Below are 72,089 nucleotides of genomic sequence, written 5' to 3'. Positions count from 1 at the left end.
AATAACCTTGTTCGAGGATATCTGTCCTTGGTTAATTCGATTACTGAACTCAAAGATCTTCCATTTTGAAGGTCCACAAATTTAGATACAACCTCTGGATTGTTTTTAAGAATTGTGGCAACAGACTCTAAACTAGAATCTCGCTGGCTTAGAGAACCATCAAGAAGGCTAATAAGTTTTTCTAAAGCACCATCAGAGCATAATATTTTTTGTTCATCGCTTGTCTCACAAGAATGAATAACAATGCTTGTACCTAGTCCAGTAAGATTTTCATTCCCACTTTCCAATAGTGAAAGAAGAAAATGTTTGTCTTGCTCTTTAAAAAAATCATACTTTGGAGCTAGTTTTGATTGATAAATCATTCGTAAAGAACGTGCAGCAGCATCCACAACCTGAAATCAAGGCGGAAAAAGTTAATTAGATGGCATCGAAAAAGAAATAAATAAAGAACAGGCATATCGTATATCACAATAATAATTAATGTACAAGGGTTAAGGACAGGTATGTTTTGTTCTACCTACTTCATGCCAACATAGAATAAAAGGCATAAAGAAGTACTGAAAAGTATTCCACATTCAAAGGGTAAAAAACACTGAAATAATAAATGTGCTTCCTGTAACCTCTGTCCATTCGCCCTAGCACTAAAATATGAAAGCAAATAGCTTAAAACAGAATAGATATACAAAGTAGTTATACTTGGCAAATCATGTCCACACCCCTCTGACTGCATTGAACTAGGATGAATGCCTACACACCATCACAACCAATTCATAAAGATTGTAGACGCATTAGATTATAATACACATATTTTCCCCACACAACTTCTGTTTATCATAACTAAATTGACTTTTTGATATTTCATGAAGAGGTTTTGCCAACAAAATGGGGATTCGTCAACACCTCTGGTAATTAGAAGCTGCCACTTCTTCAAATCAAGGATGATTTTACACCATATGTGAAAACTAAAGGAAGAAGTGAAAATCAATGTATATTTGCTTGTATTTGTAAGCAAGTAAAGAGCCAAGCATGCAAGAAGACTGGGTTGCCATTATCCTCAATGAATTTTTCCCTTAAAGAGAAATTCAAAGTGAGACTGCTTTGTCAACAGCTCCAAATGCCCACCACTCGCAGTCAAACAAAAATATAATTTATCTAATCATATGTTGCACTCAAAAATGCTTCATGCAAGGATAGTAAAACATAGGTTACCAGGAGATTAACAACTAGACTCTTCTTTCATTCCAATTCTACCATGCAGAGGAGACAAAGCCAAGTTTCGGCCCTTCCAATTTCTCTACCTATAGGTGAATTATGCAATCACTCTACCGCTCTATTTTTCTATCCCTTTCCATCCCCAATCCATCCTACCATGAATCTCCTAAATTGCATAATCGTGTTCATCACTAAGCAAGAACACACGTAGTTTTTCTTGTCACACTAGTAACAAGTAGTAACAATAAAAAACCTAGCAAGAAAAAGAAAGAATGCATCAACAACTAGCAACTTAACAAAAACACAGAAAGACGAAATTACAACAATCCAAGATGCGTCTACTCTTGAAACTGTAGTTGATTAGTAGATAAGCACATAAACTATTTTCAAGCGAGTTATTCAGTTCCTGAGTAATTTCCAATAGTGCTTCTCGATTTCTTGCAATTGCAATTTCATCTTAAGCAAAACTGTTACGAATGAAAAAGATAATCAATCGAATTGACCTTGTTGTCAGCGGCGGAGAGGAGCCTGATTAAATGAGAATAAGCTCCGGCGTCGAGGACGGCGCGGACGCCGGCGTCGACGCCGCAGGCAAAGCTGCCGAGCGCGGCGGCGGACTGGACGATGAGGCTGGAGCCGGAAGCGGAAGCGGCGTCAGCTTCGGCGAGAGCAGAGGCGAGGGCGGGGACGGCGCCGAGCTTGATGTAGGAGAGCTTTTTGGTGCGGTTTCCGATGATCTGGTTCTTGACCTCTCGAATGGCTTTGAGCTTGATTTCAGTATCGGAGGAGGCGAGGCGGCGGAGGATCAGATCGGCGGAGGGAGGAGTGGCTGGCATGGTGGCGGCGGAGGAGAAGGCGCGGAAACCTTCTCATTCCACGATTGCGATGCCAGAAGAGAGAGATGTTTGTGTTCTTTTATTTCGAATTTTTTTTATTGCTTCTTGTGATAGGATTTAAATAAAGAAAAGGGCGAGTATGTGTCAAGTTTTGGTGAACGGATAATATAATAGATAGATTGGACTGCTGTTGTTCAACCTCGACGGCTGGACCCCATTTCAGAATTTGGAAAATGGCGCCCTTTCTTTCATTTTCCGCTTCTTACAGGTTAAACTTTTATTTTTCATATTTTAAATAAATGAGTCTTGTGTAATTAAAATTCGTATTATTAACTATAAACTATGCGTTTAATTTTAATCACAAATGATATGAGACATAATTTGTATCTCAAATTTTAGTTTACTAATCTCTGAACAACTAAAATAATTAGATTTTTCAAAGATGCATGTTATATTTAGCTGTTGATATACACGTGGAAATAGAGCAATAAATCTATGTTGCAAATTGAAACATGTAAAGATATCCTTCGTAGAGTATATTTGCAGTCTTTAAAAAAATTGCATAAAAATATAACTTGATAATCTTTATCAAATAAAATGACATTATTTTAACAGTAAATCCAGTGAATAAAAAAAATGATCACAGTAAATATAAATATAGATTTAACATTTAAAATGAAGCAGTAATATATAAAACAAATAATACATATTAATAATGTAAAGAAATTTTATATTACTATTTAATTATAAAACATGAATTAATCACCGATAAAATTGATTGATATTTAATACTTATAATATAATTATAAAAGTTACAAAATGTTATTCATGAGTGAGTGTGTGAACTTTAGCAATAATTATTTTAAAAGACATTTATTATGATTTATTTTCTTTTTATTGGTTGATGATATAATTTTTTTAAAAATAATAATGTAAAAAAATAAACTCTAAAAAAATCAATCGTTAAGATTTTATAATTTCATACTTCTCAAAATGCTTAATATTTAAAATATAAATAACAACATAATTCTAATACATTTTTTATGAAAAATAATATAATAACACAAACAAAAGATATTTATTTATAAATCAAGTCCATGAATGGGTGTCGACTATCGTGTAGAAGAAATTTTTTTTTTCTTCTGATAACCATTGGAACGCCAAATGTGCATTGGAATTTGCTTTTTTTTTTATTTCCCCCTTTGTAAACTCGGTTCTACCTTCGTAAATATTATGTATTGCAAGGTGGGACCGTGGAAGGTAAAACTTTCAATTCAGTAATGTATTGCTCAGGATAAACCACATTTAAAAATTAAATAAATAAATAAAAACATTATTGCATAAATGTTATGAAGAAATGACGTGAGAGAAACTATACTAAATTATTTTACAATTAGAAAGAAGCAAGAGTTTTTCTTGCAACAGCTAGGAATTCTGCTAAACGTAAAAGCAATATATATCAAAACTAAACAACAAATAAACTATTGTGACGCTTGACACAGCATCACCGAGAAGAAAATTTAGAAACCAAAATTGCAGGCCTGAATGAACTCTAATTCATAGTCAACATACTTTGCCCAAAGTGGCTTGAATTGAGTCATTGCAATGTCAAGCCAAGGTTTCATGTTACCGTTGAAATGCACCACTGCTGCATTCTTAATCTCATCCATGCCGATGCTTGGGTTATAGCCAAGTCCCAAAACATGCCATGACTTATCCATTGGCTTTGTTGTCGAGTAATATGTGATTAGACCTGGTGGCAATGTTCCTAATTTCCATAGTGTCCGGTTCTCGTTCTGCAGCAACATGAGCACACCGTGTTAAAAATGAAATGATACAAGCTCAACATAAAAAATAAAAATGATTGGAAATGAAATAAGTTGATGAGAATTAGACCATAACATACAGGGTTGTTATTTCTATTAGTTTCTTAGTATGCAGCCTCTAGCAACTCTGCTAGTGATGCAATGATTAACATAACAATATCAACAGGCATCAATTAATGTCAAATGGGGTTAATGATAATTTAATACCTGGGGTTGCATGTTACAATATGTTGTTTGAGAATGCAAAATACTTGAGAACTGAAGAGTTGTGGTAAAATAATAAAAGTCTTACCAGATTCTGCCAGTAATGATATTCTTCTGTGCATTTTTCCCTTCTCCAGGCATCCAAATCAAAGAAATTCATTCCATAAGCCCATGCACAAGCCTTTGGACTAAATTTTGCTTTAATCAAGGGGTGGGAGAAATTCATGTACTGTGCATATCTATGAAATGACCCAAAACATGTTTCTACAGCTCCATTCACCTTGCCATCCATATCAATCTTCCATAGCCCAGTAAGGTCCTTCTGAACCACTATGTCATCATCCAAAAACAAAATTTTATGCAACTTTGGATACATTTCTGGCAAGTAGAACCTCAAATGGTTCAATATTGACAAATATTTGGGATTCCTAAACTTCATATTAGTTGTGTCCTTTGTAGCATTCTCAAGTTTGTTCTCAAAGTAAAATCTCTGCAGGTTAGCAGACTCCAATTGTCGAAGGACAGGCACATAAGAAGAATTCAGAAACTTGTAATCCTCCACTGCCTTAACCTCAATGTGTGCACCATTATAATCCTTCAACTTAAACATTACTTGCATTGCTCCAAGGTTCATCTTATCAGTCACAACATGAAACACGTGCTTCCACGGCTCCTTCGCATTCTTCATTGCCGAATTGACCACAACAGATGCTGCAAGGACATTATCTGAGAACAAGGCATAGTGGTACAGGTTAGGATCTTCAACTTCTGGAGGTGTAGGCTTCCCCTCGTCAGAATACTTCTCAGGATGGGCAATCCTTTCTTCCATCAACCTCATGGAGAGACAATGCAAGCTCTTTGGAATTGACTTAGCAGCAATGAGGCTTGAGAAAGCTCCCTGCTTCTTTGCCTTGGATAACTGCTCATTCACTGAAAAAATTGTATCCTTCAACTTCTGAATCTTGAGCTGGTTATCGAAGGACTCCTTTGCTTCGCCGATCACCTGGCGTGTGGTTTTAATGCGCTCCTTCACTTCCTTCTCCAGTTGGCGAACCACAGATTCATCAACAGGGGATGCATCGTTGCTGAAAAGAGTCCTGTATTGAGGTTTGCTCATTAGATTCAAGAAGTTGTGCGATAGTTCTGCAAAAATCCTAACAAGCTTTGAGCTCTCAAGCTTGAGCTTGCGTGCATAGGAAGCATACACCAGAGCCAAAGAGCGATGATCATCAGCTTGCTTACGTATCTGGTCCAAGTGAGGCTTAAGGGGATCCGTTTTCAAAGCAAGAATTGATCTCTTTGTTGACTCAAATCCATGGGCAACACCACCATCAGAACCCTAGTTCACCAACACAATAGCATATTAGTAACCCCAGCTTCATCAAATCTTTTCCGTTTCTCAGGAAAAAAAAAAAAGTTCAAAGAAAATAACAAACTTTTTCCCTTCCCAGTAGTGACATTTCCATTGAAAATTTCCCATACTACAAGAACAAATCAAAACAAAACCTTTTTGTTTCCCAAGAAAATTAACAAGGCTAGTTTAAGAGCACAACAACTATATTTTTCCTTTCTCATGCAAAAAAATTATAAAAAAAAACTAGCAATTTTTTTCCCTTTCTAGTAGTGACATTTCAATTGGAAATGTCCCGGACTAAAAGAACAAATCAAAACAAAACAAACCACGTTTGTCTCACGAGAAAATTAGCACGCATCAAGCCTAGTTCAAAAGTACAACAACAAATTAGTCTAGCTCCATCAAATTTCTGTACTTTTCAAGATTAGAAAAAACCCAAAAAAAAAAAATCATTTCTAGTAACATTGCCATCTCTATTCCTTGAAGAAGAAAAAAAATAGCACGCAACTGGATTCGAACAGGATCAAATCCCGACCCATTTGAATCCCGACAATAAGATCCAAAACTAACCCCACCCCAACATTTTTTCTTCAGATTAAACTAACCCAAGATACAAAAAAAAAACAGAAATCGATAGATTGAAGAAAATATGTATGTTCCGCGGGAAAAATCGCAAAGGGAAAAAAAATAATAATAATAATGATGATGGGGTTGAAAATTCACTAAGCAAAAATGAAAGGTTACCGTGTGCTTGGAAGAATAAGAATGCGTAGCGGAGAGGAAAGGCAGAGCGAAGAGAATGCAGAAGGTGATGGAGATAGCAGAAGCGGGGAGTGTGGAAGTTGGTTTCCTGGAACGTGGAAATACATTATTCATCATTTTGGTGAGTGAATCACAGAGAGTGATGATCTATTGTTTGATTCGGAAAAAACAACACATTACTCCCACAACTCAACTCAGATTTTCTCTTTCACCCCATTCTTCGCACATATCTCACAAATTTTAGTTGAGTTTAACTCGAATTCCGGTTATTTATTTGAAAGAACAAAAGTTATTTTTTTTGGTGAAAAAAAAAACAAATAATAATAGACATGTATTTATTTAATTTTGAGAAACCCTAGCTTATTTGACTGAGCATGAGTTGTAAAACTCCTGATAATGAGTTCGCTTATGGATAGAAAAAAATTTCAGAAGCTTTTTGAGGATTTGGGAAGAAGTTAAGCAATTATTAGTTGGCATGGCAGTTATAAATTTTAAATAAAAGAACAACGATTAAATAAAGAGCTTAATTTTTATAAATTATTGAATATTAATGAAAACAATCCATTGTTAATTAATAAAACTAATAAATTTAATATAACATTGTATTTGAGTTTTATCTCATGCACAGGGTAAAAATACATGAAAGAGTCTTTTAGACTTAAAAAATCAATTATTTAAATAAAATTATATATATATATAAGATTATTATATTATATTTATTATAATGTATTAAAAAATTACAAAAATATTTTTTTAAAATAACTTATTATACATATGTTAGATAAGACTTTAAAAATTCATGATTTATATCGTATATGTAAGTCAAATTCAATATTTGTAAAATTTAATATATTTATCTTCATTTTTATCTTGATATTAAATTGTTATAAAATATTTTTTAAATAATTTTTTTTTAATTAGATCCTTAAACAAGTTAGTATTACATGTTACGGAAGTTTGTCGATTTTTTTTTTTTTATGTTAGTGACTACTCTAGTATCACAATATATGTTTTTTTTCTTAATTTCTAACTATCTATAAGTAATATATATATATATATATATATGAATATATATTTTTAGCAAATTTTCTTTTAATGTGCGATAATCTATGGTGATTTTTATACTTAATAATTTAAATATTATTGAATAATTATATATACAATATTTAGATATATGCATAATATTATATATATATATATATATATATATATATATGTGTGTGTGTGTGCGTATGTACAATTTCAACAATAATTGAAAGAAAACATAACATTATATAAGTATAAAAATATGTATAATAATTTAGTATTGAAAAAAAAAAGTTGTCAATCAAGCAACACAACTAACAATCAATTACATTAGGGTAGCTCAAAAGTCACCACAGTAATCATCGAACATGGCTTCAAAAGCATCGCTTCCAACCTAATCTTATATTGCTCTCATATAAATATGATTGTCATAGTCCAACTACAAAGAAATATGCAAAGTTGATATTGAGAGAATAAGCATATATCAAGTATCGAAGTAAATACAAATATATTACCAAATACTCATATGTGAACCACACAACATAACACCTCAACATGACATTCAACAACTTTGAAAGGTAGACAATAATCTTAACTTACACCAATAATCATGCCATTCAACAACAAATCCACGTAGCATATGAACTATACCAAAATTTGACATATTATACGCATAACACCTCAATTACATACACCGTCATATATTTAATTACAAAAATCTTCTATAATAAAGGTGAATAGTTTAAGTTATTTAATTCTACTGAACCAACACAATATTTTTGCTCCTGTTAGATCAATGGTCAACTTGGATATCAATCCATGATAACATGATTTCTCATATTTCGTCACTTAAATTAGGAAGTCTATTATTTTTTTTAGGGTAAAACAGTTTCAGTGTGAGTCTACTACGACAACAACTTGTATAACTAAGTCATCTATGAAATTAGCCCATTGACTACCCTAAAAATACTATACCTTCCAATACTTATTAAGGGATTTTGGTCTTCAATCTTATACCTTACTTGATTTAGTCACTTGTAATTAGTATAACTCAACTTAAACCTTATATTGTGCTCATTTATAGTTGATATACTTCGGCCTTGCTCCATACCGCATCAACTAAAGTTCTATAGGAGACTTAACTATTCGCTTCAAGAATCAACTACTCAACGAGAGTTTTCAACATTTAGGCTCATAGAACACCAACACAACATCCTCACAATGAGATATCAAACTTTCTAAATATATGCACTCACCTAATCTCGAGTCAATCAACAGAACATGTGTTAATGCCTCAAGCATTCTCAACACCATCGTTTTACCAATACAATAATAGAACCATTTATGTACATTATCTCAAATCACCGTATAAAAGAAAAAAAAAACATATATCAACACATAACATATAATAAATTTAACTAACATATACATCTTCACCATTTTTATAAAGAAAACAATACATTTATATAAGGTAAACCCACACTTGACGTCATTTTCCCTACTATCGACATCATTGAGACAAAAAGCTCTCAGACTCATCCATGCCCAACTCTATTAAACTCCCGTCTGACGTGATTGAAGCAAATAACCTCCCATGACCTCTATTGCAATCATGCCTAATCTGACTAAGCCCACACCTAACCCCATTATAAGTAGAGAACTTATGTCTGACTCGCACTCAACATCATTAAACCAACGTTCAACATCATATAGGTTGGCTGTTTTTGTCTTAATCATGTTAACACCACTCAATTTGGGCACGACATCACCAAATCAAAGGGTTTTCTCTCTCACCCATATCTGATGTCATTCAACCCATGTTTGGCGTGACAAAGTCAAAGAACTTCCTTCTACTCACGCCCAACACCATTAGTCCTACACCCAACATCAATGAGGCAAAAAGTCTTTAACTTGTTTTATGGTCGTTACCTTGAAGTTGTGCCTGGGGATGATGGTTAAATATGCACTTAACAGAATCACGAAATTAATTAATCCACCTGAAACTCAAAAGATTCCAAGCATGCATTGCAACAATTCATACATATTCATCATCAACAACTCACTTTCGCACCCAATAAACAACATGCAACAACAAATATGATAGAATCACCACATTTCACATCCACAAGCTCAAAATGCCAAAACACAACAAGCAACAAATCCCACCTTAAATTCACCCATGTAACCATGAATTTGACGAAATCTAGACACAACGACTCAACAAATCAACATGAATTATAGTTTTAGCTCCCCTTACTTTAGAATCAAAGAGAAACGATAAAAGAAAAGAAAAAAAACGGTGAATCAAAGCTAACACCAAAGCTTTGCATCAACTCAAATTCTCAACTTATGAAACTTACAATCATCAATCAACAACAATAACTTTTAGAAAAAGAATATTGTAAGCACTCGAAGGTTAGTACAGGAAAGAATTTCTCATTGATTTCAAAGCACATCTCTTTAATTCATTTCTTTAGATTTTTTTAAAAATAAACTTGTGAAACTCAAATATTATAGAAAATCTTACATATTTTTTTCTTATAATCAAATTGAATATTTATCTAGAAAAACTATTAAATACCTTAAACTCATAAGAATTTTTTGAAATCTAAAAATTTATCATAACAAATTATTGCAACACAATTATCGATAAAAATCAACGATAATTAAAAAATTGCACGGTATTACATAATGCCTTAGAAAAACACAAAATTAGGAGACGCTTTCTACGATTTTTTGGTTTGTCGAAAGAACTTTAATCTCTCTCTCTCTCTCGAATCTCTCTCTCTCTCGAATCACAGGGGTCCATACTTCATACCAAGGTTACGGCTATAATTAATAATCAATTAAATTCTTCCCAATTCCTTTTCCCCATAATAAATTACAAGGTGACAAAATTAAATTAAATTCTTATTTCTTGATTACACGGTGCATCTGTTTCGTTATACGTTTACGCTCCATTCAACGGTTAAAACTAAAAATTAAAATATGATTTTCGACAAAAAGTGATATGGATTTTTCTTAGGATTTGTCTAGAAGTTGTTATAATGATCATATATTTAGTTTTCTTAATTATCCATAAATTTTGCTCTGAGTGTTTAAAATATCTAAAATTAATTTTTAATATACATTTCATATATTTTCAATTAAAAATAATTTTTCAGACAATAAAGTTCTCCCACTAAATAAATTTAAACTTGGTATAACTGATTAAACTAGAATAATTTTGCACCATTTGGTACACTATTTGGATAGTAAATGAAATAAATGATTAATATATATTTAGAAATCTAACTAAATAGTTAGATTTTCTCTGAATAAATTAAAACGTCAATATAATTAATATGACAATTTATTAACTTGAAGTAAATAATGTTATATATAAAAATAGACGACGTACATTATACGCATCCAACATCTACTAAAATAGTAACAATTTTAATATGTTTATATATTTGTGAATACGCGAGATATATAATTTAATAAATTAATGATGCTATCATCCTATGTACTTGAAGAGTGAACGCGAAAAGAAAAACAACAGCAAAATATAATGAAAAAGTTAAAGGATACGGCCAACGACAGCTTCGATGTTCCTTCTTGTTGATTCCTAATGGAGAATTTTGGGATCTACAAGTGTTTTCTGAATGTTCTCGAAGAGCTAAATATGTGAATATATACAATTTTTTAAGAAGATCTTGTTAATATATTATTTTAGATATGAAATAAATTATATTAAAAATATAAACACTTTGATTACTTTCAAGTTGTTGTTCAATTTTAACAAAATTTGACATATATGATCTAAGAGATATAAACTTTCCATCTAATGGTTGAATTTATAAAATTCACATTTAATATAAAGTTATTGAGCGGTATAACACTTAGTAAAAGTTTCACCGGTGTCGTTTGAACCTTCCTCTTTTTTTTATATGTATTTATGATCTTTAATAAAAATTAATCATTACTTTTAATATAAAATATTTATAATTAAAAATAATAATAATATTTTTTTTGACAACGAGAGCTAGAAGAAGAAAAAAAAGACAAACTAACAAAGAATAGAGAAATAAACAAAAGTTAAACTCTAGGAAATGCAATCCTATAAAAAAAGAGAAGGATTCAAACGACACCGGTGTAACTTTTACTAAGTGTTACACTGCTCAATAACTTTATATTAAATGTGAATTTTAAAAATCCAACCGTCATATCTCTTAGATCCTATATACCAAATTTTGTTAAAATTGAATAACAACTTGAAGGTAATTAAAGTGTTCATATTTTAGTATATTTTCAAATGTATATATTACGTCAATTTTATTTTATGAGAATGAAGTATCAAATCATCTTAGATTAATGTAAAATTTGGTATATATGATCTAAGAGATATGAACTTTCAATCTAATAGTTAGATTTTTAAAATTCATATTTAATATAAAGTTATTGAGCGGTGTAACACTTAGTAAAAGTTACACCGGTGTCGTTTGAATCCTTCTCATAAAAAATAGTAATATAGCAAAAAATTTCAATTATTTTAAGAATATTGAAAAAAAATTGACATTTATTTTGATCTATTTGTTGGATTGTTTTCAAAAACACTGAATATGTGAACACCGTTTGCGTAAAACAATTTTGAAAAACAAAATCCAATGTCTCAAATATAATAATTAAATAATAATAAATTATATTTCATTATTTTAGTTTTTAATGATAAACATTTTATTAAATGTAATCAAATACGTAACTTAAATTAATCTAACTAAAAATAGGGAGTGAGTTTATAGACTTAGAACAGATTAAGAAACTTTAAAGTATAATCACATACAACACTATTTTCATCATTTTTTCTTTTGAACATTATTTATAAAACGTGTTGATCCCATTCAATGGAGAAATTAAGAAATTCAAGATCCAAAGTTGAACTCCATGTGGCAATGAAACAACATTTAGTCAAATTCATGATACTACTAGTTCCCACTAATTTTCCTGCACCTACTTCGAAGCATTATTTTAGCAATGTGAATTTCATTCTCATGCCTCAAAATGATTAAAATGATAGTGCTCAATTTCAACGCTTTCATTCACTTGCTAGCTGCACACATGTCATCCACTTGAATCTAGATCTATTTGTGATCATACAGTGTGTCAAATTTATTAATAACTCTATCTCATTTTATTTATAACTTTTGCAAAAGAATATTGGTTATTATTTTATAAGAATAGTCTCAGAAATATAAACAGACTAGTTTAAATATAACTGCAATTTATACAATGTATTTACTTATTTATGAAATAAGATATTTTAATTATATAAAAATATTCTATTATAAAAATTATTACAATCAATTATCTTCTTAGCATTATCTTAAACAAATAAATAATAACATTGCATTCACCTCTTGAGTCTTTTCAAATGATATATATATCATCTAATTTTTAAGTGATCTTTATGTATTTATTTAAGTAACACATACAATTACTTATAAAAAGATAATATTATTTGTGCATTATTAAGAAACATCAAATTATTAATATAAATGTAAATAATTAAATGATATTTGATCTATCACTTAATTTTAATTCACAAATTATATCTTAAATATCATGTGAATTGTGATTTAAAAAGTATATCAATTTTAAAGAATAATCATAAAAAATTGATTGAGAAATTATAATTTATAAAATTAAAGAATAATAAAAATTTTCATAAAAAATATAATATTACACATAATTTAAAAATAAAAGATAAAATATAATTAGTAGAATATAAATTATTTTTCCCCCCTTCAATTTAACTAATGTCTTTATTTTAGAGGAGGTGAATTATTTTAAAAAATTAGAAAAAAAATGTGACTAATTGTAAAAGAAAATTTAGATTTTTTATTGGGTTGTTGCATGCAATTCCAAAGTCGGAACCTTGAAACAGAAGGGTGGTTGACGCGTTGCTCCACATCCATGCCTTTACCGTGCCGCTACCTTTTTATTTGCTTCCCGTGTGAACATCGCAAATATACATCTGCGAGTGCGTGGTAAGAAACTGAATTTCCCTTTTTGGCTGTATGCTCTTTCTAATTCAAAATGCATATCTATGGAATCGCTTGCATTGCAAAAACTTCTTTAATTTGTATGTGTTGTTCGTTCTTTTTTAATGACCGGGAATTCTGTGGGTGTGATTTGTGAAGGGATATGAGAGCTTGAAAAAGTGGTACTCTTTTTGTTTGAACTTGGGTGTGTGTGATGGAGTTTTCTACAACTATGCGAGTCTGGACCCTTTTCCTGTTACTATTGCTACTACTGAAGAGTGATATTGTGCATTCGGCTTCTGATTACTTGATTGGGCTTGGAAGCTATGACATTACCGGTCCTGCAGCTGATGTCAACATGATGGGGTATGCTAACGCCGACCAAATTGCTTCTGGGCTTCACTTCAGGCTGCGGGCTCGAGCTTTCATTGTTGCTCAGTCAAAGGGTAACCGGGTAGTTTTTGTGAACCTAGATGCTTGCATGGCTTCACAGCTTGTGACGATCAAAGTGATTGAGAGGCTCAAAGCAAGGTATCAATGATGACTACTTCTGTGCTCTCAAGAAATTATTATGATTATAACTTGTACAAATTATGGAATATTGGTTATGTGGGACATTTTTTTTTTTATAATGTTTTTCAAGCTGCTCTGGCATGGCTGACGGACTAACCGCCTATGCGTTGGTTGCATTTTAGGCTTGGTGCTTGAGGGGTTCTGTACTGTTTGACCAAGTAAGTTGGTCACGTTTTAGGTTTGGCACTTGAGGGGTTGTGAGCTGTTTGACCTAGTATGTTGGTCACATTTTAGGTTTGGTGCTTGAGGGGTTGTGGACTGTTTGACCAAGTACGTTGGTCACATTTTAGGTTTGGTGCTTGAGGGGTTGTGGACCGTACGACCAAGTAAGGTCGTGGATGGCTGACCTATACTTGTAAGACACATCATTTTTATGACCAAATCACTCTAGCATGTTAACAGGGAAGAGGCCCTAAGGCTCCGGAGTCAATGGACCTCTCGAAACTTCAGGCCAAGTACAATAAAGGTGGGAACCTTTAGTGCTGGAGGACACGTTTATTAAGTAGGCATGACTAGTCACACTTGGTTGAATCTTACTAGGTTTCTTGAGTTCATATTGAGCATTAGGACTCTCAGGCAAATTTTGTTCTTTAGAGTGAACTGCGGCTGATGTTTCCATATAATTTGTTTGATCCCTAAATACGAGGCTGATTTTGTACTTTATTTTGTTTGACAGATATGGTGACCTATATACCGAAAAGAATGTGGCTATTAGTGGAATTCACACACATGCAGGTCCTGGAGGTTATCTCCAATATGTTGTGTATATTGTGACATCTCTTGGATTTGTTCGCCAGTCATTTGATGTCATTGTTGATGGCATTGAGAAAACCATTGTTCAAGCCCACGAAAATCTCCGCCCGGGATCAATATTTGTCAATAAGGGTAAGGAAAAAACTTCTCATTCCTTCTCTGTCTTTTCTCAGTTGGGTACTTATATACGGATGCAATGCACATGGACAATTTAAATGTTAATTATAATGATGGTAGTTTTGCATACTGCTGAAGATAAATTATAATTTAATTGTTAATTATGATCGTGCAATAAGGGCCTTTTCTCCCTCTCTAGTCTTTTGACAATGTCACATAGAGATAAATTATCTTCAACTTGCAGGAGATCTCTTGGATGCTGGTGTAAATCGCAGTCCTAGTGCTTATCTCAACAATCCTGCTGCAGAGAGAAGCAAATATAAGTATAATGTTGATAAAGAAATGACTTTGTTAAAGTTTGTTGATGATGAATGGGGTCCTTTGGGAAGTTTCAATTGGTTTGCTACTCATGGTACTTCAATGAGCCGTACAAACTCATTAATTAGCGGGGATAATAAGGGCGCAGCTGCAAGATTTATGGAAGACTGGTTTGAGCGAAAAGGGTCAGTAAGAATGGATTCTGTTGGATTTGATGATGGAATACCAAGAAGAATTTCAAATATAATTCCCAGCCTTCATGATAATCGTAAGTTTTTTTGCTTTAGGCTACAATGCATCCATTGACAAAATAAGCAGCTTCTTTGCCTTTATAGCATGTTCATTATGTAACGACAGAATTTGTAGGTTTATATGCCATGTGGGTCCATTTTTGTAGCATGTTTTTTTCCATGCAGAGTAAAAGCCTCAAATGGTGGTCTGACCAAAGGATTTTTTCTCCCTTGTGTTAGAATATATAAAAATATCTTATCATAATTTATAATATAATAGATTATCCTCTAAGGCTACTTTCCCTGTTTTTTCATTATCTCATGGGATTTGTTACCATATTTCCGTATTTTATCATGATTTGTTTCGTCGGTTAGTTAAAGTTACTGTTGGTATAAATTTAAGGTTTAGTGCTCTAGGTTTTATGAACTCATTGAATACATCAATACATTACCATTTATCATACATCTTAGTTAATATATTCAGTATTTCAATATCTTTTATCTTTCTTTATCTCTCTATACCTAAAAGTCCATAATTTCAAAATGCTATCAGGATCACACCATCCTCCTGACCTATTCCTGCCACTACATCGCAGCCAAGCTCCCCAAAATTAGGAGTTCTACTTTATTTTCCTGATTTCCCCCTTCAAACTAATCATCTCTTGCCCTATCAAGTTTCCGATTTTGCTTCCTTCCGTTGTGTTTTTCCTTCTTGCAAGTTTAGCTCTCTTCCAATTATGCTACCATCATTGTTGATCCCCAATTATTGTATCACCATTCCAGTAGATCTACTCCTGCTGTTTCACAACCTTTTTGGCTGCCGTTTGCAGCTGTCTGAATCTTTTCTTGCCAGTCACAATCTGATTTGACTCACCACATCCTTTGTTGCATCACCCATCTCTGCAAGTTTCAGTCATCAAAGTCTTCATGAGCCAACATGCGCTGCACAATTTTGGCTGCCCTCACCGGTGTGTGTGCTTTATGAGTCACCTTCTCGACTCTTAAAATTTGGACTTAAAAGTCTAGCTCAACCCCACAAAACCACTTTGTAAGTTGAAAACTACTCATGTTTTATAAGCTCTATTTAAGCCATATTGTTAGTCGATGTAAGACATAACACCACCCTTGAGATTGCAATTAAGGTAGCCCCCAAAGAGACTGCAACTTAGGTAGGTTAGGGATGACTGCAATTAAGGTGGCTTTTCAACACTCCTCCTCATGCCCAGGATGATTGCTGGTTTGGTTTTGTTTGTTTGTGAGCATATACTGTTTGATTCTCAAGTGTGCCATCTTTTTTGGCAGCATGGTAGAGGTCCATTCTGGTCATCATCACCACTGCCAGGCTCATTTCTCTATTTTCTATCCAAATCTGGGTTAAGTTTCTCATTTATTAAGCTTTTAGTAGTGCTTAACCAACATCACTCAGCTGTTTCCTTTTGTTTGGCTCTCCCAATTTCGTTTTTGACCTTGTTTGGTATTTAGGTCTTTGTTTTGAAGGATCCTCTAGTTTGGCTGTTGCCCCATTTCTTTTTGTTGCACCCCTCTTGTTGTTTGATTATTAGGCAGCTGTACTTGGTTTGTTGCATCCTCTTGTTGCGCCCCTTATGAAGTTAGTTGCATGGATTATGAGCTCTGATCTGGTGTTTCTAAGTTTTTCAAGTCTTCTCATGAAAGTCCTAATATTGGTGGAGTTAGTGGAGTTGTCTGTGTACAAGACAAGTAAATATCCAAGAATGGCTGATTGAGCAAACTTGTGAAACATACACGAATGATACCTTGCTTTATATATGTGGTATAAATAGGTCATCACTCATCAATATGGTGGTCATCTGATAATAATTAGTAAATGAATGTTTCAAACCTCACTTAAATATATTTGGTACAGACCATGAATTACTGGAGCTTGCTGCCTCATTCCAATCTCCTCCTGGTAAACCTGCAACTAAAACTTCAAGCGTTGCTAGACGTGTCAGAGGTGTCCTTAGGCAGGTTGACAAGCCTAGATTTGTATCTGCATTTTGTCAATCAAATTGCGGGGATGTTAGTCCAAATGTACTTGGTGCTTTTTGTACAGACACTGGACTACCTTGTGACTTCAATCATAGTACATGTGGCGGAAAGAATGAATTATGCTATGGTCGAGGACCTGGGTATTTTTTTTTATTGCATGCTCAAAGTTTCTTTAGTTTTTACAAATTTTCCTAAGCCTTATGGTTGCTAAAGTGCCTCCTATAAACTGATTTGGCAGTTATCCAGATGAATTTGAAAGTACACGTATTATAGGGGAGAGACAATTTAGAAAAGCAGTGGAGCTATTCAATGGAGCATCTGAACAGATTAAAGGGAAAGTTGATTTTCGACATGCTTTCATTGATTTCTCTCAGCTTGAGGTAAATCTTTCTAATTCTGAGGTCGTAAAGACATGCCCTGCTGCAATGGGATTTGCATTTGCTGCTGGAACAACTGACGGACCTGGAGCTTTTGACTTTAAGCAAGGTGATGATCAGGTAGCTACTGATAAGACCTTGTGCTTACCCTGCCCATTATCCTAGCCTTGTATTCTTAAATATCTTTGAAATTTCATGTTTATTTTTTCTAATTCTATGTCAGGGAAATCCTTTCTGGAAGTTGGTCCGCAATGTAATTAAAACACCAGGCAAGGAACAAATAGACTGTCAACACCCAAAGCCTGTCTTACTTGATACTGGTGAAATGAAGCTACCATATGATTGGGCAGTAAGTTACTCATTTATGCTGAATATCACGTGGTATAATCTCTAGGCTCAGTTCAATTATGTTCTGTGCTATCTGATTTGTAAAATGATGGAAGATTGATGACAGAGACTGTTTTAGCAGATTATTCACTTTCCTCAGAGCGTTGCATACCTTGATCACTATTCTTGGCAAAAACACTTTAATTCCTTCAATAAATGTAAATAATCTCAATAAAAATTGATTTTATAGTACCAGTTTTACATCACGGAGTCTAGTTTTTTTCTTCAGATACAAATTCTAGCATGCATTCTCCAGTTGTTTTGGCAGATGCTTTTCCAAGATGTGTGTTTTATGTTCTTTGATGACGGATGTTCCATGTTTTTCTTCACTCATTGTCTGCCATACACATACTTCCTATTTGTTTTTTTTAGACCCAAACATATCTTTGTTGCATCATGAAGCACCTTTTTTTTCGTCAAAGGAAATATTCCTTCCTTCAGCCTGATTGCAATCGTTTTCATTACTAAAAAAGACTGATTTCCAATAATTTTTACTCACTCATGTTCATTTGCAGCCTTCAATACTTCCAATCCAGATCTTCCGAGTTGGGCAGTTTGTTATTCTTAGTGTACCAGGAGGTATGAGCTCTTACTCCTAATTTCTTATAATGATGATATTGTTGAAATGGGAATATATCGATCCACGTATTCATAATCAAGCCCCCAAGCTGTTGAATAACTTTGAGCCAAAATTAAAAAAATGAACTGTTATCAGCATCATGATTTTTTGATGATTTGGGTTCCAACAATGTTCATCTTAGTTATTTTGGGTTGTGTGAAAAATTCAAACCAATCCGACCCATTTAGAGAAAAAAATCCGAGCGGATCTACTTTGCAAAACCGGTTTAGTTACCCAATTCAATTTTACAAAATGGATCAGTTTGATTTTTTTAAAAAACCGATTCATATATGGGTATAAAGTGGTAACCATACCAAACTGTTTCAGTTTTAAAAAATTTGATCCATATTTTTAAAAAATCAAACCTACTTTATAAAAAAACAGATTGATTAGCCGGTCCACTTTTATAAAATGGATTGGTTCAATTTGGTTTGAGTTTTTTTAAAAATTCAATCCATGAACGCTCCTACTTTGAGTCTTTCACTATTTTTGTGTCTAAAATCTAAATATTTTAAGATCTGATATAATCCAAATCTAGTTAATCATTATGTTGTTGTGCTATATTATATATCTGTATGGCTACTTTTTTTCCTTACACTTCTGTATTTGTATTTGTATCAATTTGTTAATTGTGAAACAATTCAATTGTTGTAATTGTTTTAATTCTGACAGAATTTACAACAATGGCTGGAAGGCGCCTCCGTGATGCAGTCAAGACAGTGCTAAGTGGTAACAAAGACTTTGGTAGCAACATTCATGTTGTTATAGCAGGGTTGACCAATACTTATTCACAGTATGTAACTACATATGAAGAGTACGAGGTGCAGAGATATGAGGTCAGTTACACAACACTCTTCTGAAAAGAGACATGAAGCATACAGCAATCATTTCCACATTGCTATAGCAATAGTAAACGCAACTGATAGAAAGTTATTTCTATGCTACTGTAAAATAACCTAAAGCTACCCTTACAGCTATGAGAGAAGATAAAAGACTACATAAAAGCTAAGAGTAAAAACTGATATTTTTCATTGATGATTCCATACAGCACCAAATCTTATAGAGGTTTACTAGGAATAATAACCATACAAGTGGCACCATCCTAGTTTAGGGTAACTGAAATAAAGCAATATTAAAAGATAAAATAATATCCTAATATTTAAGACTATCCTATAAAATCCTTTAACCACTTAATTTTATCTCTTTTGGGCCTCTTTAGGTTCATCGTATAAGCAACATTAGTGGGTCTTTACACTTTTCGGAATGCAACTTATCATCAAACAACACAACTTTATACTGGCAAGAGATACATCCCGGAAGGACTGAAAAGCTTACCTAGCATGATAAATAGCTTGTTCATGACTTCATGTGCATATATCTACTTCTTTCTCTCAGCTCTTTATGCTTAGATTATTGTGTATCTTTGTGCAAATGGACAAATATTGACAAACATATGGGAAATATTACAATGACAATTATGTTTCTGCAATCCAAGTGACCATTTTGTGCTGCTTTATAATTTCAATTTTCATGTTACCAGGGTGCGTCCACGCTGTATGGTCCACACACACTTAGTGCTTACATTCAGGAGTTTAAGAAGCTCGCGCATGCTCTCATCAGTGGCCAGCCTGTAGAACCCGGCCCACAACCCCCTGACCTCCTCAATAAGCAAATAAGCTTATTAACACCAGTAGTGGTGGATGGAACCCCTATTGGTGTAAAATTTGGGGATTGCGACTCCGATGTACCCAAGAACTCCACCTTCAAGAGAGGTGACATGGTGACAGTTACATTCTGGTCTGCGTGCCCTCGAAATGACCTTATGACTGAAGGTACATTTTCCCTGGTGGAATTTCTCCAAGGAAGGGATACTTGGGTTCCTGCTTATGATGATGATGATTTCTGCCTGCGTTTCAAGTGGTCAAGGCCTTTCAAACTCAGTTCTCATAGTAAAGCCACTATAGAATGGAGAATCCCACAGGACGTAACTCCTGGTGTATACAGAATCAAACATTTTGGGGCTGCTAAGAGCTTATTAGGATCAATTCGTCATTTTACAGGTTCATCTAGTGCATTTGTTGTTGCATAGTAAATGGAGGCTCGCGGATAAATTTAATTGTTGGAACGCAATTACCTCTGTATCTGCAATTTGTTGTACTGAACTGTTCCATAATAAATTAAATCAGCGATGATTCCACCTTGTTATCAACTATTCTTTATCTCCTTTCCTACAAATTCAATGCAGCTACTCCCATGTTAATCAAATCATTTGTGGCTTACATTTGCTCTTTAGACACTGTTAACTATTCCCATGTTTAATTGTTACATACATGAAAGTTATTTTTAAGGAATTCTTATACTTCCATTATTTTTACTTTTGGCTGCGATGGTATGTGAGTTATGCTTTCAAGAGAAGGCTTCCTAGTCCCGAAGTCCGTCTCAGCGCTGCGCTTGTGGCCGAGGTTACCATTAGCGGAGAAAAAACTCATTTTCCTTTGTCATTATACAGGTTTTGATGCTTTTATAAATTTTAAAATATTGCCATATGTCACAATCTATAGTTAAATAATAAATTAAATCATATATCACAGTCCATAATTAATTAGTAAATTAAATCATTAAATTTATTATGATAAAATGGCACCCATTAAATACCTATTTGTCATAAATATTAAATCTATATCATTCGAGGATTATCTGCATGTTTGTCAAGACCTGATCCGTGCTGAACTGCAGAAGCTATTCAATAGTAGTTTTTTTTTTTGTTTTTCTTTCAAATTGACGCAGATTGCTTGTGTTTTTCTTTCAAATTGAAGCAGTTTTTGCATACATATGCTCATTGTGAACATGCCTCCAAACACATTATAAATGGTCATTTGTTAAGATCAATGTTTTTGTATTTTATTTTAGACTTGCGCAATTTCTAATTAGCATGAAAATAGAAAGAATGAAAAAGAGAGGACATAATGTGATGTAAGGAGTCACTGCGATTGTTGTTTTGTTTTATCACAAGGGAAGAAGTGATTTTTTTTTTGTAAAGATAAGAAAGATTATAAAAATGGTCATAACGAGGATTGAACCTAGGTTCTCATATTTCTAACTATCTTAATCCCTCCTCATCTAACCATTAGGCTAACCCTAATAATTGGGAAGGAGTGATTATTTGTGTGACTATGTAAAAAGTGTTTTTTCTTCTCTAAATTGTGAGAAAAGTGAGAAGGAAAGCATCAATTTTTTTTTCTTCTCTAAATTGTGAGAAAAGTGAGAAGGAAAGCATCAATTTATTACAAATAGACATTTACCCTTAAATTACACAACTTGCAAAAATATATATGAAACATTCATGTATCTTTCAAACCAATGAACATGCTTTTGCATCCGTTTCACGAAACAGTTTATGTGGGAGTTAGTTATATAAAAATCAATTTAATTAAAGAATTTATGTTTAGAAACATTTATTTTAAAAATAATTTAAACATAATAAATTATTTGAATAATGACAATTACTTTTAGATTTACAATTAGTTAAAAGAATATGAAAATTTAAATTTATTTAATATTATTAAAATAATAATACAATATTAGGCTAAAAAGATATTTTCTTAATATTTATCTGTATAATATTTCTTATCTTAAAAAAAAAAACACAAATATTTATCTTTTTTTTTGGTACTAAATAACTAAAGAAACGTCATATTTTTTTTCTTGTTTTTTTTTTCGTTCTTTTTACTAATCAAACACAGTGATAGCATAATTTTAACAGCACAAAAGTATCTGAATCGTTTTTTTTAATGGAGTAACGGATGTAAACTTGATTTATTTATTGAATTGAAGGATACGACGACGTTTAACAAGAACGGCTTTCTAGTTTCTACACTGGCAGCAGCAGAAGTGTATCGCGTTTTCCCAGCTGAAGAAGAAAGCGCACTCAAATCCTCTCTGCTTCGAGTTTGAATTTGAAGAGCAGAAGAAGAAAAAAAAAACCATCTGATTGTGGAAATGTCAGTGCAAGAGTACTTGGACAAGCACATGCTTTCACGAAAACTCGAAGATGCGGTCAATGCCGCCGTTAGGGCCAAGACCTCCGATCCCGTTCTCTTCATCGTAAGTTATCTCTCCACCTCTATCTCTTTTTCACGGTTCTCATCGGAATTTCTCAGCGTGCGTTTTTGCGGTGACCGCAGTCGAATCACATGAGAAAATCAGTGCAATCGGTGATAACAAAAATCAAGGCGAGGCAGATCCTCGATAGCAGAGGGATTCCAACCGTCGAAGTCGACTTGCACACTAACAAAGGCGTGTTCCGCGCTTCCGTTCCCAGCGGCAACTCCACCGGCATGTAAGCCTTCTTACCGTTTCGTTAATCGCTCTCGTTCAATGCGCTATCGATTTGGTTGGTTAACCATTCGTTTCAGGTACGAAGCTGTTGAGTTACGCGACGGTGACAAAGGAGTGTATCTTGGAAATGGCGTGTCTAAAGCTGTTAAAAATATCAACGACAAAATATCCGAGGCGTTGATTGGTATGGATCCGACGCTTCAGTCGCAGATTGATCAGGCCATGATAGACCTCGACAAAACTGAGAAGAAGGTGTTTTAACGTCTTTCTGCTATGAACTCGTTAAATTGGTTGTTAATTTACCGTATTACGTACTGTTTTGTTCAATGCTTCGATTACTTTACATATCGGAATGAATTTGCTTACTGATTAGGACAAAGTGCTATGAATAAGCTGAGTATTATTATAGTATGGTTTTCCTCTATTTCTCTAGTTCTGGATAGGAGTTTTAGGTTCCTTAGTTTACTTTGATGGATACTACACAGATTAGCGAAATGAACATTCTGTTCCCCTAAAGTCTAAATGAGAGGGAGTCTGTGTCAGATTATTTTTATTTATGAAAGGTTGTGGTAAAGATACATTTGTGTTACGTAGTCAACTAAAACTTTGTCAATTTTTAATGACATCAATAGATGATACAGGGTTTTCCTTCTCCATATATTTTCACTGTTTTGTTTTTTCATTTTCTATTTCTTTTACAAAGTGCTCACTTAAAATAACCAAGCCTCTTGGGCCAACGGTTGTAAGACCTGCCCTGGGAGAGGAGTCGACCTGATGCATCCAAATTTGATTCTTGTCAATGTTAAAATAATGGTTGGCCATCAGAAGTCATATCTCGCTAGTGTAAATTAGTTTTTACTTGTCAGCTTTGGGACATTAGACCATGTCTATTGGAACAAAAAAAAATAAAAAAATCAAAGTGCTCACTTAAGCTAGTAGGAGCATTTTGTTTGTCTGTTGGAAATATGACAAATTCACACAGGATATTAGAAGCATGATTTGTATTTCACTTTGGATTTGCATACTTGGTTTTCTTTCCAGTTTTGAATGTTCAAATCCACAATATTACTTTTTTAATGATAATTCCGAGTGATTCCTTGTCTTTCTTCTATTTTCTTCTGGATACCATGACGAAGGCAGTGTGTGGCTGATTCTTACATCATAAATTTGTTGTGAACAGATACTATTACATGCGTGTTTGAATAATTCATTATAGTAAGATAGTTCTCCCAATTTTTTTAAAGATTTAATATGTATTTCTTGTATCTGTTTTGTTTCTGATTTTCTTTGTAGGGGGAACTTGGAGTCAATGCTATATTAGCTGTGTCCATTGCGGCTTGTAAAGCTGGGGCTGCTGAAAAGGAGGCATGTCTCTTCGTCAATTAATATTTTATAAGTTCATTTAACTTTTAATATGGAAAATATGTATATATTTTCAGTCATGATATCATGAAAATAAAGACAAACATATCAGGTTCCACTTTACAAACACATTGCTGACATGTCTGGGAAAACCAACCCAACACTTCCTGTTCCTGCCTTCACTGTCATAAGTGGTGGAAAACATGCTGGGAGTACTCTGGCCATTCAGGTATTGTATCTGTTGCTGTTTAATTTCTTAGACATTCTCATGTTTTTGCTAATATTATTCTTTTAGGGTTGTGCTTCTTTTCTCTAAAGAATCTAATGAACAGTGAAATTAAATGACAAATGAATGTGGAAATATTTTCATTATATGTCAAATCAATCAAAAAATAACTTGGGGCTCATACATCTTCTTTGTAACTAACACGGTAACACCTGTTTAATTATTTGTGGTGTAACTTTGGCAATTTATTGTTGTGTGTGATTTTTTTCTTCATTTTCTGACTTTCTAACATTAACAGATATAGTTTCTTTTCAATCTGGGTTCCTTCTGTTTCATAGTGGTTTGGACTCTTTGAAATATGAAATCTTTCCTACATAATTTCTATCAGGAAATCATGATTCTCCCAATTGGAGCAAGCAAATTTGAGGAAGCACTGCGAATGGGCACTGAGACCTATCATCACTTAAAGGTGGTTTGGATTTTTTTTATTTATCAAATGCTATGGCTTTTTCTTTCTGTCTGAAGATATTTTTTTCTCATAATTTCACTCATTAAAATGTAAGAATCCTAATAGTCAGTTGCAGATATCATCTATAAGCTGATACATTTCTATATTGATGATGACAAAAGGGCAGGCTGTCATTACAGAAAAATCTGGTGCACATAACTGTAATGTTGGTGAAGATGGTGGCTATGCTCCTAATATCTCCAGGCAAGCTTTATATGTTATAGAATTATTGGATTTCTGCAGCTTTTAAAATTTCTATACATTTAAATACAAAAGCAGAGCCTTTTTCCAATTTGTGGGGTAAGTTACATGGATCACATGGCATCATAAATTTCTGTAAAATTCATCTCTGTTAAACGAATAATATAAAGGGGTGGAAAAGTCTCCATTTTAGGAGTGAAAAACAAAAAAATAACTCCAAAAATTGCTGTGCACAGTATTTTTAAATTCAGGTGTAATATAACACATAGAAAAGTATTCAAAACAAAATAATGTTTAAATTTATATGGAATATATATAAAATTAATTTATGTAGAATAAAATATATATAGATTAAAATAGGAAAAAAATAAGTTTAAAATTATAAAAATGATAAGCAGAATTAATTCTGAAGAATTTGAATAATAAATATAAAAGAAGTTGAGAGTGAAGTGTCATTCTTGAAGATTGTGTAGATCATGGTTGTCAAACTCGCGAGTCAACTCGTAAACTCGTACGAGTCTAGGGTAGCAAAACGAGTTAACTCGCGCATAGACTCGTTTTTTGGTAGACTCGGGTAGACTCGGTCTGACTCGGGTAGACTCGGTCAGAATCGCGAGTCTGAGACCGAGTCCAAGAGTCTGGTTAGTTTTTTTTTTTTCACCCCTAAATGGCCCAAAACGACGTCGTTTTGCCTAGGGTTAGTAAGTGAGAAAGCATTTTTCCCTTCGCGCGACATGCCTCCACCATTCTCACGTTTCTGATCTGGTTTTTCTCCCTCCGCAACGTTCGAACACTGATCTCCGCCGCTACGAACGCTCATCTCCGCCGCTACGAACGCGCATCTCCGCCGCTACGAACGCCGCCGCAATCAAACGCCCCCTGCATACGAACGCCGCCGCAATCAAACGCCCCCTGCATACGAACGCCGCCGCTATCAAACGCCCCCTGCATACGAACGCTGCCGCTATCAAACGCCCCTGCATACGAACGCGCGTCCTCTTGCTGGGAAGGACGCGAGTCTATTTTCTCTCCCTCCGCTGCATCTCTGCCGCATACGACCGCGTCTGTCTTCGTGAGTCACTCTAACATTTTTTGATTTTTTGGTCTGTTAGTGTTATTCACAATTCACATACCATTTTCAGAGCAAGATGTCTGAAACCGGTGGTGGCTCAAAGTCTTCACATACCATTGATTTTTTGGTTGTTTATGTATGGTTAAGATTTGTATTATGACATTTTATTGTTGTTATTTGACTTATTTCAGACTTAGAATGTTGAAATAGTGATATCATATTGTGTGTGTTCATGTTTTTTAATATCTTTTAATATTAGGTAGACTCTTACGAGTCTACGAGTCAAGTCTACGAGTCGAGTCTACGAGAGCTCCACGAGTTTGTGTAGACTCTCGAGTTTGACAACCTTGGTGTAGATTATTCATATATATGGGTAGGTTGTATTAATTTTATTATCTACTTGCTTTTGCTTATAAAGTTATTATTAATGTTGTTTGAGGCTAATTATCTAAATTTTTAAGCAGCTAAAAATTTAATATTAATTTTAAACATAAAATCGCTTGATACTTATGAAATTTGCACTTGGTTAATCTTGTCATACTAGGTATTTCTCTACTCTAAAATAATTCCTTTGAAAGCGTTTTAATTTTATTTATACTCTTTAGCTGACTGTATTTAAGTATTTTCAGCTTTAGAGAAGCCCTGGATCTTGTGAAGGAGGCCATTAGCAGAAGTGGTTATAATGAGAAAATAAAGATAGCGCTCGATGTTTCTGCTACAAATTTTTGCATAGGTAATTATAAGTTCCTGCCCCTTGTGTACTTTTAGATCATTGAGAAGATGGAATTTGGTGATGCTTGCTTTAATATTGCATATTGCTACTATAATGGGAGATTATTGAAGCAATGCTTTGATAACTGTTTAACTGCATCATCTATGAAAAATGCAATCCATTTATTTTACTTTGCTGTCATAACAAAATAAAATTAGTCTTCTTAAGAGATATAAAATAACAATCTTATTTGCTAATGCTATAAATTCCAATGATCAACAGCTATGGCAACATATCATCTTTACATTTCATTTAGGGATTTCGTTTCAACTTGATTTCTTAATCTGCTTTTACAAGTATTATGTGAGCTGGTTATATAAGTCTGTCTTTTTCTTGTGCTAATACCTTTTTCAGTGAGGCACTCTTCCTCAGCTCATGGTGTTAAATTAAAATCCTCTAGTACTGTTTGGGCACCTTTTTGCCTTTTTGACTAGTTTTTAACCAGTTTATGCTGTTATGTATATGCCTTTTCCCTGATATAGGTAAAAGATATGATCTGGACTTTCAATCTCCTCAAAAGTCTGGACAGAACTTCAAGTCAGCAGAGGATATGCTAGAGTTGTACAAGGAACTATGCTCCGGTAAACCAGTTTATCTTACTATTTTCCTGATGGGGTCATTATAAATTATTTAGTTTATACTTCGTGTTTATTTTGGATTTTTCTTTTTTGAAATTGTAGAATACCCTATTGTGTCAATAGAAGATCCATTTGACAAGGAAGACTGGGAACATATCAAACATATCTCAAGTCTAGGGATTTGTCAGGTATTATTTTTTAATCAATTTATATTTTGTTTTGAGTTGATGTCGATTCATTATTTGTCCTAGATAATTTGTGTTCCCAAAGATTGATGCTATGAAGTAGGGCTTACCATTTTGGGGATTACGTGATATATTTTAATGATAAAAATGGATAATTTTAATTAGAAAAATAATAATAAATTGATTGTTTGTGTATCTTTGCCATATTGACTCATTAGCATGCTATGAGTGCTAGGGAGGGGAAAACAAATCTCATATAGTTGCTTTGTCTTTTGTCTCTTTATAGGGGTTGAGCATTAGAAAGGTTATTTGCATATTACCACTGAGATGTTTAGTGTATAGTATATATTGGCTACTGATAGGAATTTCTATTTATATAGTTTCTCTTTATTTGAATGGTTCTGCAGGTAGTTGGGGATGATCTCTTGATGTCAAATGCAAAACGCATTGAGAGAGCAATAACTGAGTCTGCTTGTAATGCCCTTCTTCTTAAGGTAACTTGCTGTTACTCCAATTAGCTTTCAAGCGTTTGTAATGCCTAATGACAAAGTTAATCTTATCTCCAAGTTTTTACTTTTAAGAATAAATACTAAATTTAGTTTTTAATGGAATCATTGGAATGTAAGCAATCTTGTTTCAGAATTAAGTTGAGGTGTTAGATATCCACATTATTGGAGGTCGTCTTTTCATGTAAATACCTGATCATAAATTACAAAGCTAGTTTTTCTAAAAGAGAAAGATATCTAACCATAGCTTGCCAGTAGTTTAGTTTTTTGACTTTTTATTTTTGTTTATTTATTTATTTTTATTAATCATTTGGGAGGGTATTTTGATTCTCCTCCTTTGTATTTATCCTTTTATTTTCTGGAAGAAAATTAACACTGAAATGTGATGATTTCCCATTGTAATCTAGGTCAACCAAGTTGGAACTGTTACGGAGGTCATTGAAGTGGTGAAGCAGGCAAAGGAAGCGCATTGGGGGGTGGTAACATCTCATAGATGTGGGGAAAGTGTAGACTCTTTCATCGCTGATTTATCTGTTGGCCTTGCTTCTGGTGTGATTAAAGCAGGAGCTCCTTGCAGAGGAGAGCGGCTAGAAAAGTACAACCAGGTCTCTTTCTGATTCTTATGCTGATGATTTTACTGCATTGTGATTATAAATGCTTAAAAAATATTTTTATGCCAACCATATATTGTCAACCCACCAATTCCTCTCCCAAGGGAAGGTGGCAGTTTTCTATGATTGGTGATATATTTGTGATATAAGTAATTTTTAAGTGACGATTTTATATAACCTGTAATTTTGTTCATTGCTGGTTGTAATTGTAAATATGCTAATTTGATCTGTCTTTTTTTTTTTTTTTTTTTCTTTTGCGATAGCAGTCGTACTAATACATATAGATGTTTTTCCTCTTTAGGCTACTCACCCTATCTTGATGGCAATATTTGTGGCATCTGTGTATGATTCTTTATTCTTTATAATAAACTGTATATTAAAAAGTAGTGTTATCTTGGTTAGCTTTGCTCCCTGCAGACTTCTATGGATTTAACCAGTGATGTATAACTCGTCCCCGTAAATATTTGTTCTGTTGGAAGTTGTTGTTGAACTTTACATTGGAGTATTTTTTTTTTAATGCAATTTCTTCACCCTTTTTAAATTTTATTTTCTTTGGCAAGTATCCTCTCCAGCTTAAAATAAACTTCATATGATGCAGCTATCATCCAACCACTGAAATCATCATTACAATACAAGTTCTATTTTAAAATTGTCTATGTTTAGTTTTTTTTTTTGTTTAGCGGACAGGACCCCAGATCAGTTTATTTTCAATTGGAGAGGACCGTTGCTTATTTTATTTTTAATTTTTAATTTATAATCCGTTCCAAGCTTATATCAAGGTCTTAATTATAAGAAGCTTGGAATACCCCTAGATCTTTTTGTTTTCATTAGTATAATTATCTTCGGAATCCATCTTGATTTTCTTGTGCTGCCCGTATCTCCAAAAGAATTTTCCGTCAGTTTTTTTCTTAAAAGGGATTTGAATTTCTTCCTTCTTCTGAGGTAATATTTGGCTTTATCTTTTTAGGTTTGTCAAAAGGAAAAAAATGGGCCTAACACTATTATAAAAGCTCTTAAAATTAAAAAGCTTTTTGACTTGAACAAAAGCCCAAAAAATATAACTTTTATGGAAGCTTGTTGAAGGAGCTTCTACTTTTAAGAGAAGCCAAAAAAAACTAGGCCAAAACTTTTAATTTATTACTAGCTGCGAGTCTCATGCAGAGATGAAGTTGATGTTTGTCGAGTATGTATTCTCGTTTGTCCTGGTAAAGTGAAAGGAAGGAAAAGCATAACAGTTATTATCTGAATTTTGATACAGTTACTTCGAATTGAGGAGGAGCTCGGGGATCAAGCAGTTTATGCTGGTGATGATTGGAGACAATAAGAATGAACGATTTCTTTAGATTGGTTTTTGAGTTATGATTTTCTTCTTTATGTTTGATACGTGTGGTTGAAGTTCATCAGTGTACCATATTCATCAACTGCTTTATCATTTTGTGCCTTTGGGTTTTAGGGAGTGCGGCCTATTTAATTGTCTATTGTTGTTATAGGGGACAGAAATTTACACCAATCCAATGCTGGGTTTAAATTGTTCTGGGCAAGTGATATTGATTGTAGTTATCTCATTCTTTGCATTGCCTATGTTCCAGCACACCTCCTTTACTAACCTGAACGCCTGAAATATTATCAGATAGAATTGATCATTTTTACCTTTATTTGTCTTATTTTTCTATACTTATTTTATAATTTAAATTAATGTGTGATAAGCAAAGGAGAAAGGGAAGCTATTTGGTTTCCTCGCATCAATATTTTTTTCCGTGCAATATTTGCTTGACATGTATATATATATATATATATATATATATATATATATATATATATATATATATATATATATATAATAAGGATTAAATCGGTATTTTTGTTTTCTTTTACCATAATTTGTTGCGGAAAGCCGAGCGCTTATCTAGTTCTTATTAGTATTACCTCCAGTCTTTTTGACTAAATATTTGGTGCTTTGTGAAAGAGGTCAAATATTTCAATTAAAATGTCAGGCACAGACTCCATCTATACTGTAGCTTCTTCAGGCTGCATTATCAACCCCAGATACAATGCAATACAACAGTTAATTGAGGAATGCTAATAATAATACATACGCTCAGACGTAATCTTTTTATAAAAGTGTCCAAATTATTTAATGGAACCCCCCGTAAGCATAATATAGAATCAAAAATTTCTTTTTCTCTATGTTTGGTTGAGAAATTTTAATGGAGTGATTTATTTAATTTTTTAAAAATATTTTGAGATGAAATGTTATATTTATATGAAGAATTTATTAAGAATTTGAAATTTAAACATTTGTGAAATTCTTTAAAATTTTACAACTTCAATTTCGCTAAAAAGAAAAGTAAGTATGAAAATTTTCATATATTTTTATTTTTTATCTTGTAAAGATATATCCTTTATCTCTCATTTTTTGTTGTCTTCGCTCTTTTTTTACCCCCTTTTATCTTTCCTCTCTTATAAAGATTGACATGAAAAATTATTGATTTTTTTAATTGAATATTTAAATTTATGAATATTATTTCTTATTTTTAAAAAATATTACATATTTAAAATTTGACTAATGTTTGTTTATATTAAATTTAATTTTTAAAATTTCAGTATATATATATATATATAACTTATTATAACTTTTAATCATATATAACCAACATTAAGTTTGTGAAATATACTAGCTTAAATACTAGTTGATAATTTAAGCTAGTATATTTCATAGAATAAATGTTGGTTATATATAACTAAAAATTATAATAAATTATATATATATATATATATATATAATATTTGAATGTATAAGATATATTTAAAATTAGTATAAATAGGTATTTTTAAACATAAATTATATTCTTAATTTGATATAATTTATGTTATTGCATATGATTATTTTTAATTATAAATAATTTATTTTAAAAATATTAAAATTTAAAATAATATAATAAATAAAAATTAAATTAAATAAAAAATTCTAAATACTTTCATGAAAAAATATTTTTTAAAGATGTTGTCATACTGCATTTAATATATAAGGACAAATTCTACGTAGAAATTAAATTGTTCTATCTAAATTAAAAAATAAAAGTTTAAATTTATTTATCGAAACAATATATTAAAAAAATATTAAAAATTAAAATTAAAATTAAAATAATTCAAATTTTAAGAATTTTAAATTACTAAAATTTTACGTTCAAATAAAACCTAATTATGATTGTGAAACAGTTATTCGTACACTTACATACTAAGTATAACATAATTAACAAAATAAGTAGTTATCATATATTTTTCTGATTCTTATTATAAGACATCTAATTGAATCACACAAACCAATATACATAATAATATTAATTAATTTTATTAAGTTTATAAATTAAATTTATGATGTACTAATTTTATTTTTCTTATTTATTATTATATTTTTATGAGAGTGGTAAGAATTTACTTAACATAAAAATAATAAATAATAATTAAAAATCTAAAAGATGTGAGAGAGAAATACACACTCTCACAATATTTAATAAAAATAAAATTAAAAAAATAAATTAATATTTTATAGATATTATAAAGTGCCTTATAAATATTATCCCCAGTTTTGTTAAATTGTGCCTTAAGAACCAAGGGAATAAAAACTATATAACAGAATTAACGGAATAATTAGGTGTCATATAACAAACAAAATAACAAGTATATATAACCACTAGAACAATGAAACTCACCGTCATGAACTGTATTCATTTCATCAGCAGCTAGCTAGTGCATGAAATTACTATAAACATGCAATGAACATAAGATATATTATCTTGTCGGCAGAAGTGCTCCTCGTTGCGAAAGCACTAGGATTTTCGAACATGAAGATCACCCGTGACAGTGAGTATGTTGTCGTTAGCAGCTCAGCAGAGCATCTTTTTCTTTACGACTGCACTGTCTCTGTGAGCGTCAGCCGTTGTCAACAACAACATTTTCACCTTAAAGATGAGGATGCCACCGCGAGTATTGGACCCCCTTTTTTATTTTTACGTGATGAATAAGTTTAAATGTGTAATTCCATTTTTCACTTAATCAAATAAAACGGAGTCAGATTAAAGTTGAGAGTGAGATTCATTATTGAGAGAGAAACAACAAACAAAAAAAAGAAGAAAAAAGAAGAGAGAAATCCATTGAGCATTTTCACATTTCAGAGCTGTGGATCATGCTGAATTTTGGACATCAGGTTTGTTGCGGGTTGCATCAATTGTAGGTTTGTTGCGGGTTGCATCAATTGTTCTGTGGCGGAGGCTAGGTGGGCCAAGTCACTCGAATCATGGCGCTTGGGCTCCTACGCTCTTAAGTAAAAAGAGTTGCGCCCTGACTATCAGCTATAGCTTTTGGCCTAGTGGTAAGCGCTCGATCCAACAATTAGTATCAGAGCCAAGGTCATGAGTTCGATACCCAGCGGGGCAATTGCTCACTCATGTTATGATCTTCTACATCCTAGGTCTTCCCGTTCCTTCATCTGGCTTATGTTCTTCATGTAGCATTCAGACTGAATGACTCTATGAAATTACGTCGCTACTTCCACACGGTACGGGTAACGTAGGAGACATCTCTATTTTTCTCCAGGGAATCCTTAGAATTACCACAGCTTAGCTTTCAATTCGCCTCTGACCATCAAATGAAATGTGAATAATCCGCACCCCTCAAGTCACTGTCGAATCATGGCGCTTGGGTTCCTACGCTCTTAAGTAAAAAGAGTTGCGCCCTGACTATCAGCTATAGTTTTTGGCCTAGTGGTAAGCGCTCGATCCAACAAGGTTCAAAGTAGGTGGTTCTTCCTTTTCAACATTTGGATCCTTAAAAGAAGGTCTCCAAAGTGGGAGAAAAGCTTCTCATATCGGCGGTGTTGTTTATAGTTTATAGTTTTTTTTTTTGTTTTTATCTTGTTTCTCTTTGATAAGCATCGGAGATTAGTTTGTTTTAGTTCTAAATTCGTGTACTTTGTAGGGGATTATTTTGTATTCTTTGTTGATTATGGTGAAATTTTTCTTTGATTTAGCCCACTTATGATTTTTTATCTTTATTTCGAGAAGTTTTTCACGTTAAAAACATGTGTTTCTTGTAAGTTTAGTCATTTTTTTTTCATGTAGGTTGGGAAATTTTATTGAGTTGTTTTGTTTTAGGGCATGACCTTCATGTTCGAAAACCTAATGCGTTTTTTTTTTCTCTCTTTCTCCAAGATTTTTCATTTCACTTTTCTTGATAGTGCAAGACAAGACATCTAATTTTGAGTTGAACGTGATAGGCTCCTGCATATTCCCAAAGAGGAGTACCATGACATGGTTAAGATGTCTTCTCCTGAGTTTTCAACTATGATGGACGGATACGAATACTTATATGACACAGATACAATTATTTTAAAATATATAAAATAGATATATGTAAGATATGTGTCTTTATATATTATACTATTTATAATATATAATAAATTTATAATTATAATTTTGATCAAAATTCATAAATATAAATATGTAATTATAATTTTGCAAATTCAATTTTTATTTTGAGATCATGTTTCTTTGTTTTCATATTAATATATTTATATATCTTATTTAACTGTAATGAATATTTCATAAATTTTTTAAAATTTGGATACTTCACCAATACATTGGTAAAGTATTTAAAAATATCAAGATTAGATAAAATTTTCATAATATTTTTAAAAATTCATGCTTCACTAATACATTATACATGTAAGATATTATGCAAATTGAAGTATCATAGGTTTAAAGAATTTGCAGAGTCCATTACTTGCGGGGAGTAGCCAGTGGTGGAAGAGCCGAAGTTGGTGTTCACGAATATTTTGTTTGTAGATATAAGAGGAACAAATATATTTTCCCTCCTTGTTTATCTGTAGTAGTACAAATAAAATACTTCTACTTTTTATTTTTATTTTTTATTTATAAATAAAAGTATTTTATTGTTGTTAATAATAAATGGAATGGACCAATTAAAATGATTTGATCCACCGAACCTAATAGTGATTCAAAGCCCATAAAGGTTTTGTAATATTTCCGTTGTGACATTCTATGCGACATTGAAGGGTTTGTTGCGCGGTGGAATTCACTGAGCCATGCCCATGCAGGTACGTATGCATTTTGTTGGTTGCTGCTGCAGGATTCAAATAATTGAATACTGATTTATTTTATTCCAGGTATCTTCATTTAGAAAGAATCCTGTCTGAGGCATTGCCGGATATCACATGCAGACCCAAGATTCTTCTCCTAACAAAAAATCAGACCTTGATTCAATACATGGGAGGAGACTAATTCCTTCCGATACGTTGGTAATGTTCATATTGTTTTTCAATTAAAATGTGTTTGCCTTGCCACCCTTATTTAACAATTCTCTTGATTATTAAACCAATGATTTTGTTTGTTTGTTTTTATATTTTAACATATGTATGTCGTATTTTTATTTAACGTACGACTTTTTAGATAAAGGGTGTAACGTTGTTGGTATGAATATAGAAGTTTAATTTTAATCTGTTCTTGTATATTGTTGTCATAGCCATGGGAGATGAGAAAGTGGATTTTAATTTGAAGGGGATTTCTCATATTACTGATTCAAAGAGCGTAACGGGTGATAGGGGAATCACAACCGTCACTGACCTTGGTGAAATCAATCTCTTGTTTGTGAAGGAAGAGCTTATGTTGTTATCTACATGTATAAAAGATACTTCTCCTCAAGTTTGGCATTTGAATTTAACTGCAACATCGATTGGTATTTACAAAAATAATGTTGCCAATACTCTTTCACGGATATATCTTATGCCTAGGATTTTCTGTCTTAGAGTTAATTTGATTCAAGCCTTGGATTTGCTGCATGAAGATAGCACCCAAATTTCTCAAATTTTCATCCAGGCTACTTTGGGGAATTTGACCTTTACAAGCAAGTTGGCAAAGAACCATAATGGAAACCCAAAATGCTATGAAGATATGTTAATTGATATGTTAGAGCCATTTAATCAACTGTTGAATTTGAACATGAAAAAAGGAATGTTAGGAAGTTATAAGAATTTAGGGACATGTGTATTTCCTGTAAAGAATGGAGACAAGAGAGTAGATGAGTCACTTCCATCTACTAAAATCATTGATGTTAAACAGAATGAGGGATTTGCTGGTAGACATGATTTGAGGCTCTCTTTGGATGGAGAGTATCATGTATTTGATGAAGATCCACACTGGAATGAGCAATACTCTTGGGATAGCTATGACCCATGTACATTCATCAGAAATTGTAGGTCTGATAATGGTCAATTGCACAAAGGAGATGCATTAGCTATAGGTACAATAGATACAAGAATAGGGAATGTGATGGTCACTCTATCTGAACCTGAAACAATCAGAATTCACTCTTATTCTGATCCGATTGTTGAACTTCAACCTTTGGGGCTGAAGAAGACGGGAGAAATTCAATTAGCTTTCAACTTTTGTTACACAGATATGATTAATCTGTGCAAAGTAGTGTACACATTACCTATGCCCCCTAGACAACATTTTGTTAATCCATTGCATCTGGCTCAGTATCATGGGTTAAGAAAACAAGTTGTCATGCTTGACTCAGTTTCTGGTGAAATCATGTGGAACATGCAAAGAGGTAAAGCTGAATTTGAAACGCTCAAAACTTTTGAAAGTGGGTTGGTAACCTTATGCACTCAACTTGGTGCTATATGCAAGAGAAATCCTATTTCATCACTTATAATTTGCTTGTTTCTCATTATTGTGATGATTGTTTCCCCTCAACATTTGCTGTCTACAATGTTCTCTTGTGTTATCATGCGTGTGCTCCTGCAGCATCAAAACAAGCCAAGAAAAGAGTGTCATGTAGGTTTGCAAATGTTTCATGTTGATACAGCAAGTATAAATGAATTGAAAGCCATTATAAGGGATAGATACGATCGATTAAGAGTTGTTGCGGAGAAATATGTAACAGTGTTGGTTGATTTTGCCACCAAAGGAGAGAGACTACAGTGTCTTATAATATGGCAGGATCCAATAGCTACAATATTAATTATGGTTTTGTGTCTGGTAACTGGGATTGTGGCTTTGATTGTTCCTTTCCAATCTATTGTCTCTGTTTGGTTGCTTTACTTGCTAAGGCATCCAATTTTATGTTCATTTGTCCCAACACTTCATGAAAGCTGGATAAGAAGTATGCCTTCAAAATTAGATAGCATGATAATGGGCTTGATTGTTAGAGATTTAAAACAATGATTCTGATATAAAATAAGTGTTTTTTTAGAGATTTTTAAAAAGTAGAAGTTAATTTTTGTTTGTTTAAATCAAAATAATCATTTTATTTAGAAAGAAACAACTTGAGAATATAATGAGGTTGGATTTAATTTTTTTTTTACCCAATCTAATTAAATTTAATTAAATTTGATTGAGTTGGAATGGATTTGTTAACTTTTTTTTTAAAAGTAATTCAACACAACCCAACCTAACTACAATTGAGTTGGGTCAAATCATATTATTGGGTTGAATAATTAAAAATATATTTCAAAAAAATTGAAACAAATAAAAAAAATACTTAATTCAAATTTTAATACATAATTCAAAATATAATCAACATTTCAATAATCACAAATGAAATAAACCTAAAAATTTAAACCTAAAATTATGTGCATTCTACTCTAACTCCTACCACTAAATTCAATGTGTGTATGTGTGTGCATATATATATATATATATATATATATATATAATCAATTTTGTTTTTGATGAAAATCAAATTATCATATCCAAATTAAAAATTAAAAATTTAAGAAATTTGATTTGATGTATCCAAACAAAACATTTAAAAAATGATAGAAATTGAAATTAAAGTAATTCAAATTTTAAGAATTTCAGATTTCTTAAATTTCTAAAATTCTTTCCCCAAACACACCATAAAGTAAAAATCAATATAAAATTGTTTAAAGTGTATTATGTGTTATATTGCGTATAATATTTTTAATTTAATTTAATAATTCATTATAGATTGGGTTGGTTCGAACTCATTGCATAACAAATCCCTTAACCCATTGTTTAACCTAACTATAATTGGTTAATGAAAAAAGTTATTCAACTCAACTCACAGAAATGTAATTGGATTGCTTTAGGTAGGTTGAGTTTGTGGCTAAATCATTATCCACTTACACCCTAAGAAACAACTAATTTTTATAAAAAATTAGTCAAAATAGTCACACCAAAAACATTTCAAAACAATTTTTTATGTTTAATTAATAAGATTTTAGATTTGGTTTTCTTCAGAATAATTTAAAAAACTGAAACAAATGTATGAAAATAATAAATTTGATTTGTTATTTTTTTAAAAAAAATCTATTTTTAAAGTAACAAATTAACTCATTTTTGTGCACAATATATATTATCTTTAAAACATAAAATTTTATATTAATGTGTAATTTCCATTGTAATATTCATCTATAGTAATTTACATATTAATATATTTTGATGTGAAAAAAATAATCTCACCATATATTTTTATTCTGTAATTTAAATATTAATGACTCTCATATAAACATTAATATCCTTTCATATAAAAAAAAAATAGTTATATTCTCTAATATGAATATTGTAACAACTCAATAGGTCCTTATATTTGGTATAGCTTAACAATTACATAATGGAAATACTAACTTAAATCAACTATCCTAAAGTTTTCATGTAATAGTTACTTAGTCATTCATGCAAGGCTATACATGTATAGGGTAGTAAATAAACAATTGAAAATCAATAAATCTCCAAAAGGGATTACATACATACCCTGTACACAAACTTCATAATTGTACACAAAATAACACAGTTGTCGATCAAGCGTCTATACAACTACTAAGCCACATCATAATGACAATAAAAGGAGTTATCAATAGAAGACCCTCCATTAGCTAAACAAGTCAACTTGTTAATCTTGCCTTACTCCCATACCAAGTGATCATTATAGTTTCAATCACACGAAAAATAAGCAAGAATAAATCTGTGAAAAGAATCAACATAATAATTCCAATTAAACAACTTGTGACAATACAAAATAGGAAACTTAATCAATACTCAAGCAACTTAATATTTTAAACCCTAAATAATACAACACATACAACTTACAACATGGGACAACGTACTTAACAACTTCATTTTAGTAACATATTCTAACAACAATAAACAACTAATGCATCGTCATGCATATCAATTTAGGAGATCTCTTACAATAGAGATGAACAGTTTAAGTAGTTAGATCTTATTGAATCATAACGTTTGACCCATTGCAACCAGGTCAAGTATAGACAACCTTCGGCCTCAAAGAGTGTTAGGTTTACAACTCAAATTTGATATCTCAAGATTCATCACTTAAAATATGAAGTTTAGTACTACTGTTATGGTAGAACAACTTAGGTATGAACCTACGACGACATTAGCTTGCAATATTAAGCTCCTTATGGGATTATTCCACCGATTATCCTCTAAATATCACGTCCTTCCAATACTCAGTTAGAGACTAAACCCCCAATCTTGTACTTTATTCAATTGGTTACTTTATACATGTATGTCTCAACCTTACTCACATATCGATTCCACATAATACCTAAAGGAGACAACTTAAAACAACTACCCATTCAGAAGCCAACTTACTTATTAAAAGGTTCTCAATTGGACTCTCGAAACATCCCAACTTATATCCACAATGAGATATTTTAATTTCTAAAACATCCTTTACTCTCCTATACTTTTTATGTATATCAACAAAAATATGTATTTACACCATGTCCAGCAACTTAACAACTTGATCAACTATAACATCATACGACTTTACAACTTAATCATCATCTTTCAATCATAAAACAACTTAAAACATCACATTAAAATCATGCAACTTGTGCCCGACACCATCCCTTAGGCATCTAGCACCATTGAGCCAGGGGCTTCTTGTCTCACCCACATTCAATATCCAACTACCCGTGTCCAATGTGGTTAAGGTAGAGAGTCTCCCACACTCTCACACTTAATGTGACAATTACCCACACTTGACCCTAATTAGGCAGAAGGTATCTACCTGATTCACATCTAATGCCACTTCATTAGCACTTGATGTTGACCTAGGCAGAAATGATTCTCTCACCTCAAGTCCAATGCCACCAATTTTGCGTCCAACATCAAGAGAATGAGAACTCCTAACATTGAACCACGTTTGACGTCATGAAGGTGTGTTCAACATGACAATGAGTTTTGCACTTGGTGGAAGCTCAATTTTGCCCAATCTACCTGAAAACCAAAAATCCACCAACATGCAACATGATACACGACATCTAGGTGCCATAAATAGCTTGAAAACTACATCATAAATAACATGCAACCAACAAGATTCATAAATTCAAAGTGACTCAAGAACACCATTTCATGAGCACCTTCCACAACATATTCAATTCATAACCTTCCAAATTCAAACATTCAAATGATGAATTCAGACCATTACAACAAGCATTGAACATCAAATGATTCAAACCACAAAGTTCCCCTTACCTTATGGATCCAAATCGAGAAGAAAAATAGAGAAGAAACAAACCTTATACGATCTCTGACTTAAGATTTCCAACTCTAGAAGCTTAGTAAATCAGCTACAGGAAGGAAGAAAGGAAAGATTTTCAACTTAGAAGAAGGAGAAGAAAATTTGGATTCAAAGAACTTCTCTCTAGAATTTTTTTTCTTAAAACATGAACTTATTATGAGGTTCATGTCTTAAGAAAACCTTATATATTATTCTTTTAAATTGAACTAACTTAACTATACCTAAGACTAATTCAGTAACAACTAAACTCTTAAGGTCTCTTGACTCCATAATTCTAAAGCAACAACTCACAACTAATCATATAATTAATTTAAAACATAAAAAAAAGTGTTACAAATATAATTAATAAATTACTTTGAAAAATCCTATAAAAATAACTTCCTATATTTCAAAGTGTCTAGTTATTACATGTATGCTTTTACTTTTCCGGTGGCAAGCCAAAAAAATTATTGATAAAAGTATGAGCTAATTGAGATGCGAGATAATTTGTGCTCACAATCGCACTTTAGTTTAGTGAATGAGAGACCACCATTCAAAATATGGAATTGGAAAAGAAGGCCAACAAAAAAAGAAACTTGGCCTAATAAAAACCCCTTACACTTGACTTTCCACTTAGAAAGAATCATTCACCAAAACAACACAAATCCTAAAGGCAAAAGAGCTTAACTAGGCAAAGAGTGAAACGTCAAAACCACCTTGCATCAACAAATAACTAAACCCCTCTCAAACAAAACAATAAAAGACCTTTCACCTACTCAAAGTACATCAAATGCAAAAGGAAAGGTCAAGAGATCTAGAGCTCTCAATAAAATAATAAGCACGGGGAAGAAAATATAAAGCTAGACATTTGTAAAGATCGAAGCTTTTGAAGCAAAAAAGTAACTATCAAAAGCTAAAGTCATAAATGTGACACCAATTTTGAATAAAGGTCTTAAGTTTGATAGATCTAATTATAAAAATGAACATTATTAATCCAACGTGAGGTAATTGTTTCGAGTACATTCTGGTCACTAAGATCAAATAAATAAATAAAGCAAAAATGTGGTCATAACAAAATCGGTTAATATTAGACTGACAAATCAATTAAAAAACTTATTTCAAAAGCATCTCTCAAACGTTATCACGCAAGAAAAAAAATTTGTATGTCACATGTATCTTCTTTAAAATACAATCTTGTTTGAGAGACACTCGAACACTAAATATGTTATCTCTGGTAATTCTTTAAATTTTGACTCGCCACATTAAGAGGGACTATATAACTCTATTTACTATACCTAACACCCTTGACACTTTAACTTAATAAGAGCTCTACAACAAGCTTAAATAAAAAAACTCTAACATTACACTCTTCATCTTCTCCGATGAATTGAACGTTGAATTCTTTATCTGTCTCCAATTGAAGCTTCAAATATTCTTGAACAAAATTAGTGTATCAACACTTGCCTTTGGCTATTATCCTTGTGTTTACGGTGAAAACACGTTTAAGGGTTCTTTTTACTCGAACTAGCACGTAAATGGTTTCAATTTAGGATTTTTGATTTAAGAACAGGAAAATGAGTGAACAACTTTAGTAATTACTTGTTTCCAAAGATTCTTCCATAATTAACAAGCAATAATTTTCATACATATAAATACTAAGATGAACAGAATGAATAATTAAGATACTTGCAATACAAATCATGGTTCAACTTGCATCATGTTCCAGAGTTACAATATCAAAGTAATATAACTACGTGATTAAAAGAAAGAACTAAGAGAACGATGCTAATCTTACTCCTAAAAAGCAAAAGAAAAGTGGCCGAGAGTCAGTCATACCCAAAAACGATCTTGTGCACGAAAGCCATCTGTGTGTGTAGGCAGAGAGTGCTTCAGAGGTTAATTCAAGTATGAGTTTTTCCGACCCTGAAGAGGTCCGTGATCTTTCTATTTATAGAGACATAATGAGTGGTTAATTCCGTACACGTATGCTCTTAACCCATAACTGCTACCCACTACATTTGCTACGTGGTTCAGAATAATAACTTCTTTAAACCGCTTTTTCCACGTGTTCTTATTCTCTCCTTTGATTTTGATAACCGCTTCTGGCTTAGCCATTTCCTTGTTCGACTTTTCCGAAGTGCGTTATGTTCGACCCTATCTTGAATGTTTCCATGTGAAGTCTTGTTTCCAGCTTGAATGCTCTCGAATCTCAATTCGACCTTATCTCGAGTACCCCCGTCTAGGACTAGTTATAATTCTTCCATGTATGGTAGTCTTGAGGCAATGCCTTTAGTCAAACCGTTTTCGAGTCTCATCACTTCGAGTGGTCTCAACAAATGCCCCCCTAGGAATTCGATCTTGATTGTTCGTTCTAGAAAGATTCGAATTCCTATCTAAGTTCTCTTTAACTAATATCTCTAATAGGAGTATTTTCTTTCGATGAAACCCTACTCTGGCTCGCACTAAAATCAGCATTTAATGTACATGACCGTTGAGGTGACATTAGCTGCATATACGGCGCGTGTTTGTCTCTTTTGCTGTTATCAAAATATTTGACAGTTGTTATAATCATTAAATTTTAAAAATTCATTTGTTAAGCCCATCAGATTTTTTACCCCCTTTATATCCTTTTTCACTCTAGGGTTAACCGCCGTTTTCACTATTTGCTTCCTTCACGTTCAAGTCTTCTACTTCTTCCTTTCTCCGGTGCTCCTTTGCTTTCTTCTACCTTTCTTTGGCTAAATTAACGTCCATGGCTTCTTCTGCTGCTTCCACTTCTGCCGCCGTAGCTTCAACGGTGTCCCCTACTACTGGGTCATCCCCAGTTTTGTCCACAACAATGGCTTCTGCTGCTACAACCACCACCACTGCTGCAGCCACTTCTACTCAGGGAGGGGCGTTGCTAATGACTAACGCCCCAGTGCATACCATCCCTGAAGGCAAAGAGACCTTCGTACCTATCCCTGGCATGGAAGAAGCCAGTCTCAAGATTTACAATTCTCAGGTACTTCTTCCCTTCTCTCTTGAGAATGGTAATATTCATGCTTTTTTAGGACCATTCATGGGTCAAAACAAGAAAAAATTTGGTAACACTATGCTTCCAGAGGATTCTTCTGCTTTGCCCTTCATCTACTCGCCCTCTATAGACCTTTCTTTATTTAAAGATACCACTAAGATTTTTCGAGCATTTCCCCCTACCAAGGATAGACATCTTCAATGGTTATTACGCGTGGAAGATGCCATGAGTTCGTCTTGGGTCAAGACGGGGATTTCAGAATTCATTCAGCTTGCAAAGTTTGACCTACATCTCTTCGAGCCCCAAATGTTGCTTTCCGCACTTTTCTTCTGGAACAGGGAGACAAGAGCTTTCGAGTTTCCTTGTGGATTTGTTTGCCCCACTTTGTTAGATATTGCTGCTATCACTGGCTTGTCCCCATTAGGAGATAGGTTTTACCCTGATATTTTCGACGATGAAATTTCGATCAAGGACCTTTCGATTTCTTGGGATAAGAAAACCTATTTAGCTTTCATAAACGCACATATGGGACAACCTGGGACTTCCGTTTCACCTTCTGAACATATTGCTTTTTTATTATACTGGTTATCTGCTTGTGTTTTCTGCACGCCTTCTCTTCAAGTACCAAAGTACTATTATACTCTTGCGCAAGCCTTACACTTAAAGAAGAAGATTTGTTTAAGTAAACTGCTGTTGGCTTCTCTTTACACTTGCCTTGATGAAGCTTCTGAGAGTCTATTTCGCGAATTCGGCCCTCGAAATCTTTCTGGTCCACTTTGGTTACTTCAACTATGGCTCAATGCCATCTTCGAAAAAAAACTTTCCCTTTCTTCGATCTTTACCTCTTCTTGTGAACTCGAAGGGGCTCGACTGACAACTTTAACCCCTCGAAAGCGCTCTGTAAATAATTTTGGAATCTACATAGAGACTATCCTTAACTTCACGGAATTCAGTGAAGACTTGGCTCCGTTTATTCGACCTTCCTTGATAGGTCCTCCTTGGCTTCGACAAAACAACCAAGTGGGGGATATTGCTTCAGATATGATCGAGACTTGGTTTGGCTTTTTATCTTAGGATCTACTTTTTTCTGGTATGAGGCAAAGAGATGTTCGAGTTTACCCTTACCACCCTCAACTCTTTGCCCGACAATTTGGATTGTGCCAGATGAAACCTCTTCCCCTTCATCGAAAAGAAGGCATAGACGCTGACATCTGCGTCGAATCTGGGAACTATGAAGAGGTTCTACAATTCATTTTGCGTCCTGACAAGAAACTTACACTTACCCCTTGCAACTTCTCACCTTCTTTCTTAGTTTCTAGATGTTACCTTCGTTGGTGGTGTCAGTATTGTACTGATAAGCTTATCTCTTTCGATATCTTTTTGAAGAAGCTGATCAACTCTCCTCTCTCTTGTTCGCAGGGGCCTAAACAACCAGGTACTTTCAAGAATCAACTTATCATTTATCAATTTGAACAATTTTTTAAGGTTTGTTATCGACCTGACAATGTACACCGCACCATCTTTGACGCTTCTGTGTCCTTATCGAAAATGGTACAACGGAACATACGCTCGAAAAAGGTAATAAACTCTCTTGGTAAAACTAATTTCGAAAAATTTTGTCCAAAGTATATACCTCCTCTTCCAAATGCCCTTTTTGGCCTGGTTAAACATGTACCAACCCTTGCTTGAATCGTTTCGATTGAAGGCATATGTCGAAGATCTCGATCAAGCCTTCCTTATCCTTGAATTTAAAACAGAAGTTCAACAAATGCTTGATGACCTGCTGAGCTATTCAGACCTTCCTTCTGACATTTCTTTGGAGCTTCAATCTTTTATCAAGCCTTTTAGCCGTGCATGGGAACTTCGAACTCAATGGTCTACTGCATATCAAGAAGTAGCCCAAATTGAGGTCGAGACTGAAGGAGATCGTGCTAAGCTCGAACAACTCCGAGATGAATTGATTTTCATCAAGAAATCAATAGAAGACATGATCTCTTCTTTGCAGGCTTTGCAAAAGGAGGAGGCTGATATCGAGCACGCGATCGAAGCTTTAAAGCACGAGCTTGATAGAACTCGCTCGAAGAAGGACGGTGTGAAGGTTAAGAGTCAAGAAATCAAGCAACATCAGACAGGGCTTAAGGAAGAGGGCAAAGCTATTTCTTCTCGACTAGCCAAGACTTTGGAGCAGAAGAAGCACTTAGAATCTCAATGTGCATCTCGCAAGAAAAATTTGGACGAAGCTTATAAAGCTTTCGAGGACTTCAAGAAGCAATTTTTGTAATAATTTGTTCTTCTTTTCTGTCTTTCAGCCTTTTAATTTATCTTTGCCTCGTGTTGAACAATTATTCCTCTACTCTCTTATGGAAATGTTTTAGGTATTTCCCATTTATGACTTTGCTTGCACTTGAATTATTTATCTCCTTAATTACGTATGCGTTCTTTGAATATACTTGCTCGACTAAAAAAGGACCTTCCCAATTATATGACCACTTCCCCAAATATCGAGATTTTTGATCCATGGGAAGTATAACTTTTAATACCAATTCCCCAACTCGAAAACGTTGCATTTTTACTTTCTTATTATAGGTTTTCTCAACTCTTTCTTTCTGTTGAACGAGATTCTGTAAGGCCATTAACATTTCTTCCTCTAAAGAAATCAACTCATCATACATTAAATTCCAATAATCTTCAACTGGTAATTCGTTTTGTTTTTGTATGTGAATTGATTGTAAATTAATATCAACAGGAAGAATAGCCTCATGTCCATATAGCAACTTATACGGAGTAGTTTTCGTGGCATCTCGAGGTGAATTCCTGTAAGCCCATAGTATTTGAACCAGCGTTTCGTGCCAGCTTTGAGGTTTATTGGAAATATGCTTTTTGATTAAACCAATCACTACTTTGTTCGCAGCCTCTACTTGACCATTTGCTTGTGCATAATATGGTGTAGTGGCTATTAGCTTGATTCCTCTCGATTCTGCGTATTGAGCAAATTTTCGACCTGTAAAGACTGTGCCTTGATCTGTAGTAATTGTTTGGGGAATCCCAAATCTTGTAATGATGTGATCTTCGACAAAATCAATTATGTCTTTTTGCTCGACTTCTTTTAAAGGAATGGCCTCTACCCATTTTGTGAAGTAGTCTATGGCGACTAGTATATACTTGTGGTTCTTCGAGGAAGGTGGGTGTATTTGGCCAATCAAATCCATTGCCCATCCTCGAAATGGCCAAGGCTTGATAATCGAGTGCAACTCACTGGCCGACACTCTCTGTATCGGTCCATGTTTCTGACACTCTTCACAACTTCTTGCGAATTCGATACAGTCCTTGATCATAGTTGGCCAATACAAACCTTTTCTTGATAATACCCACTTCATTTTCTTTCCAGCTTGATGTGCTCCACAAATACCTTCATGTATCTCCGCCATTGCTATGTAGCTCTCATCCTTCCCCAAACATTTGAATAAAACTCCGTCGAAACCCTTTTTATACAATTCATTGTTCAGTAAAAGATAACTAAGGGCTTGGAGTTTAATCTTCCTTTCTACCTTTAGGTTGGGATTTCGCAAGTATTCGATCAATTCGCTTCTCCAATCTTGCTGACTCACTGAACTAACATTCATAATTTCTCGGTGCTCCACCAATTCATTTTCTGTGTGGATTAAATACTCAAGACATTCTTCACTTACTTTATACCCTGAGGCTGTTTGAGCCAACCTATTTGCAATGATATTTGAGCCTCGAGGAATATGTTGTAATTCGACTTCATCAAAAGTGTTAAGTAATTGCACGACTCGAGCCTTTAATTCAATTAACCTCTCATTTAAGCACTTATATTCTTGTGTTAATTGTTTGACAACTAATTGTGAATCCCCTCGAATCAATACATTTCGAGCACCCAACTCCATTAATATTTCGAGTCCAGCTATCAACGCTTGATACTCAGTTTCGTTGTTCGAATACTTTTTGTTCATTTTAAGTGACACTTTTGTCGGCAATCCCTGAGGGTTTAGGATTAAAAGACCTATTCCAGCACCTGACTCATGTTTCGATCCGTCGAAATGTAATTGCCATGGTTTCGTGGTTAAGTATAAAATCTCTTTTGACTCATTCGAGTGATCAGCGAGAAAATCTGCGAGTACTTGACCTTTAACTGCTTTTAGTGGTTCAAACGTAAGTGAATATTCAGTTAATGCAAGTGCCCATTTACCAACTCGAGAATGTAAAACAGGTTTACACAACATATACTTAATCACATTACTTCGACAAAATATTACAACATCACGAGTCCTAATGTAATACTTCAACTTTGTACAAGCAACATATAAACTTAAACACAATTTCTCTAAAGGAGAATATCTAATTTCTGCTCCTACTAACATTCGACTTAGATAATAGATGACTCTCTCGATGCCATTTTCATCTTCTTGCGCCAGCATGCCCGCAATAGTCGAATCACTAGTTGAAATGTACAACTTCAGTTGCTTCCCTTCAGAGATTGGTGCGAGTACTGGAGGATGAGCCAAGTACTCTTTGATGTTATCGAATGCTTTCTGGTGATCTTTATCCCATCGAAATTCTTGTTCCTTTTTTAAACGTAAAAGAGGAGAAAAGATTTTAGTTTTACCAGACAAATTCGATATGAATCTTCACAAAAAGTTCACTTTACCTAGGAGAGATTGAAGTTCCTTTTTGTTCGATGGAGGTTTAGTCTCCATAATAGCCTTTGTTTTGTTTCGATCCACTTCAATTCCTTTCTGGTGTATGACAAACCCCAGAAACTCTCCTGCTGTAACACCAAAAGCACATTTTAGTGGATTCATTTTCAAACCATGTTTTCTCATTCTCTCGAACGATAATTTTAAATGGCTTAGATGATCCTCTTTTCGTTTCGACCCAACAATTATGTCATCAATATATACTTGTACAAACTTACCAATTAGATCATGAAATATTAAATTCATTGCCCTCTGATAAGTAGCACCAGCATTTTTTAATCCAAATGGCATCATCACCCATTCATAGACGACTAAGGCACCTGGACATCGAAAAGCAGTTTTCGACACATCGTTAGCTGCAATATAAATTTGGTTATACCCAGAATAACCATCAGGCAAACTCATAATTTCATTACCTGCAGCTGCGTCTATCATGTTTTCAGCAATAGGCATAGGATATTCATCCTTGGGCGTTGCTTTGTTGAGATCTCGAAAATCAATGCAGACTCTAAGTTTTCCATTCTTTTTAGTCACAGGCACAATATTCGAGACCCACTCAACATATCTTGAAGTTCTAATAAACTTCGCTTTTAGCAGTCTTTCAATTTCTTCCTTAATTTTCTCGACTACTTCAGGGGCACATCTTCGAGGGTTTTGCTTAACAGGTCTCTTTCCAGGAACTGTGGGTAACCTATGTTCCACCAATTCTCGATCTAATCCTGGCATTTCCTCGTAATCCCATGCGAAGCAATCTTTATACTCATGTAAAACTCGAAGCAATTCCTCCTTTAGGTTTCCTTGCAAGAACTTGCTCACGTAGGTTACTCTTCTAGCCTCACCCGTTCCTAAGTTTACCTCTTCAAGTGGATCCTGAGATTCTAACTTATATTCCTCTTTCTCCGTTCTTTCGAATCCCAACGGTGAGTCGTCGAAGATACAATCCAACTTGGGATCTAGCTCTTGCTCTTGGTTTTCTGTTGTTTTTTCGACCGCGTGGCCTTTTCCGTTCCCTCGATCTTCTTTTTTGCTCGAGACATCTTGGTCTCCTTGATTTCCTGTTTTTTGGTTTTCTTTTTCGTTGGAAACTCCCTGGTCTCCTTGATTTTCTATTTTTTGTTTTTCATCGGCCCATGTGGCCGTACTGTTTTTATCAACTTCCTTCAAAAATGCTTTTTCACTTTGCACTTCTTCGGCCATATTGGCCGTTCGATCGGCTACGTAAGCCGATATTCGAGCTAAAAAGCTCGAGTAAGGATCTTTATCCTTCATTCTTCAAGTGGAGCCGAATCCTTCTCGGCTCGAATCACAAAACCTCTCCTTACATCCCAGCAAAACGTCTTCTTAATGCCTTCTTCTTCATCCATCATTCTAGAATTGTAAGCATCGAAAGGTTTAGTTTTCGCAAACGCTGTCAGTTGTTGGTCCGCGAAATACATCCCAACTTCATAGGTTTTCTGATCAGCTTCAAGCATCTCTAACCCTTCATCATCATTCCAAAAAAATATCTTTTGGTGTACAGTGGATGGAACAGCTCCTACTCCATGAATCCATTCTCGACCTAGCAGGACGTTAAAGTTTGCCTTAGATGGCGTTACTATGAACATTGTAGTCTTCCTCACACTTCCAATTTGTACGTCGAGCAGAATCATACCTTCAGGCTGAGAAGACTTTCCGGCATAATCTGAAATCATTATGTTGTGAGGTTTTAAATCCGCTAAGGACTTTCCAAACCTCTTCAGCATTGTCTTGGGTAGGATGTTCACAGCTGCCCCTCCATCAACAAGAACCTTATTTACCTCTTGCCCCTCAATCAACAATGTCAGCAATAAAGGCTTGAGGTGTCCTTTCATCTCCTCAGTAGGAGAATCGAACACAGCAGTATTAAACTTGGGAATAACCCTTGATATTTGGCTAACCCATACGATTTTCGACTCATAATTGGGGTCCTCGAAGAAGTCCTCTCGATGGATATCTTCTTGTTCATTCACAGCTTCCATGGCTCCAGCATACTCAGTTGGTAAGATCGAAACTACCCCACAAATGTCCTCTAAAGAGTCCTCGAAGCCACTCTCGAAGCAATCAGTGATCATGTCATCATCATCGTCAACGAACTTTTGAGATGACTCTCCTCTCTGGGGAACAGGGATCGAAAAACGATTTCCTTTTACTCCTTCAAAAGTAGCTTTCCGCATCCTTTGCTGTCTTCTCCACTGAGTTTTACTCAAATTGTTGAAAGGTTGTCGAAAGCCACGACCATAACTTCCCGTTGGGAATTTCCCTAGATTTCCTTGCACTGGGTTCCGTGGATAAGCCATTACTTGTTTCCCTCGACCTATTCCTCCGACCATAGGTCTTGGCGGTGCATTCCATTTGCCAATAGGCACATTAGCATTTGGAACAAAAGTGTTGCCAAACCTCGATGAATTATACATCTCCATCTTTCCTACTGGAGCGTTATATTGAGGCATGTGAACCTGCCTCATAGTTAACCCAGCATTCAACCCGACGTTGGGCTTAGGCTTTTGTCGTAGGTTTTCAGCCTTATAATTCATCATCATATCTGACTCCTCAAAAGCCTTAGCAGCAGCCCTATCAAATACAGCACTACATCGAGGGCATAACATCACTTCTCTATCAACTTCTTTCTTTTTCGACAAGAAATCAACTAAGCTATCCCCCTCTTTAGGATAAATGGCTCCTGCTCCTTAGCAAAATCTTCCATTAGTTCCTCGAGCTTCTCATCAGAAATTGGCTCAATATTGTCATCCTCTTCGACGGTGACATCCACCATATTGATCCCTCCTATCGAGACTGGCTCGACATATCCAGTATGAGCAGCAAATGGGTTTGTGTCCACTTTCATATCTTTCTCCTCAAAAGCAAGGCGACCATCAGTAATCGCCTTTTCGATAAAATCCCTGAAACGCACACAATTGTTAGTCCAATGACCATACATATTATGATATTTACAAAATTTCTTTCCTTTTCTTTGCTCGAATGGGGGAATTTTATGATTTTCTGGGAGTACGATTTGTTTATCTCTTAATAAAATATCAAATATTTTTTCCGCTTTCGTTACATCAAAACTATACTTCTTACTCGAATTACCTTCTACATTATCTCCTGGTTTTAACATTTGACACTGATACGTAGGGCCAGGGCGTAGTTCTGCTAAGTTGATCTCAAACTCCTCACTCGAGACTTCCCAATTAGAATCTTCCCCACGATATGAATTTTCTAAATACGCTACCTTCTCCTTTCGAACGAATTTGTCAAATTTTCTCAACCTTTCTTTTTCTAGTTTAATTTGTTCGATCCTTCTCACTTTTTCAGCCAGTTGGGCCATATCCCTCAACTGTTCGTTTACTAACTTCTAGCGTATCGAGAAATCTAACCCTGTCGCCGCAATCCTAACTAGTTCATGTTCAGGTATATTGGTGTAACATCGAGATTTTAATTGCCTGAATCTATTCAAATAGTCATCCAAAGTTTCATTATCTTGTCTTTTGATATTCATCAGATCGACTATACTAACTTTTGTTTCCTCTCTAAAGAAGTGTTCATGGAAACTACCCTCTAACTGTACCCATGTGTGTATCGAATTAGGAGGTAAGGTAGTAAACCATGTAAAAGCATGTTTAGTCAATGAACTAGGGAAATATTTCATTTTTAAATGTTCGTTATTTGCTAAATCCCCACATTCGACTCCATACCTAGCTATGTGTTCGACTGTTGACTCAGTCAATTCTCCTGCAAATTTCAAGAACTTGGGTACTTTTACTCCTCGGGGTAGTTCTGCTTAGGTAATATAATCAGGAAACGCTGACACGAAATATGGGCGTTCGTTTCGACCTACATCGAATCCATGTCTATTTAATATTCTTTCCACCATCTGGTCTAAATGATCATTGGGATTCCCATTAGGTCGAATTACATTCTGAAAATTTCCATGCCCCCCAAGGTTTTCTCTGTCATTCAAATTCGCACTCATGGCTCTCGAAGGTGTTCCCTCACCTAGTTTATCCCCTATTTTGTTTATCAATTCATACAGGGGAGTCATAATGTTATGCATTTGAGTTGACAACAAATTGACCATGTCATGATTACTATGGTCCATTTGCTGTCTAAGAGCCATCATAGCCTGGTTACTAATTCCAGTGGGTACGTAACTGCCCTGTCGAATTAACGAACCTTCCTGACTCGTTCCTACATGTTGATACGGGTCTTGCATAACAAAACCCAATCCATTTGGCCCAGGATTATATCCCTGTGGGGATATATTCATTTGTGAATTTGGCCCTATAAAAGGCATTGGCATTTCGACATATGCAGGTTGGGTACTCCGCCAATTAGGTGGCATACCCCAAGGGTATTCTCTAGTAACATTTACTAACTCTTGAGTGGTATTATTATGCCTAGCATGGTTTTCAAGCAACACAGGGGGAGATCTTGCCCCCCTGGTCCCATTAGTGACATTATCAGGATTGGGGTTAGGCTGTTCTATATCTACATTATTATGGTTTACGTTCATATTATCAGACGTAGACATAGTTCTTCCACTCCTTAATCTCATGCAAACCACACACCTAAAACTAGTCCAATTATGTTCTAAATTAAACGAGTCCCACCGGGCGTGCCAATTTGTTTACGGTGAAAACACGTTTAAGGGTTCTTTTTACTCGAACTAGCACGTAAATGGTTTCAATTTAGGATTTTTGATTTAAGAACAGGAAAAGGAGTGAACAACTTTAGTAATTACTTGTTTCCAAAGATTCTTCCATAATTAACAAGCAATAATTTTCATACATATAAATACTAAGATGAACAGAATGAATAATTAAGATACTTGCAATACAAATCATGGTTCAACTTGCATCATGTTCCAGAGTTACAATATCAAAGTAATATAACTACGTGATTAAAAGAAAGAACTAAGAGAACGGTGCTAATCCTACTCCTAAAAAGCAAAAGAAAAGTGGCCGAGAGTCAGTCATACCCAAAAACGATCTTGTGCACGAAAGCCATCTGTGTGTGTAGGCAGAGAGTGCTTCAGAGGTTAATTCAAGTATGAGTTTTTCCAACCCTGAAGAGGTCCGTGATCTTTCTATTTATAGAGACATAATGAGTGGTTAATTCCGCACACGTATGCTCTTAACCCATAACTGCTACCCACTACATTTGCTACGTGGTTCAGAATAATAACTTCTTTAAACTGCTTTTCCCACGTGTTCTTATTCTCTCCTTTGATTTTGATAACCGCTTCTGGCTTAGCCATTTCCTTGTTCGACTTTTCCGAAGTGCGTTATGTTCGACCCTATCTTGAATGTTTCCATGTGAAGTCTTGTTTCCAGCTTGAATGCTCTCGAATCTCAATTCGACCTTATCTCGAGTACCCCCCTCTAGGACTAGTTATAATTCTTCCATGTATGGTAGTCTTGAGGCAATGCCTTTAGTCAAACCGTTTTCGAGTCTCATCACTTCGAGTGGTCTCAACACCTTGTAAGAAATATAGTTACCGCATGCGGTAACATATTTATTAATATGACCATTGTAGTAAACCCCTTGGTTTTTATCTTGGTCTCGACCGAATCAAGTGGGTCTAGTGTTTCAAAATTCTCGCATTATTATAGAAAACCAGAATGGTCCCATCCCATCGTTAGATTGTCAATCGGTGAAAACAAGTATGAAATTTCCCATAAACTTTCATATAGTTAAAGAATAACATTGTTCCCGGAGAAATCGTCTTTAGTTTGACCATAAGATTCTGTTTGTCGTAAATCTTAAAATGCCTAATATTTAATATATATGTATCTTTCTATTATCCGATGTTGGTGTGGGGTACATTGCCAACAAAACTTGTATAGATTGTTTGTTATAGCTGAAACACTGGGTGGCTGTTATTTGATGATGATGGGATATGCTGGGACCCATAAGTGAGGAATTCCTTCGATTAAAATTATACAAGTCAAATATTTTGACAATAAATACAGTGTGTTGCGAGTGTAGAGAGATTTTACATTCTTTTATAATTATATATAAATTATAAAATTAATAATTTTTATAAAATTAATTTAAATGTTATATTTGTTACAATTTTTAACAATTTTTAATTGGTTGATGATGTAAAAAATTATATTGAGAATGAATGAAACTCATTTTAATTTATGGGATTTTAAAAACAATCTTCATTTTTCAGATATTAATTTTGTTAAAAATATTTTACTTATTTTCGTTATAATTCTTACTTTCATTTTACATTTAAAATAGTAAAACGATGATATTTGACATAATAAAAAACAAACAAATTAAAAAGATTATTAAATGTTTATAATTAATAAACTTACTGAACAATTTTCGGCCTTTAACTAACAACTGACTCAACTAAATTATTAGTTATTATGAGATTTAAAAATTCTTCTATAGTTCCTAATTTTGTAAAAAGAATTAAAGTAAAAACATTTTTTTAATTGTTTTTCATCATTTTTTAGTATCATTTTGCATAAAAAAAATACTTAAATGTATTTGACAAAATTAAAATCTAGCATTTTTTAAAATATCAAAGATTAAAATGTTCAATTAATATAATGAACTAATTTAAGAAGAGTGCATATATATAGTAGCAATGACAATAATCAAACCAAAAAGAAAGGCTCAAAAGCCTATATAAAATGTAAAATGCAAAATCTAATAAAGGAATACAAAGAACAAAACACATGAAAAGAACAACCTTATATAGTGTGAATAATCAAATAACAAAAGAGGGAACTCTTGGAATATTCCACACACACAAAAAACCCAAACAAATACCTTTGGCAACGAACTCACACAATAGGACCACCGCGTTCCGAGAAAGCTCCTCCGGGAGTGTCTCCAAACCCTAAACCATCAACACCCGTTTGTACAAGATGAGAGAGACAAAAGAAAAAATATAAAACTATGATATGCAACTAAAAGGGCTTCACCATGTTTACCTAAAATGTTGTTTGTCGAAAAAAGGGCTTCAACGCTTCCTTGGACCGTCGTTAGTCGAAGATCAAGAGCCTGGACCGTCATTAGTCAAAGATCAATGAGAGCTCTTTAGGTCGAGGTAAGTGTGCGTCCGAGAGTGTTGAGCAGGTTTGCTTCCTAACTAGTGTGTGTTCGTGCGGGGTTGCTTCAAAGATCAGCGAGATTCTACAGGTCAAGATGAGTGTGCGTCTGAGAGTGTTGAGAGGGTTTGTTTCCTAGCAAGTGTGTGTTCGTGCAGGGCTGCTTCGAAAATTAGCAAGATTCTACAGGTCGAGATGAGTGTGTGTCCGAGAGTGTTGAGAGAGTAAGCTCCCTAGCTACTCTGTGTTCACGTGGGGCGGAGGAAAGACTTTGCTCATCTCTTCTACATCGGTCAATAGGAAACCCATTGTTCATATTTACATCATTTTTTTAAAGAATCAATGTAAATATGCTTATATTTTCTACTTATTTACAAGATTGCCATTGCATATTTTTTTGGGAATCGATATAACTATAGACGTTGAATAGTATTTTTCTAGTAGTGAAAACTAATTTAATTTTTTTATCTATAAATATTTATTCATCTATTTATATTAATCTCAAATGAGTAGAGATTTGGAATAGAGTAATTTTTTATTTTTATTTTTTGAATTGATGGAGAAGTTGTTACATGACAAGCCTGCTAAGTAAACATTTGATAAGTTTGAAACACAGCACTCCAACCTTACTTTGTTTGCACCAAATAAACCCTAGCCTTTATAAGCTTAAACCCAAGGAATGAACTGCATGCGGTAGCCATGTTCCAGTGTGCGTCATGCATGAGGGAGAAGAGGAGAGATGTGAAGGACTTTGTTGCTTCCAAGACTTCTGGGGACAGGGCTGCAGCTGCAAACCCTGCTTATATGTATATTAATTGAAATAGAAAATGTCATGTCTTACGTCATGTTTGGATTTTCGTTTGAGGTGCTTAAAGTCTTCAACAGACAATCACACTTTCCCAAGAAAAAACAATGAAGCAACCATGAGTATCTTTCGGAAAATGTAGGTTCACGTTTGGGAGAACGTTTATATACAAACACACGCTTAGTAGTTGATATCTAGCGGGTGATATAAGATAGTTTTGGGAATGAAACGTAAAATTAATATCATTAACTAAATTAGTTAATCTATTAAGTATGATAAATTAATTAGAAAATTTTATCTGTTGGAATTATAAATCAATACCAACAAAATTTATACCTAGAATTTTATGTATATTAACTCAATTTCTGTCACTAGAGCCCCTATTCAAATTTTTACCAATGGTTATTATAAGGTTATAACAAAACACACTGGTTAATACAATTAGTTAATTTTATTAGTTTTATAAAAAAATCATGATGAATAAATTTTATCTTTCTTATTTATTATTAACAAAATAAGGCACTTATGTGAAAGTTACAAAATTACAGTAAAGTTGTGGTTTATTAAGAAAAAATCATTTTGAATAAGTTATAATTGTTTGTTTAAATTAATAAAATAATATTACTAATTGTTCTACACTAAAAGAAAAGGATGTGTAATTATCAAAATAAATAAAGAATAAAATTATCTTAAAAATATGTGCAGAAAAATAATGTATCATCTTATATATTGTTATAGATTAAATTGTCATGAGATATGTAAAAATATTGTTTTTAATCAAATTTTATGCACCAATATTAATAAAATTGATAAATGATAATTTGAAAATTCTTAAGATGAGAGAGGAAATATTTATTTTTAAGCTCTGTCATCATTATTTAAGAATAACAAACGCGTATAGTTTTTATATTTGATAGAGAAAAAAAATAAATGAAAAATAAAAAAATTAAATAAATACTTTAAAAAAAATATAAAATGTCTTAAAATAAGTAAAATTGTGTTTTATAGGATTGAAGAGAGTATAAATTTAAAATACATATGATATTATCAAATATCAATTAAATCAACCAACTTTTATACGTTATGATGAAGACTATTTAATTAGAAAGAAATTTTGTATTCAATATCCATAGTGTACGAAAATCTTTCGAATAAGCGGCATCATCAGTGGTATTACATTACTATATATGAATAGAATTAATCTCTATCGAGTGAGATGAAATCAAAATATCCATAGCAGATTGATTTGTGTGTTGCTTTAGCTTGCATCTGACTATTGCATGCAAGAATCTCTTTGCCTGAGGCTGAGGCATCTCTCTCTCTAAGTTGTGTCAGTGTCATTGCTGGAGGAAGCAGGAGAGAGAAGGGTTGTGTGACCCTTTCGATGAGATCCCAGAAATTCCAGAGATGATAACAAGGTATATAGAAGGTGCATGGTGGAGCATGCAAAAGTGGGGTCCTTCTCAACAAATCAAACAATGCATCTAACAACTTCTGTCTCTTTCCCATGTCATTTGCTGTATGGATTTTCTTCGCACTTGTTTCTTATTTTATTTTATTTTAAAAAAATTTATAGTAGAATAAGACTTTATAGATAAAATCAACTATCAATCTTTATTAAATTTTTTTTAGTATAATTATACATCACCTACTCATCTAGACATATATAAGTACGTATAGAAGAAGAATATAAAATACGATAATAAAAAAAAAAAGTTAGATTTTATCATCGTTTTCGAGTCAAATCATTTATAATTGCACATGTTTATTTGTTATTTTAAGAAACTAAGAATACTACTCAATTTTTAATTTTAATATATTTCTTAAAAAAAATAAGTGAGTAGTATTGAAACCAATTTACTCACAGCGTAATTATTTTAATTTTGAGAATCAAAATAAGTTGTCAACTTAACCACTCAACGCATTCTATTTTATTTTATTTGAAAGGATGATTTCCTAGCAAGAGAATTTAATTTGGTCAGAGAAAGAATGTGATTCCCCATCCCAACGAGGGTCCTTTGTGTGAATCCAATTTTAAAATTTTAGTTCCTTTAGTTTTTCAGTTCTATTTCAAAATTTTACGTCTATTAAGATTTCAATGTATCTTTATATTTTTATATGTAGTTGAATAATTAAAATTAGTTTAAATAAAATATTAGTGTTAGTTTTAAGTAAAAGAGTAATAAATAAGAGTAATTAAGCTTAAATGTATCTTAATTTTGTGTGAGAAAACTAACGGAACCAAAGTTTTAAAATAGAACTAATAAAAAAATTATGAAATTCATTCACCTTTAAGATTTAAAATAAAATGAATTTTTAAACGTAACAAAACCTTATGGTTTCATGGGGGAAAGGAGAGAGGATAATTTTTTTTTTTTAAAAGTTATTATTTAGTTCAATTTTGTAAGAGCGGATAAAAGGATAATGGAGGGAATAAAAACTCATTTTCATAGTATTTGATTGGAAGAAAATGAAGTGAAAAAAAAAAAAATTTCTCTCCATCTAAGTTTAACTCCTTTTCAATATTAGGAGGATTTGGAAAGGAGTGAGAGAATATTTAAAACATCATTATTGCTTCACATAAATTTTATATCATTTATTTTTATTTTTCCACTTCATTTTTATATTTTATTAAAAAATAAAGATTAAGTTAAATGTCTATATTTTTATTATTATTTAAAATGAATATGATATAAAATAAATTGCGTTTAATAGACATGCAGTGTAAAAGTGTTTATTTTTTCAATCAATTAAAACCTAATTATAGGAAAATTATATGATTAGCACGTATATTATTTATTTAAATAATTTAATGGAATAAAATTTCGTTTCATCTTATGGAATCTTTTCTCTCAATGTATATTATATTCATTTTTTTTTTCTTTATTTAATAAGAGATCGCTTACTTTTAGTGCTAAACTAAGAACATTTCTTTATAGTATATTCTATTAATGAACAAGTTATTAGTTATTTTCGACATTAAAAAATTACTTAAAGTAAACAAGACTATTAAATAAATAACGTTACTTATGAATTAAAAAATAATAATATTTTTAATTTTAATTTTTTCAACAAAGAATGGAAAACACAAATCACTCTCATAATAAAAAAAAAAAGTCATACATCATCAACTTTTATTACTCACGAATAAAAAATTAGTCAACTATTATAGTTATATATTTATCATGGTTATATAATTTCTTTACTTTTAATATTTAATATTTTTTATAAGCATTAAATGAATTGTATAAATCTTATTATTAATTTTTATACATTAAAATATTATTTATTATATTAAATGAAATAATATTTAATTATAATAAATACATTAATTTCTAAGTTATCAAAAAAATTGGTGTATAAATAAAAAAATTATAAAAATGTGGATTGCTTATAAAATTCCACCATTAAAATAAATTTATAAAATATAATATAAATTATTTAAAAATAATGTGATATAATAAATGACATTTATAATAAAATAAAAATTTTAATAAGTTACTTATAAAAATTTGGATGTAATGTTATATTTTCAAGTTATAAGAGGATCGATCAACATATATCAAATTCTTGATAATATTTAATTAGATAAGGAAAGTATTTTTGTTTAACGTGCAGTATATAAGATTAAGTCGTCAAATATATACTGACATGATATGAGATTATTAATTCACAGATATTCTTGTCTAAAAAAAAGTCAAAGATAATATTATTCCTTATATATACATATTCAGATATTTAATTTTTAAGTCATTTGTATAAAAAAATTATTAAAAATATCATTACCTTAAATAGATTTTAGTATATTAGGAAATTGGTCCTTTATGAAATTATATATCTGTTGGATTCAGACCATAAATTCATCAAATATGTTCCAAGTAATAGCAAAATATAAGAAAGTCAATTCAAAATAATGCAGTTCTACAATCATAGCAAGATCATTTTCATAAAATAAAATGACATATACCTGGTTAACGCCCATCCTTTGCCAGACGTAACCCTTTTCCCTTTGAAATGAAATTATAATATTGGACTATTGCGTGAGGTACTGATCATTGATTCTATATAATTTTCACTAACTTTATTTACACAATTCAGTAAGAAATATGCCCCGCAATCCCCAATTTTTCTTTTAACATATTTTATATATGAAACTAATCCTTCAGCAACAAAATTGATGTAAAATTAGATTCGAGCTTAGCATTAGCATATATTCACCCGTAGTTAGCTATGCCTCCATTCTGCTTCCAAATTTTCAATAACACAACGGTTCTTGTATCATACAATTAATGACAACTCTTAATTAACGGAAAACTCTAATTAAGATGGATTAGAATAAGAAAAATGATAAAAGTGTTTTGAACACTAGTTAAGAAATTAAAAGTAAAAAATTTGTTAATGATAAAAAGTTGATTTTCACATTCTATAGTGTAACTTCATTTTAGTTTTTAATAAAAAAAATATTTATTAACTCTTAAATCAGTGTCTTAAGAATACTGGTTAACAAGATCCTTAAAATAATAATGATCTTATAATTAATCTTTATATAGCATTAAATTAAGTGTCTTAAAAATTTAAGATGTTATTAATTTTTTAAAGACTTAAATATGTTTTTAGTCTCTCAAATTTAGGTTAAATCTATTTTGGTCCTTCAAATTTAAAATTATTATTTTTAGTCTATGTAATTTCAAAAAAATCTTATTTTAATCTTTATATTTAATCTTTGTTAAAAAAATTTATCAAATATTATTGCATAAAATTCATCTATTGATATCCTTATTAGTAAAAATATTATATTAAATCTGATTGATATTACATAATTGTCTTAATTAGTCATTTTGATATATGTTATTGGTGACTTGAGAGATTAAAACAAATTTTTTAAAATTACAGGGATTAAAAACAATAATTTTAAATTTAAGGGATAAAAACAAATTTATCTTAAATTTAAAGAATTAAAAACATATTTAAGTCTTTTTTAAAAATATTAAAAACTTAAACTCGTATTAATTAAAATCCTCAGTGATTTCAACTAAATAATAATTTCTCCTTACAAAGGTGCCCGGAGTTTAACTGAACATGGAATTGTATTGAAAGATAAGGATTTGAGACATTGATGGCATTCACTAGCTAGATACCATGTAAAGAAAATCTGCACCCAATTTTAATGATTATGATCCTCCTGTTGAAAGAAAACAAATTAAATTGAATAGTGAATCAGAAGTTCCAATTTCTAAACCCAAAATACCAACAAAAAAAGAATGTAACATAAATAAAAATTAAGAGCCTTCTCAAGTCCATGTATGAAAGCTGGTGTCTATCAGAGAACTTCATTCTCGAAGTGGCATACAAGTCAGTGCCGGGATGGTTTAGGTTTACTAATTAATTACTATACTATCTACATAGGAAAGCAAGCTTTTAAAGAAAAGGTACAAGACTGCAATGCTAACCATGTGATCACCTTCCAATGACAATTTTTTTTTTTGTTAATCATATTTATGTATTGAATAATATATACTATAAAACAAAATAATTGGGGATAGGGATGTAAGTGAGTTGAATTAGATTAGAATTTATTATCTAATTTAATTAAAATTCAATATATTATATTAAATTAAGTTTGTGAATTATTTTTTTTAAGTTAATCTAATTTAATTCGATCACAAATATATTGGATTGAATCGAGTTAATTAAATTAATATAATTAAATTTATTTATTTTTATAAAAAGTAAATATTATAAACGTAAATTATTTAATATCTTGTTATAAATATAAGGTTATTAATGATACAAATTATATTCTAAAATAAAATTTGTTGATTTATTATATTGATCAATTTAAATAATCAACATTAATAAAAAAAATATATTATTAATTTAAAAATATAATATTTATTACTAAGTATAATGATAAAAAAATATTATCTTAAACAAATAATCATACAATATTATTATTATTATTATTATTATTATTATTATTATTATTATTATTATATGATCATATCAAATTAAGTCATAAGTTAAAAATACAAAAAATTATTATCCGATCTATATAATGTCGAATGTTGATCAAATTAAATTGAATCCGACTCAAATATTTATTAAAAAAAAAAGGGAAAAAAGAAACACATAAACTTATTAAATCAATTTAAATCGATTTAAGTTTACATATTATTGGTAACCACATACACCCTTAATAATCATAAAATGAAACTCATTCACCTATCCAGTGTCATTAAAGGGATGCCCTCAACTTTAGGATAAGGGCATAATGAATATGCACATCGATCACATGATTCCCAAATATGTAGCATACCTATTAACTACCACTTAATCTCAAAACACCGGAGACAGCCTTGAATGAGTTCACCCCAATAAATTACCGATTTGTTTTATCAAAAAAATTATTTTAACCCTCAAGTAATACTTAAAATGATAAAATTATATACTAAATATTAAATATCTATGACTTAAATATTTTTTAATGTCTAAAAACTAATTTGAAGAGATTTTTAATATTTAAAAAATATAGTTCATTATTGTCCTGGTTTTTGGCCAATCAACCTTGTTCAATTGACTCGGTTGATTGATGATACTTTCAGCTACAATTTAAGGTCGGGGTAAAAATGATGGCGATGTGATTTGTAGGATCACTTTTGACAATGGTGCTGGGATTTACAGAATTATTCTTGGGAATGTGCATATACAATCAAACACAAGTATACAAATTAAATTTTAAAGTTAGGAAGTCCAATTTTATTTTTTTTTTAAATATTTTAAACTTGGATAATCTCTAATATTTTCTAAAGGTAATCCTTTACGGATGAAGATGATAGTTTATCAATTTCACTCACTAGGTATCGTCTTGTATTTTATACATGCATGATCATAACATCTTATCACTATTTTGAAAAAACCTCCTCATTTGCTTCGTTAGATTATTTTACTGATAATTTTGGCTCTGATCTTATAGGCCCTGATTTATTTATTTATTTTCTCTATTTTTGGGCTTTCTGCCCCTTTGGTCCACCAATTTTATAATCGTTTTCTAACCAGGAAAAAAAATAAAAATCGTACTGAATTGTAGTATAAGTATCCACCTTTTCAAGTACAAGCTACCCTATTTTAAATGGTTTCACATAGTAGTAAACTGTAGCTACCATAGTATATTTATTTACAAACAGTACTGGATAAAAAAATCATGAAATTTGAGAAAAATAGCTAGAATATTTCTTACATGTGCAAAAGAAGACAAAACACAATGTGATGAGGCAAGTCGCAAGTGAGATCCTCAACGGTGGTGCTTGAAGCATGAAATTACCCTGCCAGCCTGTGTGGAATAAAAAGAACGGTTCAAAAGCTCTTGAGCCTCGCCTCACCCCCGATTTTCGTTCCACTTGCGATTGCATCTCTATCTTACCATAATCTCCTTTGTCCTTATTTTCCATTTTTTAAATAATAAAATCACCCATCAAATTTGTAATAATATCTCTGCGCTCTATAACACTTCCAAAATATGAGAGCCACTTACCCATTCTGAACCACACACTCTCTTATTTCTTTCTTTCAGTGATACTCTCTCACACAACACACACACACACAGATAGAGAGCAATGGCTTCCATGGCTGCTATAGGTTCTCTGAATGTGCCATGCTCTGCTTCTTCGTGCTCATCCAATGTGGGAAGGAAAAGCGTCCCACGCAGCCTCTCATTCTCTGCATCACAACTCTCTGGTGACAAGATTTCCACAGATTCACTTTCATTGCCACCAAAAAGAGTGCGCAATCCTGTGATCGTTTCTCCCAAGGCAGTTTCTGATTCCCAAAACTCACAGACGTGCCTCGATCCCGATGCTAGCAGAGTGAGTTTACCTCCTTTCTTCACTACTCTTTGTCTTTGTCAACATAATATTAGTGATGAAAAAAAAATGTGAAATTTCATGTATTTGTAAGGGTGTACTAGCGGATCAAATTGGAAAAATGAGATTTTTAGATCACAATAGTGAATTTTGATCCTATGATGTTTGAATTGTGATTTAAAGTGTTTTGATTTGGTGATGATGTTTGTAGAGTGTGCTTGGCATTATACTTGGAGGTGGTGCTGGGACTCGTCTTTATCCACTGACCAAGAAGAGGGCAAAGCCTGCAGTTCCTCTTGGAGCTAACTACAGGCTAATTGATATTCCTGTTAGTAATTGCCTGAATAGCAACGTCTCCAAGATCTATGTTCTCACGCAATTCAATTCTGCATCCCTCAACCGCCACCTCTCCCGTGCTTATGCAAGCAACATGGGTGGCTACAAGAATGAGGGTTTTGTTGAGGTTCTTGCAGCCCAGCAGAGTCCTGAGAATCCTAACTGGTTCCAGGTAATAACACCTTAAATCTTTATAGTATTTGAGGATTCAATAGCTTGTGTAATTGTCTGAGAAATGCTAGGAATACAATGTTTGACATTTATTTAATGAATATACACTTTATTTGATAAATATCTCATAATTTTGTAGCTTTCAATAATTTTAACCAATAATAGAAGTATGTTATGTGAGGATCTTATTGGAGGTTTCACATCGGCTAAAGTGGTTGAGCTAAACTCAATATTTACATTCTTAAGATGGTATAAGAGAAATAGTAAGTTTGTTGTCTTTTACCATGACAATCTTTAAAAATCATAAATATCACTATTTCTATCATATATGATTTCTAATTGATTGCCGATATATAGAAATTAAAGTTTTTTGAAATATCTTTTGCTTTGGAAAATTAGTTTCTTTCCATTGTCATGTACCTCAAATTTTTAGGTACACCTGGATGACTTTTATCATCTTTTGATATGATATTTGAATAAACTTGATGTTACTATTGCAGGGTACCGCAGATGCTGTGAGGCAGTATTTATGGCTTTTTGAAGAGCACAATGTTTTGGAATTCTTAGTTCTGGCTGGTGACCATTTGTATCGAATGGATTACGAAAAATTTATTCAAGCACATAGGGAAACTGACGCTGATATCACTGTGGCTGCATTGCCAATGGATGAAAAGCGTGCCACTGCATTTGGTCTCATGAAGATTGATGAAGAGGGGCGTATAATTCAATTTGCCGAAAAGCCCAAAGGAGACCAGTTGAAAGCTATGAAGGTAAGCCCATATGACACAGATTAAATGTTGTTATTTATCTGGAAATTATTACCTAAACAATTGATTAAAATGCCAATGTCATTTTTCTATACTAGGTTGATACTACTATTTTGGGTCTTGATGACGAGAGAGCAAAGGAAATGCCTTTTATTGCTAGCATGGGTATATATGTTGTTAGCAAAAGTGTGATGTTAGACCTGCTCCGTGAGAAGTTTCCTGGTGCAAATGACTTTGGGAGTGAAGTGATTCCTGGTGCAACTTCTTTGGGATTGAGAGTATGTGTTCCTTCCGGTTGTTTAATATGCAGAACTTTCCTGTTATTTTCTTCATGCATGGTAAAGTTTATAGCATGCATTTTTTGAGAATATTGTGATATTCGTAGGTGCAAGCTTACTTGTATGATGGCTACTGGGAAGACATTGGTACAATTGAGGCTTTCTATAATGCAAATCTGGGAATCACCAAAAAGCCTGTGCCTGACTTCAGGTAAAACTATATGAGGATATTTGATATAGTCTTCATATTGACTAATTTATGTCAGTGATAACACATTGATTATGAGGCATATTTGTTCATATTTTCTGGGATATTGAATGCAGTTTCTATGATCGATCATCTCCAATCTACACCCAACCACGGTATTTGCCTCCATCCAAGATGCTTGATGCTGATGTCACTGATAGTGTTATCGGTGAAGGATGTGTGATTAAGGTAAGCTTTTTATGACTTTTACATTCCACTGATCTGTTCTATAAATGAGATTTATACAAATCTTAACAAAAATGTCAAATATAATGAAATTAATTTTTATTTATAGGAAACTAACCTTGTATTCCATATTTTGTTCCATAGAACTGCAAAATTCACCATTCTGTGGTTGGGCTGCGATCTTGCATATCAGAAGGTGCAATTATTGAAGAGACGTTGTTAATGGGGGCAGATTATTACGAGGTAATAATGTGGTTAAATAACTTGCACCGTTACGCCTAGTATTTCCAAGATTTAATGGTCATGGTTTCACGTATGAAAGTGGTCTAATTTTAAACGCTTGGATTGAGTTGTAGCTGCATTTGAGTAAGGTTAACAAGAGTGGTTTTAGTTTGACAAGTGATTTTAACAGCAACATTCGTTTTCTGGTTGTTGTGTTCCAGACGGATGCTGATAAGAGGTTTCTAGCTGCTAAAGGCAGTGTTCCAATTGGTATCGGTAGGAACTCTCATATCAGAAGGGCAATTATAGACAAGAATGCTCGAATTGGGGAAAATGTGAAGGTAATAACATCGTCAATTATATACCAATTTAATTCCTTGTTTTACATTATATAAGCCATTTCATCCTAAGACAAAGGGTGAAACTATTGATTATTGATTTATAATTAAATATGCAATCTGAATCATTAATTTTGTCTTAAGATTGTAGTTAAAAATATACAATAATCAATAGTTTTTCACTTGAAACATTGTATATTTATGTGAGAGAAAAATAAATATTTATACAAGTCAATTGAGAATTTTAAATATTCACATAACTTTCTCCGGATAATTCATATGTATTTATACGAGTCAAATTTGCTTCTTACTCATATAAACTCACTAAATATATCCATATTTTATTTTCATACTCTGATGTTGCCATACTTTGTTTCCATTAGTGTCAAGTGTTATGAGATTTTCTAGTTCTAACTACCTTTGGTTCCAATTGTCAGATTCTTAACAGTGACAATGTCCAAGAAGCTTCAAGAGAAACAGATGGGTATTTCATAAAAAGTGGGATTGTGACAGTAATAAAGGATGCTCTGATTCCCAGTGGAACTGTCATCTAAACCTTTTGTTTCTCATAAATTCTAGTTGAAGGGTTTATTTAATTTTTTTTTTTAAACTATGGCTTAGGTTTATGAAGCTCTGCTTCCACGTCTGAGATAGGCTTTCTGTTTAATGAAATGTTTTTGGCCAGTGGCTTGTAAATAATGCGGAAGAGAAGGCCCGCACTGAGCAATCACGCTGTAAAGTTCATTAATCAGTTGAATAAAAGTTTATTTATTTCCTACTATGAATCTATTTGGTTAGTTACTCTAACAGGATTAGTTTAACTAACTTATAATCTAATTTAACCAAAATTTGCAAACTTGTTTTTAGTAGTTTTAACTTATTTTCATAAGATATTTTAATCAACTTGTACCAACTTTTTTTAATTTCTTCTTACTAATTTACTTGAAAAGAAAATTATTCCTTTTTTTTCAATTTAGAAATTACTTGTAATGATGTCAAGTTTTTTCTTTTACATCTTCTGTTCTTACACTCACAAAGGCGATGGCAATGGCAGTTTTTTCTTTTAGGGGATCTCACGGAGTCAGTTCATTTATATTATAACAACTTACCATAGTCATTATATTATTTGGAATCACAAACTAGTAATAGAACAACTACAAATACTTAGAATTATATATTCACAAATGTTTATATGCATATATATATATATATATATATATATATATCATATAATATATAAGTTTAAAAACAACTATACAAGTATAAAAATAATATAAGTACAATAATTTAGTAAATATCAAATATATAACCTAAGTTGTTAGTCAAGTAGTACCTATATAAAAGCTACAAAAAAACTAACACAAAATATCCAGTTACACTGTCATCCCCTTGACGGCCTCCTATTACACATCTCCTCAAGCTTATTTATTGTTTTATTCTCATACCAAATATGATCATCGTAGTCTAATCACATAAAATCAAGCAAGGGTAAGCTAGATTTTCAAAAAAGATCAAACATACAACAAGTATAAAAGAATATAACTATACCATAAACACCAACATGCAAACACACCAAGCAACATCTCATGCCCTGCATCATACAACCATTGAAAGCATAACACCCAAGCAATTCAAACTTGCACCACAACCATATCATACAATAAGATATTCACCTAACAAATATGATCAAAATCAATCCACACCACATCATATACATACATCACAATTAATGTGTTGTCATGCATTTACCTACGAAGATCTTCTAAAACACATGAGCAATCTAAGTAGCTTGATCTTACTAAACCAACCTAATCGTTTTCACGTCTCATGTGTTTGCTAAATTGATAACTAAATTAGGATATCAATCTATATTCTTTGATTTCGTGGGTGTCATTGCTTAACCTAGGAAAGTACGGTTCCATCGTTAAGACAAGGATAACTGGGTATTGGCGTATTACAACCTTAAAATACATTATCAAGTCACTTATGACATTAACTTACTAACTATCCTTGAGGTACAATGCAACCTTTCCAGAAATCAGCTAAGGATTGTAGCCCTCAACTTCATATCTTATTCTAACATTGACTTAGGACTTAGAGGAGACTCACCAATCCACCCCAAGAATTTCATAACTGGTCAAGGAGGGTTCTCAACAAATGACCTCCCAAAGCGCCATATCAATATCCATATTAACAAATATTTCAACTTTCAAAAATAACATTTTATCCTCTAATCTTAAGTCAATCAACATATTTTAATGCCTATAATATTTTTAGCATCAGCACCTCAACACACAATCATTTATATGCATTACCGTAGGTCAATAATATAAAGATCCAACAACATCTTCAAAATATAGTGTTCTTACCGGAGATCTGCTGTAGAGGTGATCCGCCGAGTAAGATTGGTGAGCCTCCTTCGCGGGTACGTTGGTGTTCCAAGATGGGGGTGGTACCTGCAAAAGAGACTCTGATGCTAAAGTTAGGATTTGTATGAGTACGAGTCTCGTATAAATAGTGCATGTACCTTAGTGTGAATTAGGGTTACGTTGGGCCTTGGGCCTGAGATCAGTTATGATCTAATTAGATAGCGGATCTTGTCTGGACCGAGATCTCCTGAGATCAGTTATGATCTGGTTGGATTGCGGATCTCGTTTAGACCGAGGTCTCCAAATGCGTGTTCCAAGGTCATTCCACGCAACGATGCCGAGCTCGAGCTCGGCATGGCAGTACGGATAGTACACTAGCCCCCCGAGCTCCGAAGACCGTGGGTCGAGGAGTTTAAGACCGAGCTCGTCAGGGAGCAGTGACCTTTCACGTACGCCTGCCTGCCAAGGTGCCATGTGTCATATTTGTCGCTTCGTTCTTGAGAACGTGTGGGGGCGCGTTACTGAGGAGTGGCGGTTATGTAATGATGGCCGTGCTTGCCATAGTGGGGCTCATTACATGAGTTGCCAGTTATGCTTTCTCTCTCCGACACGTGGCATGACCGTTTGAATTTAGGAAGTCTTTTTTTTTCTCTTTCTCTCGCGCCTCTTCATTCACTTTACTCTTTTCGTTTCTTCTTCTTCCTTAGCTCCTTGCGCACGCTTCTCCCTGGGTTTTCGCTCTTGGTATTCCCGTTCCCGTTTCCGGTAACCCCGTTGTCGTTAGGGTTATTTTCTGATAGAGAGTACCAGGTACTTCCTTTCTGTAATCTTCTTTTTCCTTCTTGTCAAATCTTCTTTCTTTCTTGATGGTTGGAGAGGGTGGTGCTGGATCCTCCGCGCCTGCCAAGGGCAAAGGTAGGGCACGGGGCAAGGTGGTGGCTACCGGAACGGCCGCCGCCGAGAAGAAGAAGGTGGAGAACCCGCCTAAGGACCTCGTTCCAGGCATTCCTAGGTACAATTGGGTTCGGCGTGAGATGGGTGAAGCCTAGAGTGTGTTCTGATCTTTTCTTGAGGTCAATGCGATTTGGAAATCGTATAGAATTTGTGACCCTCCCCATTTCTATGTCTTCCAATGCTTCTTTAGGGATTTAGGTGTCTGTCTTCCCTTCACTCAATTCGAGTGCACCCAAACAGTTGGGGTTTTTTGAGGGCTTTTTAGGTCTTGTGTTCAGCTCTAGGGATAGAGGTGTCACTTCCCGTCTTTCTTCATTTTTACCAGCTGAAGATAGGCATTCCGCCTTACGGCATACTATCTCTGAGTGGGAGTAGGGATGGAGGTTTATTCACTCTTTACTCCTAGTCATACAAAAATTTTAAACAAGAGTTTTTCCGGGTTGCTCTTGTGGACGTCGACCCGTTAGAGAACGAGGCATTCTATTTCGGCAGGCTGCCGAAATTCCCCTTCTATTGGTGCCCCAAACCGTCTAGGTTTCACGGGGTGGGCCAATTGAAATTGACGGCTTCGGAGGCGGCCGCCATTGAAAGTCTTGCAACGCTTCCTCGCCCGCTGGATTGTAAGCTCGTTCTGTCGCTTGCGAATTCGACGTACAAGGAGAGGGGCCTAGAGAGTGAGTATCTCATCCTCTTTTGATTGTTAGGGTTTGTGAGATCCTCTTTTGTTGATGTGCTTTGTTTTTTGTGCTTGTAGGTATAATGGACAGGAACAAGTGGCGTGAGCTGAAGCACCGCTATTACGTTGCCGAGATCGAGGTCCCCGAGCCTCAAGAGGAGGAGATTTCCCCCCTGAAGATTAACCGAAAAAGAAAGAGGGGCGATAAAGAGGTCGGGGGGACCTCTGCCCCTTGTGGCACGGAGGAGGTGACTTCCAAGGCTACTGACGCCGACACGGTCGACCTTACTGGGAGTCCTTCGCCTGGGGAGGCTCCCCAAATGGCCACCGTGGCGACTGCTGAGCAAGTTGCTCCCTCTGTTGAGGTAAGTGTCTTGTTTTCTTTAGCTTTTCTTCTATGTTGATTTTGCTTGGTTTATTAAGGCGCTATCGCTCTTTGCAGGTTGGGATAGCTGCCGAGGTGGGGGCTCAGGTTGCTGAGGAAGTCGCCCAGGCCGTCGTGGTGAGTGCCTCGTTTTTCGTCTTTCCCTCTATCTTGTATGTTGTTCTTTTATTTTTTGACAAGGGGCCGGTTTTTGCAGGCAGGGGACGCTGCCGAGGCTCAGGTGCTCCCGAGGTCGTAGGTGCCAGACGTGGACCCTCCCATTGTCGAGCAGGGCGCGCCTGCTTCTCCCTCTGTCGAGGCACGCAGCAAGGGGCCGAGTTTCGAGGTCCCCACAGCTACACTTGCAGCTTCGGCGCCGGCGTCTGGTTCATCGCAGGGGGCTTCCCGGAGTCAATATATAGCTCACCGCTTCGGGAAGGCCGCTCGCAGGTGCGATTGGACCATGTGAGTGCCTCTGCTGATATGAATTCGTTGTGGAGCGCGGGGGTGACTGCCGAGAAGTTCTTCCCCCAAGGTTCGTTGAGCTCGGACGACCAGGGGATGATAGACGAGGTCGAGCCCGTGTGATGGAGCTAGGTGAAGAAAATTGATGTTCTCCAATAGTTCCATGCTTGGACCGTGATGCTTCTTGAGGTTGACACTTTGAGACCTCTGAAAACTCCTTTGAAGAATCTTCAACGGAGGAGAAGTCCTAAAGGAGGTTCGGCCACTTCCTAAAGCTTGTGAAGGAAGCTTGAGGAACCAAGGCAAAGTTGAGAAACTTTGCTAGAAAACCTAGGAGAGAAAGTTCTCATTCGGTTTTGGAGAGGGACTCTTGAGAGAGAAATCAGAATTTTATTTCTCAAATGTTCAAAAGTGATTACAAATGAAGGAGTTACAAATATATAGGGTAGAGGTAGCTTTTAGGAGAAGTTAACCTTAACCATGGTTCACTAGGAACCATGGTAAGGTGTACTTAACTCCCTACGGTTTAGCTAGCTTGCAGGAGAAGCTAACCTTGACCATGGTTCACTTAAGAACCATGGTAAGGTAAGCTTACCTTGCTTGAGTTTAGAAGCTTGCAGGACAAGCTTCAAAACTCAAGAAGGAATGCTTGAAATTTCGGCCAAAGAGGAAA

At 33.6% G+C, this 72,089-nt stretch overlaps 6 protein-coding genes across 7 annotated transcripts in view; 4 read left to right on the top strand and 2 right to left on the bottom strand.

Annotated features, from left to right (window-relative positions):
* The window catches only part of LOC109808867 (uncharacterized), a 9,240-nt gene extending 7,047 nt beyond the window's left edge, over nucleotides 1-2,193 (bottom strand). For both annotated transcript variants that reach the window (XM_020372036.3, XM_020372044.3), the window contains exons 1-2: nucleotides 1,716-2,193; nucleotides 1-392 (exon numbers count right to left, since the gene is read on the bottom strand). The exon at nucleotides 1-392 is cut by the window's left edge and continues 328 nt beyond it. In XM_020372036.3, coding sequence (XP_020227625.1) covers nucleotides 1-392; nucleotides 1,716-2,048 — 725 coding nt within the window. In that variant the 5' untranslated portion in view covers nucleotides 2,049-2,193. The remainder of the gene's footprint in view (nucleotides 393-1,715) is intronic.
* Nucleotides 2,194-3,333: 1,140 nt separating this feature from the next.
* On the bottom strand, nucleotides 3,334-6,588 carry LOC109804782 (galacturonosyltransferase 8). Its single transcript, XM_020366632.3, has 3 exons — nucleotides 6,177-6,588; nucleotides 4,167-5,417; nucleotides 3,334-3,844 (listed from the first exon to the last, which is right to left on the bottom strand). Exons 1-3 carry the CDS (start codon nucleotides 6,309-6,311, stop codon nucleotides 3,569-3,571), a joined length of 1,662 nt encoding a protein of 553 aa, XP_020222221.1. The 5' UTR covers nucleotides 6,312-6,588; the 3' UTR covers nucleotides 3,334-3,568.
* A 6,511-nt stretch (nucleotides 6,589-13,099) lies between these two features.
* LOC109815333 (neutral ceramidase 1) lies at nucleotides 13,100-20,832 on the top strand. The gene is made up of 10 exons (XM_020380038.3): nucleotides 13,100-13,249; nucleotides 13,403-13,774; nucleotides 14,493-14,701; nucleotides 14,931-15,272; nucleotides 17,120-17,384; nucleotides 17,483-17,741; nucleotides 17,845-17,970; nucleotides 18,524-18,587; nucleotides 19,300-19,463; nucleotides 20,168-20,832. The coding sequence occupies exons 2-10, from the start codon at nucleotides 13,458-13,460 to the stop codon at nucleotides 20,714-20,716; spliced, it is 2,295 nt and encodes a 764-aa protein (XP_020235627.1). The 5' UTR covers nucleotides 13,100-13,249; nucleotides 13,403-13,457; the 3' UTR covers nucleotides 20,717-20,832.
* A 1,637-nt stretch (nucleotides 20,833-22,469) lies between these two features.
* ENOC (cytosolic enolase) lies at nucleotides 22,470-30,641 on the top strand. Its single transcript, XM_020382613.3, has 13 exons — nucleotides 22,470-22,731; nucleotides 22,812-22,966; nucleotides 23,043-23,217; nucleotides 24,259-24,330; nucleotides 24,440-24,556; nucleotides 24,942-25,022; nucleotides 25,189-25,265; nucleotides 26,964-27,067; nucleotides 27,589-27,687; nucleotides 27,787-27,872; nucleotides 28,277-28,363; nucleotides 28,783-28,980; nucleotides 30,245-30,641. The coding sequence occupies exons 1-13, from the start codon at nucleotides 22,627-22,629 to the stop codon at nucleotides 30,308-30,310; spliced, it is 1,422 nt and encodes a 473-aa protein (XP_020238202.1). The 5' UTR covers nucleotides 22,470-22,626; the 3' UTR covers nucleotides 30,311-30,641.
* Nucleotides 30,642-34,967: 4,326 nt separating this feature from the next.
* LOC114916342 (FT-interacting protein 3) lies at nucleotides 34,968-37,259 on the top strand. The gene is made up of 3 exons (XM_029272792.2): nucleotides 34,968-35,101; nucleotides 35,171-35,302; nucleotides 35,527-37,259. The coding sequence occupies exon 3, from the start codon at nucleotides 35,529-35,531 to the stop codon at nucleotides 37,230-37,232; it is 1,704 nt and encodes a 567-aa protein (XP_029128625.1). The 5' UTR covers nucleotides 34,968-35,101; nucleotides 35,171-35,302; nucleotides 35,527-35,528; the 3' UTR covers nucleotides 37,233-37,259.
* Nucleotides 37,260-63,688: 26,429 nt separating this feature from the next.
* On the top strand, nucleotides 63,689-67,366 carry ADG1 (ADP glucose pyrophosphorylase 1). Its single transcript, XM_020353377.3, has 9 exons — nucleotides 63,689-64,046; nucleotides 64,255-64,551; nucleotides 65,051-65,320; nucleotides 65,416-65,595; nucleotides 65,703-65,806; nucleotides 65,920-66,031; nucleotides 66,173-66,271; nucleotides 66,472-66,591; nucleotides 67,026-67,366. The coding sequence occupies exons 1-9, from the start codon at nucleotides 63,798-63,800 to the stop codon at nucleotides 67,140-67,142; spliced, it is 1,548 nt and encodes a 515-aa protein (XP_020208966.1). The 5' UTR covers nucleotides 63,689-63,797; the 3' UTR covers nucleotides 67,143-67,366.
* The last annotated feature ends 4,723 nt before the right edge of the window (nucleotides 67,367-72,089 follow it).

This window comes from Cajanus cajan, chromosome 9 (genome assembly GCF_000230855.2).
Source record: "Cajanus cajan strain Asha chromosome 9, NIPB_CcT2T_4, whole genome shotgun sequence".
In the NCBI taxonomy this organism is placed as follows: Eukaryota; Viridiplantae; Streptophyta; class Magnoliopsida; order Fabales; family Fabaceae; genus Cajanus; species Cajanus cajan.
Note: the sequence above shows the minus strand (reverse complement) of the source record. Positions and strands in the feature narration are given on the sequence as shown.

Coding starts and splice junctions, on each gene's coding strand:
- LOC109804782 (XM_020366632.3), bottom strand. CDS start 6,311: ATGATGAATAATGTATTTCCACGTTCCAGGAAACCAACTTCCACACTC. Junction 5,418..6,176: donor CTTATTCTTCCAAGCACACG/GTAACCTTTCAT, acceptor TTGGTGAACTAG/GGTTCTGATGGTGGTGTTGC. Junction 3,845..4,166: donor ATCATTACTGGCAGAATCTG/GTAAGACTTTTA, acceptor ATGTTGCTGCAG/AACGAGAACCGGACACTATG.
- LOC114916342 (XM_029272792.2), top strand. CDS start 35,529: ATGGGAGATGAGAAAGTGGATTTTAATTTGAAGGGGATTTCTCATATT.
- LOC109815333 (XM_020380038.3), top strand. CDS start 13,458: ATGGAGTTTTCTACAACTATGCGAGTCTGGACCCTTTTCCTGTTACTA. Junction 13,775..14,492: donor ATTGAGAGGCTCAAAGCAAG/GTATCAATGATG, acceptor TTTGTTTGACAG/ATATGGTGACCTATATACCG. Junction 17,971..18,523: donor AGCTACCATATGATTGGGCA/GTAAGTTACTCA, acceptor GTTCATTTGCAG/CCTTCAATACTTCCAATCCA.
- ENOC (XM_020382613.3), top strand. CDS start 22,627: ATGTCAGTGCAAGAGTACTTGGACAAGCACATGCTTTCACGAAAACTC. Junction 25,266..26,963: donor TATGCTCCTAATATCTCCAG/GCAAGCTTTATA, acceptor AAGTATTTTCAG/CTTTAGAGAAGCCCTGGATC. Junction 27,873..28,276: donor CAAGTCTAGGGATTTGTCAG/GTATTATTTTTT, acceptor ATGGTTCTGCAG/GTAGTTGGGGATGATCTCTT.
- ADG1 (XM_020353377.3), top strand. CDS start 63,798: ATGGCTTCCATGGCTGCTATAGGTTCTCTGAATGTGCCATGCTCTGCT. Junction 66,272..66,471: donor TGGGGGCAGATTATTACGAG/GTAATAATGTGG, acceptor GTTGTGTTCCAG/ACGGATGCTGATAAGAGGTT. Junction 66,592..67,025: donor GAATTGGGGAAAATGTGAAG/GTAATAACATCG, acceptor TCCAATTGTCAG/ATTCTTAACAGTGACAATGT.